This window comes from Gorilla gorilla, chromosome 19 (assembly GCF_029281585.2).
Source record: "Gorilla gorilla gorilla isolate KB3781 chromosome 19, NHGRI_mGorGor1-v2.1_pri, whole genome shotgun sequence".
Lineage (NCBI taxonomy): Eukaryota > Metazoa > Chordata > Mammalia > Primates > Hominidae > Gorilla > Gorilla gorilla.
The window spans coordinates 94,187,268-94,259,356 of NC_073243.2; the positions used below are offsets into that span (position 1 = coordinate 94,187,268).

At 40.0% G+C, this 72,089-nt stretch overlaps 2 protein-coding genes and 1 pseudogene across 2 annotated transcripts; all 3 read left to right on the forward strand.

Annotated features, from left to right (window-relative positions):
* The first annotated feature begins 2,331 nt into the window (after positions 1-2,331).
* On the forward strand, positions 2,332-26,245 carry LOC101144563 (histone H3.Y-like; annotated as a pseudogene).
* A 14,239-nt stretch (positions 26,246-40,484) lies between these two features.
* Positions 40,485-41,549, forward strand: LOC115931259 (histone H3.Y). Its single transcript, XM_055366902.2, has 2 exons — positions 40,485-40,698; positions 40,791-41,549. Exon 2 carries the CDS (start codon positions 40,879-40,881, stop codon positions 41,287-41,289), a length of 411 nt encoding a protein of 136 aa, XP_055222877.1. The 5' UTR covers positions 40,485-40,698; positions 40,791-40,878; the 3' UTR covers positions 41,290-41,549.
* Positions 41,550-63,632: 22,083 nt separating this feature from the next.
* Positions 63,633-64,058, forward strand: LOC101150816 (histone H3.Y-like). The gene has a single exon (XM_019012997.1). The coding sequence runs from the start codon at positions 63,633-63,635 to the stop codon at positions 64,056-64,058; it is 426 nt and encodes a 141-aa protein (XP_018868542.1).
* The last annotated feature ends 8,031 nt before the right edge of the window (positions 64,059-72,089 follow it).

Below are 72,089 nucleotides of genomic sequence, written 5' to 3' on the forward strand. Positions count from 1 at the left end.
CTAATAAAAACAGCTCCTGAATGGGCTGTTTAATGTGAAATCATGTAGACAGAGCAGGATGATTACATGAGAGCTGAATGAAGACTGTTGAGTGTATTGTTTACACATCACTAAGATATGCTGAGGCCAGGTGCAGTGGCTCACACCTATAATCCCAGTGGCAGTATTCCTTGAGCCCAGGAGTTCAAGACCAGCCTGGGCAACACAGCAAGACTTTGTCTCTACAAAAAGTCAAAAACTAAGCTGGATGTGGTGGTGCACACCTGTGGTCCCAGTTACTCAGGAGGCTGAGTTGGGAGAATCATTTGAGCCCAGGAGGTCAAGGCTGCAGTGAGAGTGAACCTGCCACTGCACTCCGAACTGGGCAACAGAGCGAGACCCTATCTCAAGGAAAAAAATAAAGAAAATTGTATATATATATATATATACATATATATATACACACACACACATATATATACATATATACTGCTATTTTTAATAATAAGTAGTACATGAGAATAAGTCCAATGAAGTTCTGTGGTTAATGACTGGTTTCTCTCACCCAAGTTCAGCAGTCAGAGTCTTCCCCTGGAATGAGAAGGTAACATCTCAGCATGATCCTCTTCTTTCTACAGCATGGGTCTGGCTGATCTCTGTCTCTCGTTGTCTCCATCTTCATGCTTAGCTCCTCCACAGCAAACTAACCACTTCCTTGTACTAAGCCAACATGTTATCATTTGTCTGAAATTGTTCTATGTCCAATGCTTAAGTATATGCTTTCTTCCTTCGCCATCAATAGCTCTTGTTTTCTATTTCTGCTTCTTTTGATACTGCCTTTTGTTGTTATTTCTAATTACAACAATTAGGAAATCTGTACAATGCTGGAACCACAAGAGGTATGACAATCCTGAGTAATTTCTGTGGAATGGAAATGTGTTTTACAAATGCCTTCTGCAATGACTGTCAGAGAATACATTCTGTATTTTTTCATAATTTTAAAATCAGAAAAAAATGTATTTTGGAGGCAACATGGAAGATGTCTTTTCCAGTGATTAAAAAAACCTTTTTTTCTCTTGTTGCATTCTATCACAAGTAACAGAGTGGCTAAAGTAGGATGTTTTAGTTTCAAAATTTCAAATTCACAATGTGTGGATAACATATTAACTTGTTTTCTTTGGGAAATGTTTGAAAGCACAGGAACTGCATTGAGTAGATAACATCATTACTTGTTCTTAACAGATGACTCAGTATGTATTTATCGAACAACTATTATGCATTGAGCAACAACAACAATGTATAAGTCATTGGGAGGTTATGCAAAAAATACAAGATAAGATCTGTGCTCTTATAAAATTGATTATCTGTGTATGAGGATAAGAAACAAATTCATGAAAAGATAAACAACATGAATGCCAAATGAAGGGTATCAAGCCTTGTATTTACTTAGCACTTTACAGAGTACTCCCACATTCATTACTGTATTGAATTCTTACACATTAAGCTCATAAGAGCGACAACTTTATATTACAAAAGAAACGACTAAGATTCAGAGAGTGAAGTTAGTTGTTCAAAGACAGTTAATAAACAGCAGAGCTACAATTTTTTTTAATTTTTTAAGTTATTTCAATGCCAAATATAGTTTTTTCCCCTATTATATCACTCTATGGAAAGTCTAGTCAGGAAAATAGAGATTATGCCAAGAAAGTTCATAGAAGGAATTTGATTGGCATAACTAATTACAAAGGTGTTGCAAGAGCATGAGGGCCAACAGGGAAAGATGAGGCATGCCAAAGATGAGCAACAGCCAATATCACCTCTGGGTCTGCAAGGAAATGGAGATGGTGTTGCCAAATTATGGTTGTCTGGGGCCCACTGGAGGGAATGAGTGCTATGATGGAAGTACTATGGTGGGGCTGAGATCATGAGATGGGCTGCCTGGAGGAAGCTGGAACCCCAGAGTAGTTATTACCTGAATCAGATGGAAGAGAGTTTAGAGGGATTTTTTTTTAAGTAAGACTCTGGGACCATAGAATGAGTACTTAGTAGAAGCATCGAGAGAGATAAACTTAATCCAACACAGAGGTAACATTCCAGGGGCTGAATCTTGAGATGAAAAATAGAAATCCCTTCTTTATCACTGAAAAATAAACAATTTCTGTCCAGATTAGGAAATCAAAATCTCCAAGGGCTATGGATTGGATGGCGATGTCTGGACTAATTAATTAGCAATTGTATAAGCTCTGGCCTGGCCACTGTGGTCTTTGCAAGAGCGACACCTTTTTATACACTCAAGATTGTGGTTATGGTGTCCCCTTTGTGGTCGCTGTGAATGTGGGATACAGAACGACAATGCTACAGCTGATTTCTCACAGAAGTAACATCTTCTCCAACGTCAGCGGGCTAGACAACCATGTGAGAATTTGCCACAGGCTCCTCACTTTCTCTCCCTTTCCAGCCTCCCTCCAACACCTCCCATTGGCATAACATGGAGGAAAGCCATTTGCCAAGGGAGTCTGGCAAAGACAGTTTGCAAAGGCCAGCCCTCTGAGATACAGAACACAGCAGAGAAAGAGTGGAACATGAGTCTCTGCATGAAAAGGACATTTTATTACAATTGAATGAATGAAATACTCCAATTTCGTTGAAAGTGAAAAAGAAAAATTATAGCACTTGGGAGTTGCAGAAAGAAAAAGTCATTATGCTAAGATAGAAATGGCTTTTTGGTGAAAATGGTCTTTGATGTAAGTCTTGAATAGCATTTTAGAAACATATAGAAAAAAAGGGATGATATGGTAGGACAGAAAGAGAGTGAGAAAATTTACAGAATCCAAGACTATAAAAAAAAAAGCAATGTCCGGGAATAATGAATAGCCCAAGTCAATGAGTAAAGAAGGTGATAGAAACATTGGAAGTGATTGGGAAAACAGATTGTACATTAAGGAGAGACTCAAAGTATAAACCAAGTGATGGATGTTAAGCTCATGCAATGTGCAGAGGCAATAGCAAGAAATCTGGTAACCTAGGAGAATGAGACTGTGCAAATGACATGAAGCCCAAACAAACGTGTTAGATCGAGCAAAATGTTGACCACTCAACATCTGAATCTATCTGCTTCTCTCTCTCTGCACATCTGAGAGCTTACCCATGATATATCACATTACATTTCTAACAAGTCTCCCCACAGCTTCTCTTTTGTACCATCAACATTCTACTCCACAGAACAACCAGCATGATCTTCTAAATGTTTAACTCAATCCAGTCATCCCTCTGCTTAAAATGCTTCACGGGGCCGGGCATGGTGGCTTACGCTTGTAATCCCAGCACTTTGGGAGGCCGAGGTGAGCAGATCACCTGAGGTCAGGAGTTTGAGACCAGCCTGACCATTACGGTGAAACCCCGTCTCTACTAAAAATACAAAAATTAGCCAGACGTAGTGGCAGGTGCCAGTAATTCCAGCTACTTGGGAGACTGAGGCTGGAAAATCGCTTGAACCCGGGAGATGGAGGTTGCAGTGAGCCGAGATCAGGCCATTGCACTCCAGCCTGGGTGACAGTTAGACTCCATCTCAAAAAAAAAAAAAGAAAGAAAGAAAAAAAGCTTCACTGGTCCCCTACTCATGTAAGACCAGAATCCTTAACACATCCCCGTGACAGTTCCCTTGATCTGATTCTTCTTCCTCTCCACCTTTTTTCATACCACACTTTCTCTTGTTCTTTCTACTCTAAGCAAATGGCAGTTCTTTCAGTTCCTCAGCTATGCCGCCTGACTCAAGGCAGCTGTTGCCTTTGCCAGGAACACTTTCCTCCTGCCCCATCATCCCACATAACCCAGGAACCTAATTCTTCAAACTTCACATCAAAAGCCTTTTCTTCGGGGAAACCCTACCTGACTACCCAGACTAGATCATTCTCTTGGTTATATACTTTTATACTACCTTAGTAAATACTATCACAGTTGAAATTGAATAAGGAATGAAGAGGATGTCAGAGAAGGAGGAGTCAAAAACTATCCCCATATTTCTTCCTGGCATAGTAATCAAATGGTAGAAAGAATTCAGAAGAGGGAAGAGATTGGACGAGGAAGGTCAGGAATTGAGGCTTGGACATGTGGAGCTAGAGATTCTTTATGACAAGCAAATGAGATGACCAGATAAGAGGTTTGATATCCTGGTCTGAGGCGCAGAGGGGAGATCAGATCATCACATCAGGAGTTTTTACAACTTAGGGTCTATGCTGGTCATACCCAAGCTGGGTCTCACCATCTTCCACCAGAGTCTATATGACCCTCAACTATAGCATGAATTCTCTTGCCACTTACACTTTCTTCCTAGGTGATCTCTTCCTCTTCTCTGGTTTTAAACTGTGTCTTCAAAAAGATAGTCCTAAATTTCAGACTCCAGGCTGATTTCTCCTCAGGGCACCAGGATCTGGAGGGAGTGGCAGTATTTTGAAACACACTAAGAAATGAGAGAGCATTCTAGGAATGTGTTGCAGAATTTGAAGTCAAACTGGCAAATAAAAACCCAGCTACCAAAAATAACAATTATAGATTATGTGCATCGTCAATGATCATTTGTATATTTCTAAACCACGGTAAGTATTATGAGAAAAATGAAGAGAAAATAACAAGCAGAAACCTACTTTTTTTTAGTTGCTCAGAGGGCCACACAACGTCTTTCTCAAATCAAGATGAACCTCAGAGAGGAGAAGGAGAAGGTTTCCAAGGGTAATATGTTTGGACAAGGGCAAGAAGGAAGAATCAGGTGAAAAAGAAAACTATCTCAGACAGAAATGCAGCATGGATGAAGTCACGGAGATGACAAAGGTCAGAGCAGGCTTGAAAGACAGAAAAAGTGCGTATGAGGGAGAGAACATGTGGCACCCAGTGAGGCTGGAAAGGAAGCGGGAAGGAGGTTATGAGGGTCTTCCCAGCTCACCGTCACCTTGAAACCCACTCACAGCTTGGCCACCTGGCCCTTCCCACCTGCCTCCATCTTTCTCTGTGGGTTGGTCTCTTACCACTTCCCAATACACCCTATGCTGTACCTCTTCTTTACCTTTGCTGGAATGCCGTCTTCTCTTACTCCCCTTTCTCTACCTTTCAATCTTTCTCTCATCTTTCAAGCATTAACCAAAATAGCAAGCAGAGGTGGTTGCTCCATCCTCTGGTATCTGTCGTATAATATTTGTTTATACTTCTATTTTCATGCTTGCTGCAATATATATGTAATTGACCTTTTATAGGCTACTAAAATATGATCTTCTCTAGTTCTTTTTGAACTAAAACACTCCTACTATCCTACTATTAACCAAATACATGTTATTTATCTTTGTATCTTCAATGCCTAGTCTTGGCAAGTACTCAATAAATATTTCTTGAAGATGACACATTTGTAGACAAGAGTTTATTATTAATGGACTAAAATTTGGGCAGATGTAAACTGTATGAATTACATCAAAACAAATAGTGATAATCTATTCTGTGTTTTAAACTCTCTGCAATAAGGTCTGACATAATTTGCATTTTCTGACCTGAAAGAATTTTGTGCTTTTTGTTCACCACTATTCTAAGACAGATAATGACTTCTTAAGCTAGTCTGGGTCTTTGAAACATTAACATAAATGTCTTATTTTGCTTCCTTTGATTCCTTCTTTCTGTTTCCCATCTTGCATTCATGACCTGTTACTTCATCATTTGCATGATCATCTGAAAATAGGGAGAGCTGGTGTGGTAGAGTGGACAGAACAGGGGCTCTAGAGACCAGTTTACTTGCCTCCCTTGTCGTTGTCAAACTATGTGAAAAAGCAACGGTTTTCACTACCATCTAGTTCCACTTACATAGCAGAATTAGGGAATTTTTTCCTTTCATATTACATTATCCCTCTGGCAGTGACAGGTAGAGCTATCAGGTGTCCTGGCAATTGAAAAGGGGAGTATCCATATAGGTAGTTTTTGATGGAATTCAGAAAAATAAAAGGGCACAAGTCAACAATTCTCTTGAAAGGATCATATCAGGCAGCCACGAAGAAAAGTTTTGTAGGTCCTTACACAGCTAACATGCGGGCTTCTTCTGGGTGGCTATACGGCATCAAAGCATTGACCGGGTACTCGTACACTCACTTCCTACTTTTGGTCACAAACAATGCAGGGAAGTCCCTTAATACTGACTTGACTCTCCAAGTGACCCTCAAGTTTGATCCACACCTCCAAGGACACACCAACCTCCTCCAAGGTCAAATCCCACCCAAATCTCCTTCCTAGCCCCAGCCAACATGCCCTCACCTCATCTCCTAGCAAGTTGGACTCTTGAGAATTTTTCCATCCCCTTTCCAATGCATTGTTATAATATAAATTCTATGTCCTGCCTCCTTCAAGAATCTTCCCTTTTTATGCTCAAGAGGATTTCTTCTCAGCAAAATCAGGCTCTTGTAGACATTGATGGATTCTTTCTCTTGAATTTTTGATACAATAATCACAATTTATCTCAAGGTAAAGTGGATGTACAAGGAAGTGCTGAAGAGAAAAGCACATTAATGAATAGACAGTATTTCAAAGGTTATCTTCCTTTGTATGTAAGTTCTCCGTCTTATTTACCTATATTAAAAATTGAAATATCTGCCTTTTCTGCCTCATGGGATTGTTGTAACAGTCACAAGAGATAATTTATAAAAATATCTTAAAAAATCAAAAACTAACAGATGTTGGCATGGATGAGTTGAAAAGGAAACACTTCTTTTACACTGCTGGTGGGAATGTAAATGAGTACAACCACTATGGAAAACAGCATAGAGATTCCTTAAAGAATAAAAGTAGAATTACCATGTAATCCAGCAATCCCACTACTGGTTATCTACCCAGAGGAAAAGAAGTGATTATATGAAAAAGATACTTTCACAAGCATATGTATAGCAGCACAATTCGCAATTGTAAAAGTATGGAACCAGCCTACATGCCCATTGACCAACAAGTGGATAAAGAAAACATGGTGTATATACACCATAGAATACTACTCAGCCATAAAAATGAATGAAATAATGGCATTTGCAGCAACCTGGATGGAGGTGGGGAGCATTATTCTAAGTGAAGTACCTCAGAAATAGAAAACCAAATGTCGTACGTTCTCACTTACAAGTAGGAGATAAGCTATGAGGATGCAAAGGCATAAGAATGATATAATGGTCTCTGGGGACTCAGGAGGAAGGATGGACAGGGGTGAGGGATAAAAGACTACATATTGGGTACAGTGTACACTGCTCAGGTACAGGTGCACCAAAATCCCAGAAATTACCACTAAAGAACTTATCCATGTAACAAAAAAACCACCCCTTCCCCAAAAACTATTGAAATTTTTTAAAAATTTAACTTAAAATAATTTGTGTGTACATATATTAGTGGAGCCTCATATTAGGTGGGGATTCGGTTCCCAAAGAACAAGGTAAAAATTCTATATGGTTAAAAAAGATTACTCTTGAACATTTCTTAAATTGTCAATAAAGAATAGCCTATGAGGTTTTGTGCCTAAACCTGTACTTTCATTCTGAGGCAAACTAAATGTTAAGAACCACTGAGCTAGATGGAAAGAACAAAAGAGAAATCTATATGTGTATTTTCAGGCATTCAAAGCATTTTATATTTAAGAAAGCTACCAAGCCCTAGAGAATAGCTAGAAAATAGGCAGCGAATTTTAAATGTTCTCTTTTGCCTGCCAGGTTTGGTCCATTTCCGTTCATGTTAAGCCACTTTAATATTAATAGATTTGTTTTGGTTGTAAAGATGAAAGAAACTATTATCTAAACTTTTGCATTCTTCTATAACCATAAATATCAGGAGACACCACTGCAACACCCTAACTGGGCTACACCTCTCACTACACAAAAACAATGGCGCCAATCATTTAATGACTTCTTACTCTTAGGATCTTATTTTCTTTTGGACTCAGATACCAATAACTCATTTCTCACTTAAGTGCCAGACCATGGTGACAGCTGATAAGGCTCTCCTCACAACGTGGACACGGCTAGGAGGCATTATTCTCTAATTACAACCATCTGACACATGAGACCTATAGAGAGCTCTGGTGCCATTTATCTGGAAAGTTTTGGATGAGTGTAGAAAAGTTGAAAGTAAAACCTTTCTAGAAATTACAGCTAAAGAATTGGCCAGACCTTTCAAAACTGAAATGACCTCTTTCCCTATTAGTAGCAAAATAGGGAAATGCATGGCCTACATTTAGGAATCACTGACGCTTTATTGTGCTATGTAAACAAAGATCCACCTTGTAAAAACTAGAGTTTTTACCTTACCTTAAATAGCACTAAAAGCTGCTCATCTAATGGCCATTAGGAATATGGTTTTCTACAATCCCATAGCTCTAAATTCCACCCTAGCCAGCATAGGAAGAGTGTGAGCTCTGAATAGCAAAAAATATGCACACTCCCAAAAAGGAATGGCCAAAGGTTGAGGAATAGGAACAAGGAAGGTAGCTGTTTCGATAAAGGGGTAGAGAGATGTTCATTTTGATGGACCTATCTGTATCTTGATTGCAGTAGTAGTTACACAAATCTGCACGTGTGATAAAATTGCTTGGAACTTTATATACACACAGTGAGTGCCTATAAAACTAGTGGAATATGAATAAATTCTTTGGATTGAACTAATGTCGATTTTCTGGTTTGGATATTATACTATATAGTTGGCAAGAGATTACCACTGAGGGTGACTGGATAAAGAATACATGGGAACCAATTCTAAATCCTAAAGACCTTTACTTTTGCTAATTAGTAGTCATAAGTTGCTATATTTGATTTTTCCAGCATCAAAAGCTATATGAACAGCTTTGTCATTTTGTCAATAGAAAAGCTTTAGAATTAACTTTTTCTCATTTTTTTCATGAAGGTATAGAAAATGATGACTCTGATAGATTTATAACCCTAAAACTATATGTATAAGTGATTTTTTAGTCCATCAATACCCTGCATCATTTTTCTCTACATGTGGCTCCCCAACCATTTGTATCAGATAACTTGTTAGAAATGCAAATTCTGTGTCCCTCCCAGACCTACTCCTGGTGGACTGGGGAAGGGCAGGGAATCTATGTTTAACAAAAATCCTCCACATGATCTGATGCACAGTAAGATTTGAGAACCAATGCTCTGCACCGTCATTGCTGTAAGATATCTGGCAACGTTCACACTAAAAAGAGAAAGCACTACAAACAGACATGCGATTTTAATCTGTGCTGAAAGACCCTCTCTGTTGTGCCTCCAAAATATGTGAATTCCTGATAATCCCTGAAGACTCAAACCCATCCTGCCAGGTCGTAGAACTCTGATTGCTAATTTTAGCACAATTCTTAGAAATTCCATCAAGAATATGGAATGTAGACAAAGTCTGATTCCCTGATATACATCATAATTATGTTCAACCAGTGTTTGAAAATCATCGACTTTGCGATTGGGATTAATTTTACATCCTTACCTTATAATTCCCTCAATAAATATTCATTGATCATACTTTTCCATACTTCCCTGTTTAACACTAGACCGTCTTAAGAAAACCCGCTAATTTCCATGACTAACAGAGTACTCTGATACAGGTAGTTCAAATCGAATCCATAATCGCAGTCCTTTCTGTTTAACCTACAGCCAAGCACATGATCTTTCATTTGTTTATTCTAAGGACAGTAGATTTTCTTCTTAATTATCCTTTCTCAGGCTAATAGTAGCATGAGTTCACACTGCTAGAATGGGACTAGTTAACCTGGAACATTCTCAGTCATACTAACAAGAAAAGAGAGCCCTAAAGCTAGTTACAATTAATTCCTAAAATGTGTAAACCATTTGTGAAAACTGAGGCTAAACTGAGCTTTTAACAGTTTCACTCTAGCCAGTCAGCGTCCTACCATGGGACGTCACCCAGCGGCTGGATTTGATCCACCTCCACGTTCATGCCAGATGCAGAACTCTTCACTTGAGACACTTCCTAAAATAATGTATCTTGCTTGCATCAGTGAAGGCACATTGAAACTCTTTGATCAGATAATCATACCATATTGTCCCGAATGCTTTAAAATTAATTAATTAATTACAATCAAATATACCCAGGCTGTTTGAATGTAAGCCCTTAAAATGTAGGAATCTCAGAGAAAAAATGAAAGAATAGCTGTGGTCCCACACAGTGACTATTCCCTGTAGTTACCAATATTCAAACAAGTAAGAATAATACTGTAATTCACGTGTAATTTCAGGGTGTCTCAAGTGAACAAAAGAAGTACACATATGGCTAGGCACAGTGGTTCACACCTGTAATCCAGCATTTTGGGAGGCCAAGGTGGGTGGATCACGAGATCAGGAGATGGAGACCAGGCTGGTCAACATGGTGAAACCCCGTCTCTACTAAAAATACAAAACATCAGCTGAGCATGGTGGCGTGCACCTGTAGTCCCAGCTACTCGGAAGGCTGAGGCAGAAGAATCGCTAGAACTTGGGAGGCAGAGACTGCAGTGAGCCGAGATCGCACCACTGCGCTCCAGTCTGGCCACAGAGTGAGACTCCATCTCTAAAAAAAAAAAAAAAAAAAAGAAGTACCCATATTTACGAAATTCAGGCCTGAAAGCTATGCATTGAGAAACACTTCAACTCTTAGCAGACATCCACCTGTAACATAAATAAACTATGAAAGAAAAAAAATTAGGATAAGGTGAGTAGGGACTATGAACAGGAATTTCATGTGGTAAAAGTATTCTGCAAAATGGTGACAGGCTTCAGGCAAACAGTGAGAACAAAACTTACTCTGTTGGTTTTGTTTTTTTTTTCCAAAAAATTTTTTTCATTATTTTTATTGTAAAAATCAATATATGCTCATTGAGGCAAAATTCAGAAAGTAAAATTAAGTCAAAAATAAATAAATATAAGTACCCATAAAATTCTCAAAAGGGAAAGTGAGAATGATCTTGCTAAGTCTTTCACAATTATATGAAATATAACAGTGAAATATAATATTATATCCTGAGAGACATCATGCTGGATAGCAATTTAAACAGAAAAAATGCAGTCCTTATTACAACAAAATTACTTTTCCATAAAGCACCACAGCAAACAAATACAGGAACTCAAATGGAACAATGAAATAATGAGATCACTGTGCCTCATTATTTATAACAGCAGAAATTTGTATTTGCTATGAGAAAAGCAATTATGAGCAATAAAGGAAGTATGATTGTAACATGCACCTTCATTAATTCACTCAAAAAAAATATGTATTAAGTGTCTGTGAAATGCTGGAGATACAGCAGTGAGCAAGAAACGAAGTCTCTGCTCCTAGGAAATCTCACGAGCTGATGGGTAAGACCGGGGCTGGATTTACCTGAAGCCAGTGAAGAAAAGCTTCAGGTCCACTCCCTTGCACAGTGCTTTCTGCGACATTTTCTACCTCATTTTGTACAATAAGTCAGAAAGTTCTTGAAAACAGCGACTTTAAGCTGAATGACATACCACAAATCCAACTTTACACTGACAAATTGATGTAAACAAGAGGGAAGTTTCTACTGCGTATTTCTGGTCACAAAAGCATCAGCAAACTCCTAAATAAAAACCAAAACACTCCTGCTATTAACCAAATAAATGTTAGCTATGCAAATATTTAATAGACATACATATATGTAATAATTAATAAATATATTTAATAAAAATAAGATAATTATTTACCCAATTATTCCAGCTCAGGGTCATGATTAGCCAGAGCCAATCTCAGCAGCTCAGGGTACAAGGTTGGGGAGCCAGGCTTGGACAGGACAACAACCCATCACGGGGTTCACTCACACTCACACCCACACTCACTCACACTGGGACAATGTGGATGTACCAGTTCACCTAATGTGCACGTCTTTGGGATTGGAAGGCAACCTGAGAACCCAGAGAAAACCCTGCGGATCAGGGGAGAAGGTGCCAGCTCCACACAGACAGTGGTCCCTCTGGGAGTCAGTGTTTTTGCTCATCAGTGTTATTATGAAATGATGTTGAACAAAACAGCATTATTCAAGGACTTGCTGTACTCATAATTTCAAATTATTTTCTTTAAAAGGATCACCAGAATCGTGTTAGCTTTAGACCCCACAAAACCTGGATTTGCTCTTGAATTAGTTAATAGTGAACAACTAAAAATATAAATAAACAAGATACTTTCAGGTACTGACAAGGGCTCCGCAGGAATGAGAATAAGCTGATTTAATACAGAATGGCAGAGCTATTTTTAAAAAGGAGATCAGGGAAGAACTTATGAACTGAGACCTAAATGAAAATGCCTTAGATGAATTTAGAAAAGCAACAGCCAAAAATGTTTAAATATTACTTTGCATTGAATTTATTTACGCACTTAACATGGACTAGATAAAAATTTTATTATTGTAGAATGATGTTAAATTTAGAAAGATTAATTATAACTGAAGAAGTTAAACGCTGCTCATATTTTGTTTTCCACAGGTTAGCACAGCAGAACTCATGAAAATGGATCTCTTTTATGACTTGCAGACTTAACAATAAATACATTGGTATTTGTTTTAGTTATTTTTATTCTAAAGTCTCATGACTCTTCTACAGACATTTTAATATTTAAAAATGAATACAAATACAAATATATATACATACATATATATGTGTATATATATATACACACACATACACATATATACATACTTCCTGAGACTACTTTAGCAAGCCTAGTGACCTAAATCACTCTGAATTAAAATATAATGTGTATGTATGTATGTGTATCTAATTCTAGTTTTATAATTGTTTTGATTATCATTATTACCTATACACCTGGGGAAATAAGCAGAAAAAAAGTTTATATTGAAAATAAGAGGCCGGGCACGGTGGCTCACGCCTGTAATCCCAGCACTTTGGGAGGCTGAGGCGGGCGCATCACGAGGTCAGGAGATTGAGACCATCCTGGCTAACACGGTGAAACCCCATCTCTACTAAAACTACAAAAAATTAGCTGGGCGTGGTGACAGGCGCCTGTAGTCCCAGCTACTCGGGAGGCTGAGGCAGGAGAATGGCGCGAACCCGGAAGGCGGAGCTTGCAGTGAGCCGAGATCGCACCACTGCACTCCAGCCTGGGCTACAGAGCGAGACTCTGTTTCAAAAAAAAAAAGAAAGAAAAAGAAAATAAGGGGTAGGATTAATGGTCATGTAGTCTTTAAATGACTTTAATATCCTCTCCTGTAAATGGGATAATTAGGAAGTAGGAAATGGTTGGCTTCTAAACATTTTTCAGCTCTAATAGCAATATAAAAATATTAACTATGGTAGTTTATATTCATACTCGCCAAGTAGGAGATATATATATATATATATACACACACACACACACTCTCTCTCTCTCACACACACGTGTGTGTGTGTGTGTGTGCGTGTGTGTGTGTTTTAGAGACAGAGTCTCAATCTATTGCCCAGGTTGGAGTGCTTACTGCAGCCTTGACCTCCTGGGCTCAACCAATCCTCTAACCCCAGCCCCTCAAATATAGCTAGAACTACAGGCATGTGACACCCTGCCAGGCTAATTTGTTTATTTTTTGTAGAGACAGGGTCTCACCATGTTGGCTAGACTGGTCTGGAACTCCTGGGCTCAAGCCATCTGCCTCCCAAAGTGCTGGAATTACAGGCGTGCACCACTGTGCCCAGCCTACAGAAATAGAAATACTTTGCTTAAGTTAGGGGTCTTTTACCTCTACCTTTTTTTCTCCATAAAAATGTTTTTGTCAGCCAGGCGCTGTGGCTCATGCCTGTAATCCCAGCACTTTGGGAGGCTGAGGCAGGCAGATCACAAGAACAAGAGATTGAGACCATCCTGGCCAACATGGTGAAACCCAGTCTCTACTAAAAATACAAAAATTAGCTGGGTGTGGTGGTGAGTGCCGCTAGTCCCGGCTACTCAGGAGGCTGAGGCAGGAGAATCACTTGAACCTGGGAGGCGGAAGTTGCAGTGAGCCAAGATTGCGCCACTGCACTCCAGCCTGGGGCACAGAGAGAGACTCAGTCTCAAAAAAAAAAGGTTTTGTTCTGTGTAAAATGCTGACACTACTACATCTGTACTTCTGAGTTCTGAATCCCCAAGTAAACATTTATAAGCATTTTCTTACCTAGTATTAACTTCCAAATCAAGGCATTTCAAGCTGAGATCTACGTGCAACATATTCATGTTGCTAGAATCAATTAATCAAAATTACTTCCATCAGACTCGCATCTAATTCCAGAATTGTGATTTTCTTTGTAATAATGAGAAGCATATGGAGGTCTCAATGATGCCTACTACAGTTGAAGAGGAGAATAAATAAAAAGAAAAACAGAATGAGAAAGATCAAGAGTCACAGGGGAAAAGAAGAGGCGGAAAGAATAACAGAGAGACCAATCTGCACAGGGAAGGAGAAGCTCAGGACTGAGAAGGCAGCCACTCTGAGTCTTTCTTTGGCTTTTCTTCTATCAGTGAGCTGAACTCCTACTCACTTTTTAGTACAATGATCAACTCCATTGCTGGTGCCTTGAATTCACTCCTGAGGTCAATGGCAGTCTTGTGTCTTATTTCCTTTCAACTATGCACCATCTAATTGTCTGTGGCCCTCAGTTGTAAGGCAAACAAATCCCTAATCCATGATTCAATATCTGGACTCCTCCAGGTGTTTGAAGGTGTCTAGGTTAGCGGTCCCCAACCTTTTCGGCACCAGAGATTGGTTTCATGGAAGACAATTTTTCCATGGACCATGGTGGGGGATGGTTTTGGAATGATTAAAGCACATCGCATTTATTGTGCACTTTGTTTCTATTATTATTATGTTGTAATATATAGTGAAATAATTATACAACTCATCATAATGTAGAATCAGTGGAAGCCCTGAGCTGGTAACTAGAGGGTCTCATCTGGGTGTGATGGAAGACAGTGACACCCCAAGTCTGTTGCTTATGTCCAGTCTACTCTGAAATCTTGTTTTGGTTGCTGTCACTACAGAAAACCGTCCTTCACAAAGTAAGAAGCTGGAAATGAAGCAGGCTTTTCAGTGCTTCTGTGGCCATCTCAGCATATTTCACCTCAGCTTTAACCCAGAACACATGGAGATTTGAAGTTGTCTCAAACATGCTTTCAAGGCCACTGTCATTTGCAATCTCAAGCCGTTAATCCTCTTCTAGCATGGACAAAGTGGATTTCTCTGGTTTATTTACAAATGGGAAGCAGATCCTTTCCTTCCCAGTTCAGGGGTCTTTTATCATTGGGAAGTAATGCTCAAACTCTTTTGAAACCTGAAGTAGGTAATCATGTATCACCTGGGAAAAAGAAGGCTCTGGCTCAATCTCTTTCAAAATTCCTGCTAATGATTGAATCTTGTAAAAAAAAAAATGTTCACTCATCACCCTCATAATTCCAATTTGGCTTTGAACATAGCCATTTTCTGCCAACTTGAACACACTTGTCATTCTACCCTGAAGTGACAGATTGAGTTTGTTGAGCAGGTTGAATACGTCACATGAGTAAGCAAGTTTTGTGGCCCATTCTGTGTCACTGAAATGTGCTGCCAGTGGTGACTTTTTCAAAAAGAAATCTCTGGAGTAGCTCTCATAACTCAAAAACTCTGGCCAATGATCTACCTTTAGAAAGCCATCTCAGTTCTAGGTGTAAGAGAAGACAGGTGTGCTCTGCATCCATCTCCTCACAGAGCTTAGTGAACAGACATAAGTTAAAGGCATGTACTTTAATGTGGTTGATAATTTTAATTACATTCTGCAAAATGATGTTAAGTTCAGCTGACACTTTTTGGCTTGCCAGCATTTCTCTGCGGATGACACAGTGCACAGACTCACATTCAGAAGCAACCTCTTTAACCCAAGTAGTGAAACCAGAAAGCTGTCCAGTCATGGCCACTCTATCCATGCATATACCAACACAAAATGACCAGTTAGGATTTCCTGATATGTAATCATTCAAAGACTTGCCTAGTGCTGCAGCTCTGGTGTTGGTTGGCAAGAAAAGTGCACACATTACCTCATGCACATCCTCCTGAAAATATATTGCACAAAAATAAGTATTGTTGACCGGGGCAGTGGCTCATGCCTGTAATCCCTGCACTTTGGAAGGCTGAGGCAGGTGGATCACAAGGTCAGGAGTTCGACACCAGCCTGGCCAAGATGATGAAACCCCGTCTCTATTAAAAATACAAAAATTAGCCAGGCGCGGTGGTGGGCACCTGTAATCCCAACTACTCGGGAGACTGAGGCAGGAGAATTGTCTGAACCCGGGAAGCACACTCCAGCCTGTGCGACAGAGACTCCATCTCAAAAACAAACAAACAAGTATTGTTACATTGTTGTCAACATCAGTAGACTCATCAACCTGGATTGCATACCACAGTGACTCATTAATCCTCTCTAACAATGGTGTCTCAGTATCTTTTATTTTATCAATTCATTTAGTTATGGTTCTGGCTGAAAGAGGAACATGTACCACCTTTTGAACTGCAGTGTCTCCTAAAAGTTTACAACAAATGTCCTTAGCAGCAGGCAGGATCAACTCTTCACCAACAGTAAAGGGCTTCTTAGCTTTAGCAATGTGGTTAGCCGCAAGAATGATGCTGTCAGTGCAGATGCATCTGATGCAGTGGTGGCCTTCAATAATAGCTTCTCTTTGTGTTCACATTTTTTTTTCATTTGAAAAACTCCAAAGGCTTGTCTTTTAATGCAGAGTGGTTGGTCTCCATGAGACAAAGCAGTTTTGAAGGTTTCGTGGCTTCATTGGATAGGTGATCACCACATATTATACAAAGTGGGTTTGGAGACTGTGAATCACCTTTTGCATTGAACCCATAATTTTAGTAGGATTCTCGGTATTTTCTTTTAAATGCAGCTTTCTTTTTGTTGGCAATCTTAGTGTCTTCTTCTGTCTCATCATTGGGTCTTTCCTCCTTTTCAAAGCTCTCCAGTGATGTTTGTTTTTTACTCATTTTGGCTAGGGTTAGCTCATGAGTTTGCCAAAACTTGACTGAGACAAGTGTGCAGTGGGAGAAAGAGGCATGGGCAGAAGTGGTAAATAAAATAATGACAGGGCCACATGCGGGCTAAAATAACTGTCACATTCGGACTTAAAGCCTGCCAACAGATGCAGCTTAATTGTCACTTGCCACTCACTGATAGGATTTTGATATGAGTCTGTAAACAATTGATTTATCATGCTGTCTGTGCAGTCAAACCTCTCTGCTAATGTTCATCTTATATGCAGCCGCTCCCCAGCACTAGCATCACTGCCTCGGCTCCACCTCAGGTAATCAAGCAGTAGAGTCTCATAAGGAGCACTCAACCTAGATCCTCGCATGCATAGTTCACAATAGGGTTTGTGCTCTTATGAGAATCTAATGCTACTGCTGATCTGACAGGAGGCAGAGCTCAGGCATTAATGTGAGTGATGGGGAGCAGCTATGAATACAGATGAAGCTTTGCTCACTTGCCCACTGCTCACCTCCTGCTGCACAGCCTGGTTGTTAACAGGCCACGGGCTAGTACTGGTTCATGGCCTGGAAACTGGGGACCCTGGTGTAGGTCATAAAATTCTGATTCCTGATAGCCAGCTCTATGCTCTAGTAAACTATACCCCTTCCCTTCAAGGCATCTAATTTTAGTTAAAAGAAGATTGTATTTGTTTTCATGTGTATCAGTGGTGACATGATATTTCTCTAAATGCAATAATTATATGTTGGACACATACCACATGTATGTTTGATGGAATACAGAATTTCCATAAGATAAATGATAATGCAATAGTCATTACTATCTCATCATTTCTACATGGTCTTCTGTGTTTAGAAATATAAGAATTCTAATTACCATAATACTTTATAATACTAGTTTACATATAATTATAGTATGTATACGTATATATTAGTTTGATATGTCAAGTCTGTTAAAAGTTAAAGATTTGGTAACTGGATATTTTCAATCTAGGGGCTCAGAAAAACACAGTACTTCAGTGCCAAAGAGGAAAAATTAAAAGACGCAAAGAAGGAAAAGCGTTGACTATAGTTAAAAGAATGCAGTGGTTATGGTGTGAGCAAAGAGATACAAAATCAAAAGAATCAATTCAGCATGTTCAAACTGAATAAATTTTTTGACCTTAGGAAAAATGCATTATCAACAAAGATAATGCCTTAGATTAAAAGCTACTTTTAAAAACTGGCTTCTTTGGTGCCATAGGAGCCAGACCTTTGTTGGTCCTCTAGTCCCCTGCTGCACAAGGTGTGACCTACACCAGCCCCACAGCAGCACCAGCCTCAGATGGAAGCCCATTAGAAATGAGGAATCCCACTCCAGCCTGGGCGACAAAGAGAGACTTCAAAAAAAAAAAAAAAAAAGGAAATGAGGAATCCTACGGTCCACTCCACACCTACTAGAAAAAACAAGTATGTAGAAAACTAGGATCTGTCATATTGTTGATTTCTGGTAGCCACGAATATAAATTATTTTTATAACATAATTTAGAAATATAATTAAAATCACATAATTTCTATAGAACCGAGATATAATAAGTAGACCATGGGTTCTAATGAAGGTCATTTATTAGATAACTTGTATATTTAAAACCTAGAGAATAGAAGGACAATGAACAGGAAAAATAAAACATCTGTTTCAAAAATAATTTCTGGATCTTGATAAGAAACTACTGCTATTAATAGCAAAGGTGCTGACATTTTCAGATACAAAGGTGAATTTTCAGCTTCTGAAGACACCCATGAACATATGACAATATAATTATTATACACTTAAATGTCAAAAGATTAACCTTTTAGTTTCTACAGCAATTATTACATAATTATCAAAAACTCTGTATGATGTGTTAGACAGTAACTACATCAATTCTAAACCTGGTTCTTCTACACTCCTTCCTAGATGATTCCATAGGTTTTAGTGGATTTCACTACTAAAGCCACTTTTTTCTTATTTCTATCCAAATAATCTCTGAAAGATATTAATCTACACTAGGATCAAAATGTTAACAGGAAACCAATGGAAATAAAAACCAATATAGTAAAATGGCACAGCCACTATGGTAAACAGTACGGCGGTACCTAAAAATATGAAAAATAGAATTACCATATGATTTAGCAATTCCACTTCTGAGTATATACCCAAAAGAATTGAAAGCAGTTTGGAAGAGTTATTTGCATATCCATGGTCTTAGCAGCATTATTTATAACAGCCAAAAGATAAAAGCAACACAAGTGTCCAACAACCAACAACCAAGGGGAGAATGAATAAAGAAGATGAGGTATTATAATATATGCATGCAATAAAATATGATTGGGCTTTATAAGGAAGAAAATTCTGTCATCTGCTACTACATGGATGGAACTTGAGGACATCATTCTAAATGAAATAAACCAGTCACAGGAAGAAAGATACTGTGTAATTCCCCTTACACAAGGCACCCAGACTAGTCATATCGATAGAGACAGAAAGTAGAAGGGTGGCTTCCAGGGGCTATGTGGAAGGGGGGAAAAATGAGTTGATACTTAATGGATATAGAATTTCAGTACTTCAAGATGAAGAAAGTTTTGAATGTTGGTTGCACAACATGTGTTTGTAGTTAACACTACTGTACTGTACACTTACAAACTGCTAAGGTGGTAAAAACTTTATGTTATGTGTATTTCACAATTTTTTTTATTTTTTTATTTCATTTTATTTTATTTATTTATTTTTTTGAGACAGGGTCTCGCTCTGTCACCAGGCCTCCTGAGTAGCTGGGACTACAGGTGCCCACCATCACGCCCGGCTAAGTTTTGTAATTTTAGTAGAGACACGGTTTCACCATGTTGGTCAGGCTGGTCTCGAACTCCTGACCTCAGGTAATCTGCCCGTCTCAGCCTCCCAAAGTGCTGGGATTACAGTCATGAGCCACCGCGCCCAGCCAATTTTTTTTTTTATTTTAAAGGGGAAAATAAACCGATGCAGAAGGACATACATAGCTAGGTGTTTATTGTAGCATCATTTACAATAAACACCAGAAATAAGTGAATGTCATGACAAGGAAAATGGCTGAATAATTTGCCATCTAATAACATGAACACATTGACTTAAGGTAAATTAGTTGATTTGGAATAATTTCCACAAAGTAAAACTATTATAAATGAATAAAGTAAGATGAAGAATATTGTGTATATATGATCACCTTATGAAAAGCAAGCTACCAACAAATGAAATAATATAATACAAACTATACTAGTCACTGACATTATTGAACACTCATTACACACCAGGTACCTTTCTAAACACATAACATGAAATAATGCACTTAATCTTCACAACATCCCGTTAGCCCAGTTTTCAAATAAATCAGCTGAGTTACTCAGAGGTTAGAAAGATTCTCCAAGGTCACACAGTAAGTGTCAGAGACAAGGTGCAAATCCAAGAAGTTGACCTCCAGAAGCTCGTCCTTAAATGTGTGTGTGTGTATATACGCACGTGTGTGTGTGTCTTTTTATATATGATTCCAGATGAAATATATGGAATAATATGTAATAGGCTGATGTGCATTCTCTGGAGTAGAGACAGGAGTGCCAATGTGGCTGAAAGGAAAAAGAAAGGCAGGGTGGGAAGCAGGGAAAAAAAGAAGAGAACCAGAAGCATAAATGGCATGGCCATATTTGTGCATTTATGTAATATCATATATGTGTAAGAGGAAACACTGAAACTCAAGAAAAGAACAATGAAAAATGTATTCCCAGGAATAACTGTACTTTTGCTTTTTGAAACTTTGGTAATGCTATTTCGGAAAGTGAAATTTGAAATTCTCAGGCAATATTATAGATTTCTATAATTGCACTCATTTGGTATATTTCAACAATTAAATAAAAATCAAATATTTGTGACATTTTATATATGCCTTTTATCTTGTTTTCAAAAGTCTGAGATAGTCTTATCAATGGTTAAAAAATAACAGCAAATATCAATTCATAATCTGTACAATGACAATAGATGTTTTGAGAGGAGAAATGCATGCTTCATAGTCAAACCAGTGCAGAAGACACAGCATTAACGTTAAACAGAATATTTTTAGTCAGTTCACCTTACATAATTTACTATGTTGATGTTTACTGCAAATCTCTAAAAGGGACTAAAGTATGCATCATCTTCCAACTTTTTTTGACTAGAGAGAACTTTTTCCCGTGCCTTTTAAACATTGTGCAAGAAAAAAAAAAAAGATTTCACACAGCAGAATCTAGGAGCCTCTTACCTACAATATAACTTTTCTTAACCTTCAAAACTGCCATAAATTCCCTCTGAAACAAGGCAATGGGAGATACAAATACAGAGATACAGAGAGGTTTTGCTTGTTTTCAGTTCACCAAGTTATGTTCTCACATTTGATATTTTATCACACATAAGATATTAATACCAGAAAAGCAAATATGAGTTCAGCCATGTATTTCATTTATCTTTTTAAAAACAAGAAGTTTACTCACATCAGTCAGTTCTTGACCCATAGTATCATAGCATTTGATTTTTGTCTGTGAGTTTCATATTATTCAAAAATTAATCTGTCTGAAGCTATTTTTATGTTAATGTCTATTTTATGTCCTTTCACTGTGTTGAAAGTGTTGGCCAGTCATAACACATTCAAGTAATAAAAAAAGCCCCAAAAATCAATCAACTAAGACCCCAACAGAATACTACTCTGGTGCAAGAATACCTTACACTTTCCTCTACCAAGGGAATCAGAAAATCTACAGGGTCTAAAATATGTGTAAGGGAATAGAAACAAAAAGAAAGAGGAAAGATTTTGTAACCTGGCCAAAGAGATAGTTTCCACTAATGAGCTGCCATTGTTAGAGGCTGTACAAACATTTGATTTAAAAGGACTTTATTGCTGTACTTCCTAAAGCTCACTTTTAAGATTGTAAGCATACTCCTGCTCTTTGAACTTTACTAGGTTTTCATGCTGTGATTTGACTACACATGTGATTTTGCTCTCCAAAATTCATGTTGACACTTAATTCCCATTGTGTTGGTATTAAGAGATGAGGCCTTTAGGTTGGTGATTAGGCCGTGAGAGGTCCACCCTCATGAACAAATTAGCATTCTTACAAAACGGTCACAGGCCACTCTTGCCCTTCCTCCTTCCGCCACATGAGGACAGAGTCATAAGGTGGCATTTTGAAACCTGAAAGTAGCCCTCACCAGACACCACTGTTGGCACCTTGATCTTGAACTCCCAGCCTCCAGAACAGTAAGAAATACATTTCTGTTCATTATAAATTACCCAGCCTAAGATATTTTGTTATAGCAGTGCAAAGGGGCTAAGACACAGGAGAAAACTGATGTGAAAGAACTCTGAAGAATTCTTAAACCTGTTTAGTAAGTTTACTATTAAAACTGAAGATAATGGGAATTAACAGGGTTCAATGATAGATATTCCCAATTGTTCATCAAAATCTGTCTTCCTGTCTTCTGGGCATGTGGCTGTCCAGCCTCATTTGATGTTAACTTCAGCCATGTGTCCACTCTTACGCCAAGTTCCACTCTCAGGCCTAGCTCAACATTCCATGGGCAGTCCCCTCCCAGACTCTCTTCTCCTCAGTGTCAACTAGAGTGTTTTGCAGACAAATTTTCCTCACAAAAATGATGACAAGACAGCAATGGAATAATTGAATTGCAACAAATCTGGATCCCTGAATAAATAACAGTGTGGAGCAGAGCTACTCATCAATCTGGAAAACTCAACTCAGTCTGTTAAGCAGGAAATAAATAAATGTGAATTATTGAATTACACTATACAGAAAGAATGTCACTACCTAAGTTTAAGTCCCATATTTGCCACTGCCTGACTGGGTGAGCTCAGACAAGTTGTCATTTCCTAATTTCTAAAATGAGAGTGTCTGGCCACATCAGTGCTTTGACAACAGTGTCTCAGAGAGCCCTAATTCTCACATTTTTTAAATTATTTCAGAGGGTAGTTTTGGTGGTAGATGAAAGGACATGAGTTAGTGAAGTAGGAAGACATAAGAATCCTTACAATGTTGGTTTACAGACCCCAATTTTTTTCCCTCATCAACTAGTGCAACTCTCTGTTTTACACACTGGGCATTCAAGTATATGAATAAAGAATTCTGCAATTAGAAATATTTATCAAAACCACTAAGCTATAAAATGAATAACATACGCTTACATTCTGCCATTCTGTATTTTTAGTTGTTCAGTTTCTTAGTAACAATGCAGATTTTTCTCTAAAACATCTGTGCACTTTTACTTAATTGCACTTGTGATCAGTGACACATATTTCATAAGTGACCTGACAAAGTTAGTCATAGAGTCCATAGCCATAAAATGTAATTTTCTTTGTGCAAATTAACTAGGCTATCCAGGGATCTAAGATACAATCTTGACCTCATTAATTTTGTACTTGAATCAACTTACGGGGAAAAAAAGAGGTAAGAAATATTTTGCTGTATTAAATGAGTTTCTCATATCCATTTGGTGCCTTCAGTTTGTTGTGGCAGAATTCTGGACAACAAGTAACAAAAATAATTGTTCTGTGATGTATTAATGTCTTTTAAACTCAATACTCCACCCTATGGCCCTCGTAATGGTGTCCATTGCATATGTCATTGGCAGCCTTTCCTTTGACTCACTGACAATCAGAATCTAATCTCTCTGGATTCTCCAGGGTTATTTTGAAGAGTTATCATTTCTTGGTGATAACATTTCAATCCTCTAGACTACACAATTTAATACTCATCAACTTATGTCTAACACTCAAATCATTATCACTCATTACACCATTATATATATTTACTCTTATCTCTAACAATTTATCTATACTCACCCTCTTGTAGACATATTCAATTATCTTTCTATATATTTATTTATAAAAACTAAACATTCTTTGATATTAAATATTGATCAAAATTTACAGCTCCTGCTACCAAAGCGCTTGGAGCTAATGCCATGGGATTTATTTTTAATAATACATTCTTTTCAATCAAATCATTAGTATTAAAAGACATAATATACATACAAATTGTAATGGTGTTACTTATTTTGTTACTATAGATCTCATAAAATTTCTTGTCTGCGAATGGCATGCATTATATGGATGAGTGTTGCTTTCTGCTACAAGTGTCAGAAAAGTGTAAGATGGATTGAAACAGGAATTTTGTTCTCATGAACCCACCCGGAGATATCACCTGTTAACTCACATAAATGGCTCAATAAAGTCAGGGATGGCTTCTCTGTCATTTCCATCCTGGGCAATGGAAAGATGTCTCAATCCAGCCATCACATCCATGTCCAAGACTGAGGAGGAGCCAAGAAGAGCATCAGTGATATTCACACAGGATCATTTTATCAGAAAAGCTTCCGCTTTCCCATGAGCCTCTCTGCAGTTTCCAATATGTGTTTCTTAGCAGAGAATAATGCCCCAGGAACATCCCTGCCAGAGAGAAATGTCAGCTAGAGGAGTGGCTACTTAGATTTTTCACATTCTTTTTCCTGGTGCTATGTACCATCAGAGCACCTGATAAAACAACTTCATGCCTCATCAACTGCCTAAGATACAACTTTATTAAAACATATTTTTATTATAAATACTTCCATTACTATCATAAAATGTGAACTGTCAGAACCTCTGTTGCAGGCAGAATTCTGGATGACCACGGTATTAGTCTGTTGTCACACTGCTATAAAGAAATATCTGAGACTGGATAATTTATAAAGAAAAGAGGTTTAATTGACTCACTGTTCTGAATGGCTGGGGAGGCCTCAGGAAACTTACAATCGTGGCAGGAGGGGAAGCAAACACGTCCTTCTTCACAAGGCAGCAGGAGAGAGAAGTGCGAAGAGTGAGAGGGAAGAGTCCCTTATAAAACCATTAGATCTTGTGAGAACCCACTCACTATCCCAAGAGCAGCATGGGGGAAACTGGGAAACTGCCCCCATGATTCAGTTACCTCCACCTGGTCTCTCCCTTGACATGGGGAGTATGGGGACTATAGGGATTACAATTCAAGATGAGATTTTAGGTGATGACAACAAAACCGTATCAACCACCACCTATGATCCATCCCATAATGCATACTCCAGATATCTGCCTCTCTTTTGAGTGTTGGAGGAACCCATGAACTTAGTTTTTCATACCTTGATTAGGTTACAAATCTGTGAACCTGTAAATACAATGGAAGGTAACACCACCCTTGGGTGTGACACAACCCATAGACTTGATAAGCTTTTACTGTGGGGGGGGGGGAAGGGGGGAGGGAGGAGAACCTCATTGGTGCTCCTTGCCCTGCCTCCCACCTCAGGATGATGCAGAGATCCTTTGAGCTGACACCTGGGCATGTCATCCCCTTACCCCCAGGACTGCACTCAGCCCTGACCAGCTACTTTGTAGGGTGGGATGGGGACAGCTCATTCTCATTAGATTAAAAATCTCGTGAAGCAATGAGTGCAATGGAAGCTAGCCAGGTGGCTCTAATGCAATCATCACAGCGAATTATAAGACTCTAAACTTGGTTGAGACCACAGAGCAAGACTAGCTGCAAGAAGATTCCCACTACGGGTGCGTAGACCTCGGAAGCCCAGGACCCCACAGGGCGAACGAGCAGCCTGACCTCTGACCCGCAGACCTGTGAGCAGGTAAGTCTAGGGCTGGATTGAAAGGGGCTAAGCGTGAGGGTGCATCTTCTGCACGGATCTCAACTCACAGGCTCTCTGAATCCTGTCCACAAACCCACCGCCCTCGCTCCCTGACGCCAGAGCTGCCTGCAGCTGGCCAGGCTCAGCCCAAGGACAGGGGAGAGGCCGCGGCCCTGCACCACAGTGGACATCAAGCAGAACACCCGCAAAGCTACCACCTCGGAGGCCCCCAGGAAGCCCCTGGCCACCAAAGCTGCCGGCAAGAGGGCGCCGCCTACAGGAGGGATCAAGAAGCCCCACGGCTACAGGCCTGGCACCCTGGCACTCTGCAAAATCAGAAAGTACCAGAAGTCCACTCAGCTGCTCCTGCGCAAGCTGCACTTCCAGCGCCTGGTGCGCGACATCACCCAGGCCATCAGCCCGGACCTGCGCTTCCAGAGCGCAACCACTAGCGCCCTGCAGGAGCCCAGCAAGGCCTACCTGGTGCTCCTCTTTGAAGACACCAACCTGTGTGCCATCCATGCCAGGCACGTGACATGACAATTATGCCCAGAGACATGCAGCTGGCCCGCTGCCTCCGTGGAGCGGGTACTTAAGAGCCCACGCTCCTGGGATACCTTGCACTCTAGACGGCTTCGTTTCTGTTTTGTTGTGTTTTTTTTCTCTCTTCTTTCAGTTACTGGTAGTTCTGATGTTAGAAGTTTTATTCCGTTCTGGTTTCTTTTCCCCCATGGGGTCCAAAAGTAGCTAAGAATATGATTGGGAGTGGAAACATAAGCAGAAATCACAGGTAGTGACTGTGTTTCTATTTGCTTTTATTTGTAAACTTTTATTCTGCATTGAGGGTCTAATGCATTAGTGTTGAGTGGAAATGTCTCAGTGAGCAAGTTTCAGCACTTCAACTCTACATCAATTGTCAATACATTTGCTCTTTTGTGTGGAGAATGCCTCATTTAGACTATTTACAAGCAAATACATTTCTTCTTGATGGAAACTCGATGATATTTGTCGCACTTGATCAAACAGTAGATGAGACCCACACTTTGAAGTTTTCTATATGCAGCTACATGGTTTCAATGTTCCCTGTGTCCTGGGCTGTTCCTGCTAGTTTGCTATGAAAATACATCCAACTCTACTTTCTAAAAAGTGAATAGACTCTCTATCCACAAGTCACTTCACATTACAGGAGGCAGAACAACCAGCATGGGTCTGTTTATGGGTAGGAAAGAGAGAGACACTTATTAGAAGTTTCTAATGCAGTCCGTCACTGGTAGGTCAGTGTTCTAGAACATGGTAATGGCCATGCCTATGGCTGGAATGACCGGGGTCTTATTCAGGGAGGTGGTAGAAACAGCCCTGGGTGTGTGTGAGATGGGGAATCAGACGCCCCGCTGCAGCCCAAGCATTGGAAGGAGGCTGTTCACAGATGAAAACCCAAGGGCCACTTCCTCAACACCTAGTACAAAATAATTGTCTTCTTCTGGGCCCCAGTCTAGATAGAAAGGCCTGTTCTTAAAGGACAAAGAACTGAATCCACTGTTTCTATGACAGGACTGCCTGTGCCCTGCACCTTCTGTGTTTTAGTCTAGGCTGAATTGACCCACAATTTTAAAGTCTTTCTCCAACTGTGTCATTGATCTCATCTAGATGAAGGCAGCAGCTTCTTTCATAATTGCTTTGACTAAATATTTGTGCTTCTAAGGGCATATAGACACATTTTTCTGTTTCTTTCTACCTGGAAGAAAAAAGTTGTGTGGGTCCAAAGCATCCTGGGGACAGGAAGCTACTTTCAGAGAGAAAAACTCTTCCAAGAGACTTATGTGTTTTCATACTGAAGCCTGGAGTTGCAATGTCTTAGCTTTTATGGTTGTTGCTTGATTTCAACAGGTGAAGCCTCCAGAAACTATTTCCTTATGGTAGTCTATCCAGAAGGCTGTGTCCTGACCAGGAGACTGGAATTGATTTGAATGAATGAAATTTGAATGAATGAAAATTGAATTTTCATTTGTCATCCACTGAACTATTTTCTGACTTTTGCAAGAATGAAATTAAAATTACACACCAAATTGTTGTCTAAAATGACTTTATTCACATTGCTACCAAGATTGTTTTATGTCAGGGAGGGCTCTTTGATAATATTAAAATGGTAAAGTAGTCTAGAAGCCACATGGAAAACTTCAGAGAGAAAACAGACCCTAGAAACACTGTCTAGTCTCTGCACTCATTTCCATGCCTTCAGCTCTGAAGAATCAGTTTTACTGTAAACTATTTTTATAGCTAAGGTAATATACTGATCTCTCTGTTGTCCTTCTGAGAAAGAAAAATACATCTGACATGTAATTTTATAGTACATAAGAATTCTCACATATTTTAATTTTATATTATGGTGTTAAAATGCAAAAATTAAAGAGAAAATTCCTATGATTATAAGATTTAAGCATTAAATATTTTCATTAAAAAACACTCTTTCTAATTACACTGACATATAATTCATCAAATACTCTGAATATAAGAGAAATGGGAACAAATGTATAATAAAAAATCAAATGAACTTCCGGTGTTCATGGTGGCATGGATGGAGCTTAGTCGTCATCACTCTGCCCTAACAACAAGCATAAAATTTAAAAAGTGCAAAATTGGCCAGGCATGGTGGTTCATGCCAGTAATCCCAGCACTTTGGGAGGCTGAGGCAGGCAGATCACCTGAGGTCAGAAGTTCAAGACCAGCCTGGCCAACATGGAGAAACCCCATCTCTACTAAAAAAAATAAAAAAATAAAAAAAAATACAAAAATTAGCTCGGCATGGTGGCGCATGCCTATAATCCCAGCTACTCAAGAGGCTGAGGTAGGAGAATCGCTTGAACCTAGGAGGTGGAGGTTGCAGTGAGCCAAGATCGCACCATTGCACTCCAGCCTGGGCAACAAGAGTGAAACTCTGTCTCAAAAAAAAAGTGAAAAATCAACATCTCTTTTGACATTTCTCTGAGTAGTGAGGTCACGGGGCAAACTACGGAGAAAATAAAAAGATCTGTGCTTTCCTCACTTCAAAGTATTCTATAAAATGATAGTAACCCAAGCAGAATAACACTGGCTTAAAAACAGACACTTAGACCACTGGAACAGAGTAGAGGCCACAGAAGTCAATCCAGACATGTACGGCCTACTGAGTTTACACAAAGGTGACAACAACAATGAAGAAATGACTGTCTTTTCAATCAATGGTGACAGGAAAACTAGATATCCACATGCAAAATAATCAAATTACACCCTTTTCTCTTAGCATATACAAAAATACACTAAAATCTCTTTCAAACTTCAGAGCAGGACCCTCAACTACGACCCTACTACAAGAAACGTAGGGAAAAACATCCCCAACGCTGGTTAGGCCACTGATCTTTTAGATATAACCCAAAAACACAGACAACAAAAGCAAAGTAGACAAAAGGAATTACATCTAACAAGTTTCTGCACAACTAAGGAAACAATCATCAGAGTGAAGAGAAAACCAGCAGAATGGAACAAAATATTTGCACACCATATATCTGATAGGAATAAATTTCCAAAACACCTAAGAAACTCAAACAACTCAATAGGAATAAAACAAAAATCCAAAATAAAAATAACCAAAAGACCTAAAGAGACGTTTATAAAAAAAAGACAGATATGGCCAGTGGGTGTATGGAAAAATGCTCCACATCACTAATCATCACAGAAATGCAAACTACAACCAAAATAAAATATTATGTCACACCCATTAGAATAACTGTTATGAAAATGTCAAGAGATAACAATTGTAGATGAAGATGTGAAGAAAAGGGAAACCGCTTGCCCTGTTGGTGAGAATGCAAATTAGTACAACCACTACAGAAACTAGTATGGCAGTTCCTCCAAAAACTAAAAATAGAGCTGCAATATGTTCCACCAATGCCACACTGCTAAATATATATCCAGAGGAAATAAAATTAGTATACTGAAGAGCTATCTGTATGCTCATGTCTATTGCAGCAGTATTTACAATAGCTAAGATATAAAATCAACATAAGTGTCCAAAAAAAGATGATTGGATAAAGAAGATGTGATATGTATACACAACAAAATACATCTCCAGGTTCATCTATGTGTTCTTATATTTTAAGGCTACTTAAGGAATAGCCTAAAAAAATAAGGACACATAGATGAACCTGGAGATCATTATGCTATGTTATGCTATGTGAAATACGCAAGGCATAGAAAGACAAATACTACTTGATCTCAATCTTATGTAGAATCTAAAAAAGTTGATCTTATAGAAGTAGACAGTAGCATGGTAGTTACCATGGGTTGGGGTGGCAGGGGTGGGGTATTTGAGGAGACAGTCAAAATATACAAAATTTCAGTCACGTGGGAGGAATAAGTTCAAGAGATCTATTTTACAGCGTGGTGACTCCACGTAACAATATATCGTGCTCTTGAAAAATGCTAAGAGTGAATGTGAAGTGTTCTTAACAAAACTACAATAACTATGTAAAAATTAGCTAGATTTTGACATTGTAAAATGTATATAATACGTCATGTTGTACATAACAAGTATATACAATATGAAATGTCAGTAGACAAGGTTTACCAATAAATAAATACAGAGATCCATGGTTGGAAGGGGTTGGTGTTGAAAGAAGGAATAGAGAAGCTAGAGACAAAAGATTTTTAGAGAAGTGAAACTATTTCATAGGACACTATGGTTGCGGATGCCTGTCATGATGCATCTGTCCAAACCCATAGAATGTACAACAAAAACATAGTGAACCCTAATATAAGCTACAGACTTTGAGTGATAATAATAGGTCAATGTGGGTTCAATGATTGTAATTCACATACAATCTGGGATAGGGAGTTGATACCGGAGGGAGGCTATGCCTATGTGGGGGAAAGGATATAGGGGAACTCTCTAATTTTTGCCCGATTTTGCATACAACTAAAACTTTTCTATAAAATGAGCACAAAATTCTTAGCTAGAGCCATCAGGCAAGAGGAAGAAATAAAAGGTATTAACATTGGAAAAGAGCAAGTCAGACTATCTCTGTTGCCTGGTGGTCTGATGGTATACACAGCAAACCTTAAACACTCCTACAAAAGACAGCCAGACCTTATAGGTAAATTCAGTAAAATCTCAGGTTACAAAAGTCATGCACACAAATTAATAGCATGCTATACACCAACAACAACCAAGATGAGAATTAAATCAAAACCTCAATCCCTCTTACAGTAGCTACATATGTATATGGGAATATACTTTAAAAACAAAGTAAAAGATCCCAACAAGGAGAACTACAAGGCACTGCTGAAAGAAGTAATAGATGGTACAAACGAGCAGAAATACTTTCCATGCCCGTGGATTAGAAAAAACAGCATTGTTAAAAAAAAAAAAAAAATGCAGCCCAAAGCAAACTACAGATTCGATGCAATTTCTTCCCAAATAACAATGTCATTTTATGCAGAGTTAGAAAAAAAAAATTCTAAAGTTCATATGGAACCAAAAACAGCTAGGATAGCCAAGCCATCCTATGGAAAAGGAATAAATATGGAGGCATCACATTACCGGACTTCAAAGTATCCCAAAAGGCTATGCCAAACAATGTGGTATTGGCATAAAAGTAGATCCACAGACCAATGAAACAAAATAGAGAAAACAAAAATAAAGCCAACTGATTTTGACAAAGCATACAGAAACATCGACAGGGGAAATAACACCCTATTGAATAAATGGTGATGGGAACATTGAATAGCCACACACAGAAGAAGGAAACTAGATCCCTATCTTTCATCATTCACAAAAATTTACTTAAGGTGACTTCAAGACTTAAATCTAGGTCCCGAAACAATAAAAACTCTAGAAGAAAACCGGGAAAACTCTTCTAGACATTGGCCTAGGCAAAGAACTTATAACAAAGACCCCAAAAGCAAATTCAAAAAAAGCAAAAATAAATCAGTGGGAGCTAATGAAAAGAAAAAGCTTCTCCAAAGCAAAATAAATCATCAGAGTAAACAAACAACCTACAGAATGGGAGAAACTATTTGCAAATTATGCCTCTGGCAAAGGACTGATAGATCCAGAATCTACAAGAAATTGAAACAAATCAAAGAAAACACAAATAATCCCATTAAAAAGTGAGCAAACAACATGCATAGACGTTTCTCAAAAGAAGACACACAAATAACTAATAAACAGGGAAAAATGCTCCACATCTCTAATTATCAGGGAAATGCAAATTAAAGCCACAATGAAAAACAGCTGAGTTTCTCACCCACCTTACCCCAGCGAGAATGGCCATTATTCAATAGTCAAAGAACAGCAGGTGTTGGCGTAAATGTGGTGAAAAGGAAACGTTTAGGCATTGCTGGTGGAATGTAAATTAGTACAACCTCTGCAGAAAACAGTGTACAGATTTCACAAGGAACTCAAAGTAGACCTACCATTCCATCCAGCAATCCCACTACTGGGTACACACCTAAAAAAAAGAAGTCATTATATCAAAGAAACCTGTACACATATTTTTATCACAGCACAATTCACAATTGCAAAGATATAAAATCAACCTAAGTGCCCATCAACTGACGAGTGGGCCCCAAGATGGCCAATCGGAAGCAGCTTTGGTCTGTGGCACTCACAGAGAGGAAGAGGGGCGAGTGAATGCAGCACCTTCAACTGAAATATCCACGTACTCACATTGAGACTACGTAGGAAAACAACCTGACCCATGGAGAATGAAGAAAAGCAGGATGGGCCGGGCGCGGTGGCCCACGCCTCTAATCCCAGCACTTTGGGAGGCCAAGGCAGGCGGATCACGAGGTCAGGAGATCGAGACCATCCTTGCTAACACGATGAAGCCCCATCTCTACTAAAAAATAGAAAAAATTAGCCGGGCGTGGTGGCGGGCACCTGTAGTCCCAGCTACTCGGAAGGCTGAGGCAGGAGAATGGCGTGAACCTGGGAGGCGGAGCTTGCAGTGAGCCGAGATTGCGCCACTGCACTCCAGCTCAGGCAACAGAGGGAGACTCCTTCCCAAAAAAAAAAAAAAAAAAAGAAACCAGCCAATGCCCATCAATCGGGTCGATAAAGAAAATGTTTCTATATATGTATATACACCACTGAATACAACTCAGCCAAAAATAGGAAAGAAAAAGAAAAAGAAAAGCAGGGTGGAGAAACGGTCCACCCCGGAGCAACACAGAGCCAAGGGAACCCGCACCCCCGGTGGAGGGAAGCAGTGAGTGATTGCATGCCCCCGGGAAACCACACTTCTCCCGTGGATCTTTGCAATCTGTGGATCAGGAGATCCCCTTATAGGCCCGTGTCTCCAGCGCCTTGGATCTGATGCACACAGCTGTGTGGAGTCTCCACAGAGCAGCTGCTCGAACATGTACAGAGACCCAGGAGCTTTACATATTCTGGCCTCGGGATCCCTGGCAAGAGCATCTGCAGCTCAGGCAAGGCAGAAGGTCTGTGCATAACCCTAGGAAGAGGGCTAAATCCTGGGGGCTGAGCAGCATCAATCTGCAGGCCCCACTTACATGGCAACTCACAAGATAGGACCCACTGGCTTGGAATTCTAGCCAGCCACAAGAAACAAGGTGGAGCCAGCCTGAGACAGGACAGAGACCCCAGGAAAGGGCCAAGCTGCTATCTATGCTGTTTGGTCAACTCGGCTGTTCCGGTCTGTGGGCTTTGGAGAGTCCAAATGGTCGGGATGAGGTAGGGTACCCCCAGCACAGCACAGCTGCTTTCCCAGAATGTGGCCAGACTGCTTCTTTAAGCAGGACCCCAATCCACTGCTCCTTGTGGGGTGGGTCCTCCCAGCCAGGGCCTCCAGCCATACCTGCCTCTGTTCTACAGCTGACAGAGTTCTAATTTCTCCCTGAGTCTAAGTGCCCATGCGGTAGGGCATGCTGCCACCATGACTGTTCAGGCATCTCAGCTGGTCCAGCCTGTGGGCCTTGGAGAGCCTTAATGGATCAGGGGCTGAAGGGATCCCCAATATAGCACAGCTGCTCCACCAAAAAGCAGTTAGATTGCTTAAGTATGTCCCTGATCCTATTCCCCTCAACTGCATGAGATTTTCCCAAGCAGTGTAACCAGCCACCTCCTACATATACATTCAAGCCAGTAACAACTTTAGTACCCACCTGGGACAAAGTTTCCAGAGGAAGAAGCAAGATGCCATCTGTGCTGTTTTGCAGTTTTCAAGGGTGATAATTCCAAGTATGGGAAAAACCCAGGTGACTACAATCTGGAGCAGACACCCAGCAAACTGCAGCAGCGCTACAGAAGAGTGGCCAGAGTGTTTAAAAAAAAAAAAAATCAAACAGCAAACAACAACCACAACAAAACCAAAACCCCCATCTAAAGGTCAGCAACCTCAAAGCTTAAAGCTAGATAAACCCACAAAGATAAGAAAGAATTTGACAATGCTTTTTATTTTCTCTTACATTTCTTTCAGATGAAATTAAGCTTCAGAGAATAACATCTCCTATCACATTCATATCACATTTTTGCATATCTAACTTGATTTTTTTCTCCTGAACTTTACTAAGTGATGTTGATATTCATCAGTTTCAATTTTGAAAAAAAAAAGAAATTCATGTTGCCTCTTTTCATTCTTAAAAAAAAAAAAAGAAAAGAAAGAATTAGCACAAAAAAACCCTGAAAACTCAAAAACCCAGAGTGCCCCTTTTCCTCCAAATGACCACAACACCTCTCCACCAAGGGCTCAGAAATGGGCTGAGACTGAGATGGCTAAAATTTGCCATCATGTCCTTTGTAGGGACATGGATGAAATTGGAAAACATCATTCCCAGTAAACTATCGTAAGAACAGAAAACCAAACACCGCATATTCTCACTCATAGGTGGGAATTGAACAATGAGATCACATGGACACAGGAAGGGGAATATCACACTCTGGGGACTGTTGTGGGGTGGGGGGAGGGGGGAGGGATAGCATTGGGAGATATACCTAATGCTAGATGACCAGTTAGTGGGTGCAGTGCACCAGCATGGCACATGTATACATATGTAACTAACCTGCACAATGTGCACATGTACCCTAAAACTTAAAGTATAATAAAAAAATTTTAAAAAAATTTAAAAATAAAAAAATTACAGGATGTGGATAAAAATAAACTTCGCTGACCTAAAAGATCATGTTGTAACCCAATGGAAAGAAGCTAAGAATAATGATAAAACAATGCGGACTTAGACTCCCACACAATAATAATGAGAGACTTTAACACCCCACTGACAATATTAGACAGATCATCAAGACAGAAAATTAACAGATATTCAGGACCTGAACTCAGCTCTGGATCAAATGGACCTAATAGATATCTACAAAACTCTCCACCCAAAAACAACAGAATATACATTCTTCTCATCACCACACAGCAGTTACTCTAAAATTAATCACATAATTGGAAGTAAAACACTTTTCACCAAATGCAAAAGAACTGAAATTATAACAGTCTCTTGGACCACAGCACAATCAAATTAGAACTCAAAATTAAGAAATTTACTCAAAACCATACAACTACGTGGAAACTGAACAACCTGCACTGGAATGACTTTTGGGTAAATAATGCAATTAAGGCAGAAATCAAGAAGTTCTTTGAAACTAATGAGAATGAAGATAAAAATGTACCAGAATCTCTGGGATGCAGCTAAAGCGGTGTTAAGAGGGAAATTTGTTGCACTAAACACCCACATCAAAAAGTTAGAAAGGACTTGTTAAAAACCTAACATCACAACTAAAGATCTAGAGGACAGGAGCAAACAAATGCCAAAGCTAACAGAAGATAGTAAATAACCAAGATCACAGCTGAACTGAAGGAGATAGAGACACAAAAAAACCCTTCAAAAAATCAATGAATTCAGTAGCAGGTGTTTTGAAAAAATTAATAAAATAGATAAACTTCTAGCTAGGCTAATAAAGAAGAAAAAGAGAAGATTAAAATAAACACAATCAGACTGGGTGCAGTGGCTCACGCCTGTAATCCCAGCACTTTGGGAGGCCAAGGCGGGTGGATCACAAGGTCAAGAGATCAAGACCATCCTGATCCAAAATGGTGAAACTCTGTCTCTACTAAAAATACAAAAATTAGCTGGGCATGGTGGCGTGCACCTGTAGTCCCAGCTACTCGGGAGGCTGAGGCAGGAGAATCGCTAGAACCCAGGAGGTGGAGGTTACAGTGAGCCAAGATAGCGCCACTGCACTCCAGCATGGTGATACAGACTCCGTCTCAAAAAAAAAAAAAAAAAAAAACACAAACACACAATCAGAAATATGGGGGATATCACCACTAACCCCACTGAAATACACACAACCATCAGAGACTATAAACAACACCTCCATGCACATAAACTAGAAAATTAGAAGAAATAGATAAATTCCTGGACACGTATACCCTACCAAGACTGATCCAGAAAGAGATCAAATCCTCAAATAGACCAATAAGTTCTAAAATTGAAGCAGTAATTAATAGCCTACCCACCAAAAAAAGGCCCAGGACCAGAGGATTCACAGTTGAATTCTACCAGAAGTAAAAAAAAAAAAAAAAGTGGGGGGAGCTGGCACCATTCCTACAGAAACTATTCCAAAATATTAGGCCAGCATCATTCTGATACCAAAACCTGGCAGAGATACAACAAAAAAAGAAAACTTCAGGCTAATATCCTTGATGAACATTGATGCAAAATTCTTCAACAAAATACTGGCAAACCAAATCCAGCAGCATATCAAAAAGCTTATCCACCACAATCAAGTAGGCTTCATCCCTGTGATGCAAGGCTTGTTCAACATATACAAATCAATAAATGTGATTCATCACATAAACAGAACTAAAGACAAAAACCACAAGATTATCTCAATAGATGTAGAAAAGGCCTTTCATAAAATTCAACATCACTTCATGTTAAAAACTCTCAATAAACTAGGTATCAAAGGAACATACCTCAAAATAATAAGAGCCGTATATGATAAATCCACAGCCAATATCATACTGAATGGTCAAGGGCTGGAAGCACTTCCTGTGCAAACTGGCACAAGACAAGTTTGCCCTTTCTCACCACTCCTATTCAACATAGTACTGGAAGTCTTAGCCAGAGTAATCAGACAAGAGAAAGAAATAAAGGGCACCCAAATTGTTAAAGAGGAAGTTAAACTGTCACTGTCTCCAATGGTATGATTGTATACCTAGAAAATCTAAAGACTCGTGTAGAAAGCTCCTAGATCTGTTAAATGAATTCAGCAAAGTTTAAGGATACAAAATCAGTGTATACAAATCAGTAGCACTGCTATAAACCAACAGTGACCAAGCTGAGAATCAAATCAAGAACTCAGCCCCTTTTATAATAGCTGCAAAAAATAAAGTAAAATACTTAGGAATATACCTATCCAAGGATGTGAAAGACCTCTACAAGGAAAAGTGCAAAATACTGCTGAAAGAAATCATAGATGAAACAAACATAAAAGCATCCCATGCTTATGGAGGGGTAGAATCAATATTGTAAAAATGACCATACTGCCAAAAGCAATCTACAAATTCAATGCAATTTCCATCAATATTCCATTATCATTCTTCACAGAACTAGAAAAACACTGTTCTAAAATTTATATGGAAGTATAAAAGAGCCTGCATAGACAAAGTAAGGCTGAGCACAAAGAAGGAATATAGAGGCATCACATTACCCAACTTCAAATTATACTACAAGGCTATAGTTACCAAAACAGCATGCTACTGGTATAAAAATAGGCATATAGACCAATGAAACAAAATAGATAATCCAGAGATAAAGCCAAATACTTACAGCCAACTGATCTTCGACAAAGCAAACAAAAACATAAAGGAGCGAAAGGACACCCTATTCAACAAATAGTGCCAGGATAATTGGCAAGCCTCATATAGAAGGATGAAAGCAGATCCTCAACTCTCACCTTATACAAAAATCAACTCAAGATGGATGAAAGACTTTAAATCTAAGACCTGAAACCATAAAAATTCTAGAAGATAACATCAGAAAAACTCTTCTAGACATTAGCTTAGGCAAAGAGTTCATGACCAAGAAGAACCCAAAAGCAAATGCAAGAAAAACAAAGATAAATAGATAGGACTTAATTAAACTAAAAAGTTTCTGCACAGCAAAAAAACTTAATAAGAATCAGCAGAGTAAACAACCTATAGAGTGGGAGAAAATATTCACATACTGTGTATCTTACAAAGGACTAATATTCAGAATCTACAAGGAACTAAAACAAAGCCTCAAGAAAAAGAACAAACAATCCCATCAAAAAGTGGGCTAAAACATAAACAGGCAATTTTCAAAAGAAGATATACAAATGGCCACCAAACATATGAAAAAAATGTTCAATAATGATCATGGAAATGTAAATCAAAACCACAATGCAATGCCACCTTACTCCTGCAAGAACGCCATAATTAAAAAATCAAAAAATAATAGATGTTATGGTGGATGAGGTGAGGGACACTTTTTCACTGCTGATAGGAATGTAAACTAGCACAACCACTATGGAAAACAGGGTGGAGATTCCTTAAAGAACTAAAAGGAGATCTATCATTTGATCCACCAATCCCACTACTGGGTATCTGCCCAGAGAAAAATAAGTCATTATATGAAAAAAACTCTTGCACACACGTGTTTATAGCAGCACAATTCACAATTGCAAAAATATGAAACCAGGCTGGGCACAGTGGCTCACACCTGTAATCCCAGCACTTTGGGAGGCCGAGGTGGGTGGATCATGAAGTCAGGAGATCGAGACCATCCTGGCTAACATGGTGAAACCCTGCCTCTACTAAAAATGCAAAAAATTAGCCAGGCGTAGTGGCAGGCACCTGTAGTCCCAGCTATTAGGGAGGCTGAGGCAGGAGAATGGCGTGAACCCGGGAGGTGGAGCTTGCAGTGAGCCAAGATCGTTCCACTACACTCCAGCCTGGGTGACAGAGTGAGACTCCATCTCAAAAAAAAAAAAAAAAAAAAAAAAAAAAAAAAAACAACCAATGCCCATCATCGGGTTGATAAAGAAAATGTTATATATATATATATATATATATATATAAATGTTATATAGATGTGTGTGTGTGTGCGTATAGATATACCACTGAATACAACTCAGCCAAAAATAGGAAAGAAATAATGGTATTCCCAGCAACCTGGATGGAATTGGAGACCATTACTTTAAGTGAAGTAACTCAAGAATGGAAAATCAAACATCATATGTTCTCACTTATAAACAGGGGCTAAGCTATGACAACACAAAAACATAAGAATGTTACAGTGGACCTTGTGGAACTTAGGTGGAAGGGTGGAAAGGGGTGAGGAATAAAAGACTACACATTGGGTACAGTGTACACTGCTCAGGTGATGGGCACACCAAAATTTCAGAAATCACCATTAAATCACTTATCTGTGTAACCAAGCACCACCTGCTCCCCAAAAACTATTGAAATAATAATAAAACAAAAGAAAACAAACAAAAAGAAAACAGGAACATATACACCATGGACTGCTACTCAGCCATAAACAGGAATGAAACTATGTCATTTCAGCAACTTGGATGGAACTGGAGGCCATTATTCTCGGTAAAGTAACTCAGCAATCTACAAGCAAATAGTGCACCATCTCACCTAGAAGTGAAAGCTAAGCTATGGGTCCACAAAAGCATGCAGTGTAGTATACTAAACATTAGAGACTCAGAAGTGGGGAAGGTGAGAGGAGGGTGATGGAGGAAGAAACTGCCTGTTGAGTAAAATGTAAACTGAGTGATAAGTGCACTAAAATCCCAGACTTCAGCACTATACAATTCATCTACGGAATGAAAGACAACTTGTACTCCTAGAGCTATTGAAACACATTTTTAAAAATTTAACAACAAAATAATAATAATAATAATAAGCTCGAATCTTAAAACACTAATACGAACTTATTTTGTAAGTACTGATATCATGGAAACTATTGTTCTGTGTACCATACCTACATTGAATTGGGCACTAATTTCTACTATAGGTATCACAAAAGTCTTTTAGCAGTATATTTGAATAGAATTCACAACTACCCAATTTATCCATGGAACCTGAAACCACAGGTACCCCTACAAATATTGAAATAACAAAATATATTCAATGTTTTCTTAGCTCTGCTGTGACCGCGGGTCAGCAGGTCAGTGAGGTCAAAGCTGGCTTCTCAGGACCTCGTGGCATTCCCATCATGGGCAACGGCAGGATAGCTCAGCTCAGGTGTCCCTTCCACCTTCATAGGGGAAAAGGAGCTTGAGGGGGCTGAGGGGGAGCATCAGCGACAGTCACATGTGATTCTTTTCTCAGGAAAGCTTTGGCTTATCCGGAGCCAAACCTGCTGGAGGCTACCAGAAGATTTTCACGAGTGTCACTTTTGGGGAGAAAATGTCAGAGGAGAATCCCTGACAGAGAAGTGACCATTTCAAATTTTTCAAATTTCCATACCCCCCGCCCACCCCGCTCCCGGAACACTTCATTCTCAAAGGAACTGATAAAACCTCATGATCTCATGCATTGGTGTTTTGAAGCAGATGTGCAAGTTGGCTAACTTTCGACTTTATTAAAAAAAAAATTTTCACTGTCAATATTTCCATGATGATGGAGAAATGTAAACTTTCAGATTCTCTTTCACACCTAGAACTTTAGGTGACCCACCCACCTACCATCCTCCCACAAGGCGCACTCCAGAAGGTTCGTTCTCCATTGGGTGTGTGCAGAACCCGGGGACTTGATTGGGTTTTCACAGCCCTGATTAGGTTGAGGATCTAGTGAAGCAGGAAGTACAAGGGAAGGTAGCTGGGTGGGTCTAATCCAATCATCTGAGCTCCTTATAAGAGGCAGGGCTTTACTGAGACCACAGAGATCTCCAGTCAGAAACAGACTGCCTGCGAGGGAGATTCCTGGCTGCTGCTGGGTAGACCAAGGAAACCCAAGACCTTCCGGGAAGACTAAGCAGCCCGGCCACCGACCCACAGACCTGAGAGCTGGTAAGTGTGGGGCTGGGTTGGCAGGGGTTACGTGTGTGGGAGAGTCACGCGCATGGATCTCAACTCACAGGCTCTCTGAATCCTGTCCACAGCACCACTGCCCTCGCTCTCTGACGCCAGTACTGCCTGCAGCCGGCCAGGCTCAGCCCAAGGACAGGGGAGAGGCTAAGGCCCCGCGACATGGCGCGCACCAAGCAGACCGCCCGCAAAGCCACCGCCTGGCAGGCCCCCAGGAAGCCCCTGGCCACCAAAGCCGCCGGAAAATGGGCGCCGCCTACAGGAGGGATCAAGAAGCCTCACCGCTACAAGCCTGGCACCCTGGCGCTGCGGGAAATCAGAAAGTACCAGAAGTCCACGCAGCTGCTCCTGCGCAAGCTGCCCTTCCAGCGCCTGGTGCGCGAGATCGCCCAGGCCATCAGCCCGGACCTGCGCTTCCAGAGTGCGGCCATTGGCGCCCTGCAGGAGGCCAGCGAGGCCTACCTGGTGCAGCTCTTTGAAGACACCAACCTGTGTGCCATCCATGCCAGGCGCGTCACAATTATGCCCAGAGACATGCAGCTGGCCCGCCGCCTCCGCGGAGAGGGTCCTTAAGAGCCCAAAGGTAGCTAAGCATAGGATTGGGAGTGGAAACAGGCAGAAATCAGGTCTTGGTGGTGTTTCTGTGTGCTTTTGTTTGTTAATGTCTAATCTACCTTGAGGGTCATAAGGCACTAGTGTCAGGTGGGAATGTTTCAGTGAGCGAGTTTCAGCACTTCAGCTCTACATCAATTTTCAAGAAACCTGTTCATTTTCACTGGACTATGCCTGTGTTTAGACTACTTCAAACCAAATAAATCTCTTCCTGATGGCAACTCAGTGATGTTTGTTTAACTTGATCAGTAGATGAGATCCACACTTCGACTTTTCCTGTATGCAGCTCTGTGTTTGCAATGTTCCCTGTGTCGTGGGCTGTTTCTACTAGTTTGCTATGAACACACATTCAACTCCACTTTCTAAAATACGAATAGACTGTATCCACAAGTCACTTCACATTATGGGAGGCAGTGTGGGTGTGTTCGTGAGTAGGAAAGGGAAAGAGGCAGCCTTTAGAAGTCTGATACCGTCCATCTCTGGCAGTTCAGCGTCCTAGAATATGGTCGCATCCATGGCCATGACTGGAGTGACCCAGGTCTTCGTAGGGGAGGTAGTAGAAGAGGCCTTGGAAGTGTATGAGGCGTGGGGAGACACGCCCCCGCTGCAGCCCAACCATTTGAGGCAGGCTGTCTGCAAGTTCAAGTTTAAGGGCCACTTTTTTTTATTATTATTATTAAATTTTTTTATTATTTTATTTTATTTTTTTGAGACGGAGTCTCACTGTCGCCCAGGCTGGATGGAGTGCAGTGGAGCTATCTCAGCTCACTGCAAGCTCCGCCTCCCGGGTTCACGCCATTCTCCCGCCTCAGGCTCCTGAGTAGCTGGGACTACAGGCGCCCGCCACCATGCACAGCTAATTTTTGTATTTTTAGTAAAGACAGGGTTTCACCATGTTAGCCAAGATGATCTCAATCTCCTGACCTCGTGATCTGCCCACCTTGGCTTCCCAAAGTGCTGGGATTACAGGCGTGAGCCACCATGCTCAACCAATTTTTTTCTTTTTTTGAGATGGACTCTCTCTCTGTCGCCAGGCTGGAGTGCGGTGGCGCGATCTCGGCTCACTGCAATCTCCGACTCCCTGGTTCAAGCGATTCTCCTGCCTCAGCCTCCCGAGTAGCTGGGACTACAGCCACGCGCCACCATGCACAGCTAATTTTTGTACTTTTAGTAGAGACGGGGTTTCACCATGTTGGCCAAGATGGTCTCGATCTCCTGACATCGGGATCTGCCTACCTCGGCCTCCCAAAGTACTGGGATTACAGAGGGCCACATTTTTAACAAGTACCAAAAAATCATGTGATTTTAGACTCAAGGCCAGAAAAGAAACCCTGGGGGGAAATGTACTTGTTCCATGTTCCCTATGACAGAAGACTTTGTGTGCCAGAGCTTCAGTGTCTCAATCTACCCTGAATTTACCCACAATTTTAATATCTTCCTCAAACTCTTAAATTGGCCACACCTGGATGAAGGAAGCAACCTATTTCATTATCACTTTGACTAAATATTTGGATCGTTTCTGACATCTGAGTTTTTTCTACATCTTCCTATTTGGAAGAATAAACTTGTATGGGCCTTTGCACCATCTGGACAGCAAACTGCTTTGAAAGAGAAACCACTTCCAAGAGACTATGGTGATTTCACATTGAAGACAGAAGTTGCTCTGCCTTAGGACTTTGCTTTTTCTGGGTTTTATTTTCTTATCATGATCAGTTACTAGTTCATATTTTCTGTTGAATTTTTTTAAAGGCATTATTGATGAGATTATGGCTTTCTCACAAAAATTATTACTTTGGTGAAAGTGGATTGAAATTAACAGAACTTAAATTTTTCAATGCTTTTCAAGCACAAGAATTGAACATGGCATGGTAGGTGAGGGAGTAGGAGGTAGATTTTGACAAACACGATTTTTTCAATTTAGATGATTTCAAACGTTTTGTTCCTATCCAAACTACAGAAAATTTTAATGACTTGTCAATTCAAAGGTCATTACAAAAAAAAAAAATTTGAAGCTAAATCACAATGTAATTTTTGAATTATGATCTCAAAAAATTTGAATAACTGGATGGCATTGCTGTGACAAAACAAGGTTTTTCAGCTCTTTCATCTTTAAAAACAAAAACCTGATGCGGAATCATCTCGTTTTACCAAACACTAGTATGCTCCCTTGAATATGTGCCTAAGAAAAACGAATTAAAAACAAAAAAACTTCATCTACCTCATTAATAGGTTCATATAAAAGAAAATATTTTCTTATAAAATAGACTGCTAGATATTCCTATACTCGGCACTAACTCAAAATTATATGATGTGTCTCTCCAATATTCATGATAGTTATTAAACTATTATAAAGATCTGACTCCATTCATTTTGTGAGAGCATGGCCCCCTTCTCCGCCATATATGAAAGTTACCACTCTACTTTGTATCCTTCTTCATAGAAAACATAACACCATCAAATTATGATTTAAACTTGTCTAATTGGGGTACAACAGTTTGTTTCGTTGTACTTTTGAAGATCAGACCCTAGATACTACACACTTGGAAACAGTGCAGCTAGATTGTTTAAACTTTATTTGGGCACAGACTAAGTACTTTTGGCGGGCAAAGGCAGGCAGGGCGGATGTTAAGGTTATTCCAGAGTGATCCTAAATTATTGAAAATAACTGTGAAGTTGTAGGCCATATGCGGTGGGTCACACCTGTAATCCCAGCACTTTGAGAGGCGAGGCGGGTGGATCTCTTGAAGTCAGGGGTTCAAGACCAGCTTAGCCAACATGGTGAAACTCCATCTCTACTAAAAATACAAAAATTAGCCAGTGTGGTGGCACATGCCTGTAACCCCAGCTACTCTGGAGGCTGAGGCAGGAGAATTGTTTGAACCTGGAAGGCAGAGGTTGCAGTGAACCAAGATCATGCCACTGTATGCCAGCCTGGGCAACCGAGCAAGTCTCCATCAAAAAAAAAAAAAAGAAAAAAAGAAAGGAGGGAAGGAAGGGGAGGGGAGAGGAAGGGAGGGGGAGGGGAGAGGAAGGGAGGGGGAGGGGAGAGGAAGGGAGGGGGAGGGGAGGGAAGGGGAGGGGAAGGGAAGGGAAGGGAAAAAGGAATGAAAGAAAGAAGGAAAGACAGAAGAAAGGAAAGAAAGAAAGAAAGAGAAAGAAAGAAAAGAAAGAAAGAAAGAAAAAGAAAGAAAGAAAGAAAGAAAGAAAGAAAGAAAGAAAGAAAGAAAGAAAGAAAGAAAAGAAAGAAAGAGAAGCTGTGAAGTGCAGTCCCTTCATTTGTTAGTCATCTCCTCACTACCTCACCAGTTCCAACCAGAGGCCACATTTTTCTAGGCAGTCTCCAAATGCACATTATGAGATAGACTTTAATAATGGCAGTGAAGCTCCAGGAAAACTTACATTGTTATTAACATGTAATACAACCAGCCATGAAAGCTGTCAAAGATTTTTCCTGGAAAGATATCACTTTCTACACATTTTCTTCTTGAGAACTGTGGCTATACGATATTACATATTGAGAAGATTTAGAATGTGTAGGGGCACTGAACCTTCTCAGAGAATCCATTTTTCCTCTTTGAAAAAACAACACTGTGTTTCTGCTCCTGAACTGACCTGACCTCTGAGACCTTGATGGGATCTTGTTTCTGTCTTCAGCAGTTCAGCTTTACTCAGACCACGAAAAGCATTGAGTTCTACGTGGGGGCCAGAAAAACATTCTAACCTTGTGTGTCCAATCACTACTCTCACTGCTATCTGTAGATTTTTGTCCCACCTCAGGTTGCTTGGGCAAGGTTCTCTTTACTTCTAGTGTCCAGAGAACACTAGGCCTGCCACATCTGCCAGAACACAGCTTCCAAGACTTCCCAGTGCCATGGAAAAAGGAATGAGCTGAGAGCAGTATAAAGCCTGGGTGATATTGAGACCCTTGGATCTTACTTACTTTGGTTGCTCAAGCACTTTAATTTCTGAGAGAGCCCTCCCAACTCCATGAGTTCTTCCAAGAATCTGTACCCTCCATATCCCTCCCTTAGACCCAGTAGTCTAACTTGTTATATGCCTTTACAAGGAAGTTGGTAAAATAAAATGAAAGCTATGTAATGTCAAAATATGGTGGTGTGAAACAGAATTTCCCCATCCTTGTTAAAGTTTAAAAGTTTCTGTAATACTCACCCAATCAGAGATAGGTTCTATGTACCATAAGTACCATTTTAAGAGCAAAAGCTAAGTTTAAAAATAAATAAAGTAACAGTTTTGAGGGGGTCCATTTGGCTTCAGGAAAAAATAATTGATGTTACTCTCTGTTCAATATTAGAACTGAACTGGAAGGGGTTTTAGATACTTTTTGCTCATATTATGTGATTTAGGGGGCACAGGGCAAAGGTAAACAGGCTGAACTAGCACCGTCAATATCTGCGAGTTGTGCTGGGAATGTTCACAATGATTTGATAATAAATCTCAGGTCTTTATTTTATGATGGAAAAGTCTTCTTTGCCATAATAAAGGTAAAGTAGAGTATGTACAAGGAGACTATGGGATAACTTTATAACTCCTGATGAACCTACTTTGTTCCATATCTCAATAATTTATTTTTTATGTTGCTGTACTCAGGTTCGATTCTATGAGCAGATTGCCTCTAGAAAGCATAAAATCAAGAATACTCTGTAACAGTGTTTTAAACTAAATTTGGGTGCCTATAGAAGCACTGGTAATAATACCACGTGAATCAAACCTGCAGGATCAATAGGCTGTCTCTATATGTGTCTTTTAAACTGTGGATGATCATTACAAATGGGTGTTCACAGACAGGTGGTTTTTGGAATCTGTTTCTCTCTCTCTAGTCTTATAAGATTCTCCTATACTATGTTAATATACTATGTTAATTTCCAATAATGTAGACAATCAACTTGCTGACATAAAGCAAAGTAGGGAGGAATACCTATGAGAACAGTCAAATAAGAGAAAATAATGCTTTGTGATTTTGTTTTTATTTCCTCAGGTTGGAAACAGTTCAATGATGACCCAAAAAAATCCATAAAAGTATTTAAAATACATACAAGGACAACAATTGCAGTGCTCCTGCTCAGACACAGCCTTCAGGGCACAAGAACACAAGAGAAAAGTCTCTGCAGGCTTCATTTATTGATACCAGACATAATCATAAAAGCTAAGACACAGCAACTCCAGGCTTCAGTATAAAACCATACAAGTCCCCTGGAAGAGATTTCCCTCTCTGAAAGCATCTCCCTGCCCACAAAAAACTCAAGGCCCATGTACCCATCTTCTTCCAACTAGGCAAACACAGAAAAATGCCTCTATATGCCCTAGGAAGCCTAAATATTTAGTCAAAGTGATTATGAAACAAGCCACTGTCTTCATCTAGGGAAGGCCAATGTCAGAGTTTGAGAAAGACATTAAAGTCGTGGGTAAATCCAGGGTGGACTGAGATGCAGAAGCTCCAGCAAACACAGTCCTGTCATTGGAAGATGAATGCAATACTTATTCCTGCACAAACAGACCTTTCCCTCTGGCCTTGGGCCTAAAATAACATATTTTTTTTTTGTAGTTGCTGTTGGGGAAGAGGCCCTTGGGCTTTAACCTGCGAACGGCCTCCCTTAAATGCTTGGGCTGCAGCGGGGGCGTTTCTCCCCCATCTCACACATGTCCAGGGCCTCTTCCACCACCTCTCCAACAAAGACCTTGGCTATTCCAGCCATGGCAATGGCCGCGTTCTCAGACACCGATCTGCCAGTGATGGACGGCATCAGAGCTGCAATGCGTGCTTTTGGGAAAGCTGACCGGCGACACACTTTGTAGCGGGACAGCTGCTCCTCAGACATGGCAGACAGCAGGGTTGTCATCCTCTGAGCCTCCTCTGCATCCATGGTGGGCTTCCCCTCCTTCTTTCCTTTGGTATCTGTTTTCCATTTTTTGGCTGCAGGAGGAAGTGAGGCTGAGGTTTCTTTGTCACCTGCTCTGAGAACCAAGATGTCCTGACTCCTGAGCTCACCTTCCTAATCCCTGGGTTCTTCCAAGTTCCCATCTAGGTCCTCAGGGATTCCATCCTTGTTGCTGCCCTTCAGAACTCGGGGCATGGTGAACATCTCAGCAGACACACCTGTTTGTCTGCCTGTCACCATGGGCGAGATGCAGATCTAGTCCACGGCAGCGCTGTAGAGGCAGAAGTTCCAGCTAAGGTGGTTTGATTATGGATCTGCAATGAGAACCTTTCAAAGATTTTAGCTACTGTGTTTCTTCTGAGCCATAGTTCAGCCACAACTAGGCACGGCTCCCTGCCTCCCCCTCCCCCATACAAAAATACACACTGGTTTTTCTGACTTCCACAATGTGAAGAAACTTGTGTATGGAGAGTATATTAGTTTTAGATCAATGCATAATAAATTCTTACTCCTAGAGGTGTCACTCAGGTGTGGGCTGTGGGGATCTCTGGATCTGCACAGCCACTGCTGGGGACTCTCGAGTGGGGAAAAATTTCTCTCTGCCTGGAGATCTCTGTGATCTTAGGGAGGTTCAGTTCCTTATAAAGAGCTCAGATGATTGGATCAGGCCCAGCACTTAATGTCCATTGGTTCAGGGTATCCCTAATCTAATCAGGGATTTGTGGGCTAATCAATTCATGATTCCGCCCACACTCAAGGGATGGTCAGATGCAGGGTGTGTCTCCAAGGGGCAGGAAATGTGTGGGGCATTTAAGAATTCTGTGTGCCTCACAGAATCTCAAAGTTTACATTTCACAACAATCAAGAAAACATTTACAGTAAAAATTACATATTTTATGAAGTTGCACATTAGACAACTTAAATGTCAGAGCAAAGAAACCCCAGGGTTGTAAGGCACTAGTGTCAAGTGGATGTGTCTCAGTGAGTGAGTTTCAGAAGTTTACATCAATTGTTAAGAAATCGGTTCATTTTCACATAGTCCATTTCACTGGACTATGCCTACATTTAGACTACTTCAAACCAAATAAATTTCTTCTTGATGGCAACTCAATGTTTGTTACACTTGAACAAAACAGTAGGTGAGATCCACACTTTGACTTTTGCTATATGCAGCTATGTGTTTTCAAAGTTCACTGTTTCCTAGGCTGTTCCTGCTAATTGGCTATGAACCTACATTCAACTCTACTTCTGAAATGTGAATAGAGTCTCTATCCAAAAGTCACATCACATTAAAGGAGGAAGAAAACCCAGTGTGGGTCTGTTCGTGGGTGGAAAAGGGAGAGAGGCACACTTTAGAAGTCTGATGAAGTCCATCGCTGGCAGGTGGATGCCCTAGAATGAGGTAATGGCTGGGATGACCCAGATTTTGATCAGCAAGGTGGTAGGGAAGGCTGTGGACATGTGTGCGATGTGGGGAGACATACTGCCACTGCAATCCAAGCATTGGAGGGAGGCCTTTAGCAGGCAACAGCCCAGGGGCCACTTCCCAAACACTGAGTACAAAAAAAAATCATCTCCCTCTGGACCTCAGCTTAGATAGAAAGGCCTGAGCTTAAAGAAGAAATTACTCATCCAAGTCTTTCTATGATAGGATCCTCTGTGGGCTGGAGCTTCAGTATCTCAGCCCATCTTGGATTTACCCATGATTTAACATCTTTCTTAAGTCTTGGAAGATGGAGGTTGCAGTGAGCCAAGATGGCGACACTGCCCTCCCACCAGGCTAAGAGAACAAGACTCTGTCTAAAAAAAAATAACAATTATCATCATCATATTTGGATCTCTGAGGTCCATGAATGGGCAGGCATTGTTCTGGGTCTTCCTAGTTGAGGGAAGAAAGGTGCACGGCCCTTGAACATCCTGTGGATAGGGAGCTGTTTCAGAGAGAAAAAAGAAACCCTTTTAAGAGAATATGGTGGAATTTTTAGCTCCAGAACAACTGCAAGAATAAACCAGGAATCCCGAGAGGACCCACAGACCCTCTAAAGGAAGTGGACTGCTCCTGCAGGACCTGGAGACACCCCAGATACTGTGCTGGTATCCACAGCTGAGAGACCTATAGATGGTTCACATCACAGGACTTTGTGCAGAAAACTTCCAGTACCAGCCTGAAACCTGGTAGACTTCCTGGGTGGCTAGATCCAGAAGAGAGATAGCAATCAATGCAGCTTGGCTCACAGGAAGCCACATCCATAGGAAAAGGAGGAGAGTACTACATCAAGGGAACACCCTGTGGGACAAAATAATCTGAACAACAGCCTTCAACCCTATACGTTACCTCTGGCAGAGCCTACCCAGATGAGAAGGGACCAAAAAACTAACTCTGGCAATATGACAAAACAAGGCTCTTTAACACCCCCAAAAAATCACACTAGCTCACCAGCAATGGATCCAAACCAAGAAGAAATCCCTGACCTACCTGAAAAAGATTCAGAAGTTTAGTTATTAAGCTAATCAGCGAGGGACCAGAGAAAGACAAAGCCCAATGCAAGGAAATCCAAAAAGTGATACCAGCAGTGAGGGGAGAAATATTCAAGGGAATAGATAGCATACAGAAAAACAATCAAAACTTCAGGAAACATTGGACAAACTTATAGAAATGCAAAATGCTCTGGAAAGTCTCAGCGATAGAATTGAACAAGTAAAAGAAAGAAATTCAGAGCTTGAAGACAAGGTCTTTGAATTAACCCAATCCAGCCGTGGGTCAAAAACGAAATCAAGATGAAAATTAAAACATTCTTTGAACTGAATGACAAAAATAAAACAACCTATCAAAACCTCTGGGATACAGCAAAGGTGGTGCTAAGAGGAAAGTTCATAGCCCTAAACACCTACATCAAAGACTGAAAGAGCACAAACTTACATTCTAATGTCACACCTCAAGGAACTAGAGAAAGAAGAAGAAGCTAAACTCAAACCCAGAAGAAGAAAGGAAATAACCAAGATCAGAGCAGAACTAAATGAAATTGAAACAAAAAAAATACAAAAGATAATTGAAATAAAAAGCTGGTTCTTTGAAAAGATAAATAAAATTGATAAACTTATTAACAAGATTAATCAAGAAAAGAAGAGAGAAAATACAAATAACCTCATTAAGAAACAAAACAGGAGGTATTACAACTGACACCACTGAAATACAAAAGATCATTCAAGGCTACTATGAACACCTTTACTCACATAAACTAGAAATCCTAGAAGAAATGTATACATTCCTGGAAAAAATACAACCCTCCTAGCTTGAATCAGGAAGAATTAGATGCCCTGAACAGACTAATAACAAGCAGCAAGATTTAAATGGTAATTTAAAAATTACCAAAAAAAAGTCCAGGACCAGATGGATTCACAGCAGAATTCTACCAGACATTCAAAAAAGAATTGGTACCAATCCTTTTTACAGTATTCCACAAGATAAAGAGGGAACCCTCCCTAATTCCTTCTATGAAGCTTGTATCACCCTAATACCATACCAGGAAAGGACATAACCAAAAAAGAAAACTACAGACTGATATCCCTGGTGAACATAGATGCTAAAATCCTTAACAAAATATTAGCTAACCAAATCCATAAACATATCAAAAAGATAATCCACCATGATCAAATGAGTTTCATACCAGGGATGCAGAGATGGTTTAACATGCACAAGTCAATAAATGTGATACACCACATAAACAGAATTAAAAACAAAAAATCACATGATCATCTCAATAGATGCAGAAAAAGCATTTGACAAAATTCACCATCGCTTTATGATTAAAACTGTCAGCAAAATCAGCATACAAGGGACACACTTCAATGTAATAAAAGACATTTATGACAAGCCAACAGCCAACATAATACTGAATGAGGAAAAGTTGAAAGCATTCCCTCTGAGAACTGGAACAAGAAAAGGATGCCCACTCTTACCACTCGTCTTCAACATAGTACTGGAAGTCCTAGCCAGAGCAATCAGTCAAGAGAAAGAAATAAAGGGCATCCAAATTGGTAAACAGGAAGTCACACTGTCACTGTTTGCAGGTGATATGATCATTTACCTCGAAAACCCTAAAGACTCCTTCAGAAAGCTCCTAGAACTAATAAAATAATTCAGCAAAGTTTCCAGATACAAGATTAATGTACACAAATCAGCAGCTCTTCTATACACCAACAGCAACCAAGCAGAGAATCAAATCAATAACAACCCCTTTTACAATAGCTGCAAAAAATTAAATACTCAGGAATATACCTAAACAAGGAAGTGAAAGACCTCTACAAGGAAAACTACAGAACACTACTGAAAGAAATCATAAATGACACAAACAAATGGAAACACAATCTATGCTCATGGATGGATAGAATATTGTGAAAATGACCATACTGCCAAAAGCAATCTACAAATTCAATGCAATCCCCATCAAAATACCACCATCATTATTTATAGAATTAGAAAAACTAATTCTAAAAGTCGTATGGAACCAAAAAAGAGCCCACATAGCCAAAGCAAGACTAAGCAAAAAGAACAAATTTGGAGGCATCACACTACCTGATTTGTAACTATACAATAAGGCAATAGTCACCAAAACAGCATGGTACTGGTATAAAAATAGGCTCATAGACAATGGAACAGAATAGAAAACCCAGAAATAAACCCAAATACTTACAGCCAACTGATCTTCAACAAAGCAAACAAAAATATAAAGTGGGGAAAGGACACCCTTTTCAACAAATGGTGCTGAGATAATTGGCTAGTCAGATGTAGGAGAATGAAACCGAATCCTCATCCTCATCTTTTTTTTTATTTTTTTTTGTTTTTTGTTGTTATTTGTTTTGTTGTTGTTGTTGTTGTTGTTATTTTTGAGATGGAGTCTCGCTCTGTCACCCAGGCTGGAGTGCAGTGGCATATCTCGGCTCACTGCAAGCTCCACCTCTCAGGTTCACGCCATTCTCCTGCCTCAGCCTCCCAAGTAGCTGGGACTACAGGCGCCTGCCACCACACCTGGCTAATTTTTTGTATTTTTAGTAAAGAGGGGTTTCACCATGCTAGCCAAGATGGTCTCGATCTCCTGACCTTGTGATCCGCCTGCCTCGGCCTCCCAAAGTGCGGGGATTACAGGCATAAGCGACCGCGCCCAGCTGGATCCTTATCTTATACGTGAGGATCCTCACCTTATACAAAAATCAACTCAAGATGGATAAGGACTTAAATCTAAGACCTGAATCTATAAAAATTCTAGAAGATAACATTGGAAAAACCCTTCTAGGCATTAGCTTAGGCAAGAATTTCATGACCAAGAACCCAAAAGCAAATACAATGAAAACAAAGATAACCTAGTTGGGACTTAATTAAACTAATTTTTTTGCCAGCAAAAGGAACAGTCAGCAGAGTAAACAGACAACCCACAGAGTGGGAGAAAATCTTCACAATCTATACAATTTGACAAACAACTAACATCCAGAATCTACAATAAACTCAGAAAAATCAGTAACAAAAAAACAAACAATACCATCAAAAAGTGGGCTAAGGATATGAATAAACAATTCTCAAAAGAAGATATTCAAATGGACAACAAACATATGAAAAAATGATCGACATCATTAATAATGAGAGAAATGCAAATCAAAACCACAATGTGATACCACCTTACTCCTGCAAGAATGGTCATAATCAGAAAATCAAAAAACAGTAGATGTTGGCGTGGATGTAGTCATCAGGAAACACTTCTACACCACTGGTGGGAATGTAGACTAGTACAGCCACTATGGAAAACAGTGTGGAGATTCCTTAAAGAACTAAAAGTAGAACTACCATTTGATCCAGCAATCCTGCTACTGGGTATCTACTCAGAGGAAAAGAAGCCATTATATGAAAAAGGTATTTGCACACACATGTTTATAGCAGCACAATTCGCAATTGCAAAATCGTGGAACCAATCGAAATGTCCATCATTCAACAAGTGGATAAAGAAACTGTGGTATATACATATGATGGAATACCACTCAGCCATAAAAAAGAATGAATTAACAGCATTTGCAGCAACCTGGATGAGATTGGAGACTAGTATTCTAAGTGAAGTAACTCAGGAATGGAAAATCAAATATTGTATGTTCTCACTGAAATGTGGGAGCTAAACTATGAGGACACAAAGGCATAAGAATGATACAATGGATTTTGGGGACTTGAGGGGAAGGGTGGGAGGAAGGCAAGGGATAAAAGACTATAAATAGGGTGCAGCATATACTGCTCAGGTAATGGGTGCACCGAAAACTCACAGATCACCACTAAAGAACCTACTCATGTAACCAAATACCACCTGTACTCCAATAACCTACGGGAAAAAAAATTTTTTAAAGAGACTATTGTGCATTCACACTGAATCCTGAAGTTGCTATGACCTACAACGTTTTTTCTCCTACGTGATTTTTAGGAGATAAAGAAAAAGTCTTCCCTTACAATACTGTATCCTGAATGCCCTGGGCTTTCTAAGAGCACTGGAATAGTTGCCCTTGTAAACATTTAATATTTTTCCATAACTTTACCTAGGGAATCAATAAACTGTTTTCCAGCTTGCAAACATAAAAATGAAACTAAAAGCCACTTTTTCCTATAAAATTATTTTTTCACTTTTCTCCCAAGACTATTTCATGTCAGGGAGCGATCTTTGAGGATGTTAGGAGGGTAACACACTCTAGGAGCAGCATGGAAAACTAGACAGAGAAACACGGACCTCGGAAACCCTGTCCAATCTCTGCATTAATTTCCATGCCTTCACCTCCAAAGAATTTGTCCCAGTGTAACCTATGTTTATGGCTAAAATAACATATTGATCTCTATTCTGTGCTTCACTAAAACAAAAATATATACAATAATAATGTATTTTTATACTAAATAATATTGTATTTTTACTTTATTTTCAAATTATTGTACCAAAATAACAGAAGTTAAAAATAAAATGTCCTCTCACTGTGGAATTGGAGCATTAAACATTTTGTGTAATTGAACCTTATTTGCAATTATACTGACATGTAATTGATCAAATACCCTGAATATAAGACAAATGGTAACAAATGTAAAAAACTAAAAATGTAAAGAATCAATATCTATTTGGACATCTCACTGAGTGGTGATGTCACAGGGCAAACTGTAGAGAAAATAAAACGATTTATGCTTTCCTATCTTGAAAGTATGCTATCAAGTTGTAGGAACCAAAACGGCATAACACTTGCACAAAAACAGACTCCTAAGCCACTGGAACAGAGCAGAGAACCCAGAAATCAATCCATACACGTACAGCCAACTGATTGTTTACAAAGGTGCAAACAACACACGACAAAAGGACAGTCTCTTCCATCAATGCTGATAGGAAAACTAGGTATCTACATGAAGAAAAACAAAATTAGACTCTCATCTTTCACTATACACAAGAATAGACCATAATATATTAAAAACTTCAAACTGTGAACCTATAGAAGAAAACAGGGAACATCCTCCCTGCCATTGGTAAAGCCAATTATTTTTGGACTATGACCCAAAAGCACAGACAACAAAAGGGAAAACAGACATGTGGCTCGCATCCAACTGAACAAGAAAAATCTGCACAGCAAAGGAAAAAATCAACATCATGAAGAGACAAAATCATAATGGAGAAAATATTTGCAAACCCTACGTTATATAAGGGATTAATTACTGTCCAAAATATACTAGGAATACAAACGACTCAATAGCAAGAAACACCACAATTTAAAGACTGGGCAAAGAATCTAAATAATAGACATTTCTGAAAATAAGATATACAAGTGCCCAACATATATATATATGTATATATATAAACATCATATATATGTTAATATTATAAACATCATATGTATGTTGATATATATAAACATCATATATATGTTGATATATATATAAGCATCATATATGTTGATATATATATAAACATCATATATATGTTGATATATATAAACATCATATATCTGTTGATATATATATATCAACATCACTAATCATCAGCAAAACACAAATTGAAACTGAAATAATGCATCACTTCACACTCATTAGAATGGTTATGATCAAAAAGCCAAAGAATGACACTTGTTGATGCGAATGTGAAGGAAAAGGAAACCCTTGCACTATTCCTGGGAACATAAATTAGGACAGCCATTAAAGAAAACATTACAGACATTTCTCCAGAAAGTGAAAAAATAGAGCTATCATATGATCCAGCAGTCTCACACTGCTAGGTATATATCCAAAGGAAATGAAATCATTTTATTGAAAAGATATCTGCACTCCCACATTGATTGCAGCACTATTTACAATAGATAAGATGTGGAATTTACCTAAATGTCCAAAGTGGAAGACAGGATGAGGAAAAAATTATGTATATATGAGAGATATATTATTTATATATATGACATATATTATATATCATATGTAATATATATATCATATATTATATATATATAAGGGAATACTATGCAGCCTTAAAGAAGAAGGGAATCTTGTCATTTATGACACATGAGTGCACCTGGAGAGCACCATGCTAAGTGAAATAAGCCAGGCAGAGGAATATAAATACTATATGATCTCAATGGTATGTGCAGTCTCACAAAGTTAATCTACTAGATGTCAAAAAGAAGAATGGTGGTTGTCAGGGGATGGGGTGGCTGTGGGTGCATGATTTGAGAAGATGTTTGTCAAAACACACAACATTTCAGTTACACAGGGGAAAAAATCTCAAGAAGCATTGTACAACATGGTAACTTAGTTAACAATAGATCCTATTCTTGAAAAATGCTAAAAGCATGGATGTGCAGTGTTCTCACCAGTACAGTACATATGTGAGGTCATATGGCTCTCAGTTACCTAGACTTAGACATCAGGCAATGTGTACATAATTTAAAACATCACTTTGTACATAAGAAATAGGTACAATGAGATGAGTTTATTTAAATATGAATAAATAAATCAACAGTTGAGTGGTTGCAAGGGATGGAAGGTGAAGGAGCAGTGAAGAGACAAGACACCGTGGATTTGGACGGAAGTGAAACTGCTCCACAAGACTCTTCCTTGGGACACAATACTGGTAGATACATGTAATTATGCCTTTACTTGAATCAATAGAATGTACAACACACAAGTGAATCCTAAGGAGAGCAATGGTCTTGGAGTCAGAATAATGACTAGGGCAGAAAGCTGATAGTGTAAGTGGCTAGAGGATATAGGGGACCTCTGTTTCTTCTGCCCAATTTTGCCATAAACCTAAAGTTTTTCTATGATATGATGTGACAGGCACATGTGACCATTTTATCAAAAAGACTTTTATCAAAAAGACTTCAGCTTTCTCCCCAAGGCAGACTTTCATGAATGTCACTTTTGGGGAGAAAAATGTCCCTGGGGGCGTCCCTGATAGAGGAGTGACCATTTCGGTTTTCCATCTTTCCCTCCCTGTTTCACCTCATCCTCAGAGAACCTGAGAGACACCTCATGGTGGCACCCAGTGGAGTTCTGCAGCAGTCATGAAAGTCATCGAACGTGTGACTTTATTCAAATGTTGTTTTCATTGTAACTATTTCCATGATGATCATGAGATGTAAACTTTCAGAATCACTTTCGCACCCAGATTCCAGCTAACTCACAGCTACCATCCCTCTCATGAGGCACAATCCAGAGGTTCCTCCCTCCGTTGGGTGTATGCAGAACCCAAGGACTTGATTAGGTTTTCACAACCCTGATGAGGTTGAGGGTCTAGTGAAGCAGTGAGAACAACGGAAGGTAGCTGGGTGTGTCTAATGCAATCATCTGAGCCCCTTATAAGAGGCTGCACTTGGCTGAGACCACAGAGATTTTCAGCCAGTGCCAGACAGCTTGGAAGGGAGATTCCTGGCTGCTGCTGTGTAGACCTTGGAAGCCCGAAACCCACCGGGGAGAAGGAGCAGTGGGGCCTCTGACCTGCAGACCTGGGAGCTGGTAAGTCCATGGCTGGGTTGGAAAGGGCTAAGCGTGTGGGTGCATCTTCTTCATGGATCTCAACTCATAGGCTCTCTCAATCCTCTCCATAGCCCCACTGCCCTCGCTCTCTGACGCTAGGGCAGCCTGCAGCTGACCAGGCTCAGCCCAAGGAGAGGGGAGAGCCTGCAGCTGAATCCTGTCCACAGCCCCACCGTCATTGCTGTCAGGTACCAGCGCTGCCTCCTGTTCACCAGGCTCAGCCCAAGGACACAGGAAAGGCCGTGACCCACACCATGGCGCACACCAAGCCCACCGTCCGCAAAGCCACCCTCTGCCCCCCAAGGAAGACCCTGGCCACCAAGGCCGCTGGCAAGAGGGCGCTGCTCACAGGAGCCATCAAGAAGCCTCAGCGCTACAGGCCTGGCACACTGGCGCTGCGCAAAATCAGAAAGTACCAGCAGAGGTCCACACAGCCGCTCCTGTGCAAGTTGCCCTTCCAGCTCCTGGTGCGCGAGATCGCCCAGGCCATCAACCCGGACCTGCGCTTCCAGATCGCTGCCATTGGTGCTCTCAGGGTACCAGCGAGGCCTACCTGGTGCGCCTCTTTGAAGACGCCAACCCATGTGCCATCCATGCCAGGCGTGTCACAGTTATGCCCAGAGACATGCAGCTGGCCCATCGCCTCCGTGGAGAGCCCACACTCCTGGCAAACACTGCACTTTAGACGGCTTCGTTTCCGTTTGATTGTGTTTTTACTCTTCTCTGCATTCATCCTGGATCTGATATTAGCATTTTTCTTCACTTTTGGTTTTATTTCCCTCACGGGGTCCAAAAGTAGCCCTGCATATGATTGGGAGTAACAACAGAGGCAGATATAACGGGTATGACTGTTACTGTTTTCTTTTGTTTGTAAACTTTCCATCTACATTGAGGGTCTAATGCATTCATGTCAACTGGGAATTTCTCACTGAACGCCTTTCAACAGTTCAAATCAAGAACAATTGTGACAAATTTGTTCATTAATATTATTGAAAACCAAATAAATTTCTTATTGGTGGCAAATAGATAATATCTTCTGCATTTGATCAAACAGCAGATGAGATCCACACTTTGACTTTTCCTATATGCGGCTCCACGTTCTCAATGTTCCCTGTCTCCTGGGCTGTTCCTGCTACTTTGCTATAACATACATTCAACTCTACTTCCTGAAAGTTGAATAGACTCTCTATCCAGAAGTCACTTCACATTACAGGAGGCAGGAAAACCAGTGTGTGTTTGTGGGTGGGAAAGGGAGACAGGCACCCGTTACAAGTTCAGTTCAGTCCATCAGCTCCAGGTCAGTGTCCTAGAACCTGATCACAGTCGTGGCCTTGGCTGAAATGACCCAGGTCTTGGCCGGGGAGGTGGTAGGAGAGGCCCTGGACGTGTGTGAGATGTGGGGAGACAAATCCCCATTGCAGCCCAAGCCTTGGAGGGCTGGGCACAGCCTGCAGCTGCCCAGGCTCAGCCCAAGGAGACGGGAACGCTGAGGCTTCTTGATTGCTCCTGTGAGCGGCACCCTCTTGCCGGCGGCTTTGGTGGCCAGGGTCTTCCTTGGGGGGCAGACGGTGGCTTTGCGGGCAGTGGGCTTGGTGCACGCCATGGTGCGGGGTCACTGCTTTTCTTGTGTGACCTTTCACAGGGGACAGCCCATGGGTCACTTCCCCAACACCGTGTACAAAATAAAAATCATCTTCCTCTGGGCCCCAGCCCAGATAGAAAGGCCTGATCTTAGAGGAGAAAGTACTGGTTCCAGTCTTTCTATGACAAGGCCCTCTGCAGGCTAGAGCTTCAGTATCTCATCACATCCTGGACTCAACCATGATCTAACGTCTTTCTTATAGCTTACGTTGGTCTCACCCAGATGAAGACAGCAGCCTGTTTCACAATCCCTTTTAATCATATTTATATCTCAGACCAGGCACAGTGGCTCATTCCTAATATCCCAGCATTTTAGGAGGCTGAGGCAGGCAGATCACTTGAGCTAAACGGCTAATGATCAGCCTAGGAAACATGGCAAAACCTCCTCTCTATAATTTAAGAAAAAAAAATTAGCTGGACATGGTAACTGGAGCCTGAGGATTCCCCTACTCAAGAAACAGAAGCAGGAGGATCACTTGAGCTCTGGAGTTGGAGGCTGCAGTGAGCTGAGGGCACCACTGTCATTTCACCTGGCTGACAGAGCAAAACCCTGTCTCAAAAATAATAACAATCATCATCATCATGTTTGGATCTCTGAGGTCAATGCATGGGTAGGCATTGTTCTGGGGCTTCCTAGTTAGAGGAAGAAAGGTACATGGGCTTTGAGCATCCTGTGGACAGGGAGCTGTTTTCAGAGAGAGAAAAGAAACCCTCTGAAGAGGCTATGGTGCATTCACACTGAATCCTAAAGCTGCTATGACTTAGGAATTTTTCTCATATGGGATTTAGGGACAAAACAAACAGAAAGTCTTCCCTTACAATACTCTATCCTGAAAGCCCTGGGCTAAGAGCACTGGAATAGTTGTCCTTGTAAATATTAAATACTTTTCCATAACTTTTCCTGGGGAATCAACCAACTGCTCTCCAGATTGCAAAAATAAAAATGAAATTAAAAACCAATTTTCTTCTCTAAAATGACTCTTTTTACTTTCCTACCAAGACTGTTTCATGTCAGGGAGTGATGTTTGATGATGTTAGGATGGTAACACACTCTAGGAATTGCATGGAAAAGCTAGACAGAGAAACACAGACCCCAGAGACCCTGTCTAATCTCTGCATTCATTTCCATGACTTCACCTTCAAAGACTTGGTAAAATGTAACCTATGTTAATGGCTGAACTAACATACTGATATTTGTTTTGTGCTTCTCTAATACAAAAATATGTATGGAAATAATATATATTATACTAGATAATATTCTATTTTTACTTTATTTTTCATAGTATTCTATAAAAATACAGAAATTAAAAATAAAATTTCCTCTCACTATAAGATTTTAGCATTAAATGTTTTGTGTAATTGAGCCCTATAGTTATACTGACATGTAATTAATCCAATACCCTGAATATAAGATAAATGGTAACAAATGTATAGCAAAAATAAAATGAGTTACAGTTTTCAGGTTGGCACACAAGGGGATTCGATGTCATCACTCTGTCTTCAAAATGAGTTAAAAACTAAAATACTGAATAATCAATACCTCTTTTGACATCTCTCTGAGTGGTGATGCCACAGGGCAATTCACGAGAAAAAAAAAAGATGAGGGCTGTCCTAACTTCAAAGTACGCTATCAAGCTGTAGGAACCAAAAGGACCTAACACTGGCATAAAAACAGACACCTCAGCCACTGAAACAGAGAAGAGAGCCAACTGATTTTTTACAAAGGTGCCAACATCCCACCACGACAAAAGGACAGTCTCTTTCATCAATGGTGATAGGAAAATGGGGAATCTACATACAGAAAAATGAAATTGGACCATTATCTCTTATCATATGTAAGAATAAACCAAGTTATATGAAAAACCTTAAACTATGGACCCACTAGAGAAAAACAGGGGACATACTCATGGACATTGGTTAAGCCAATGATTTCTGAAATATGTCCCAAAAGCACAGACAGCAAAAGGTAAAGTAAACAATGGATTGCATCTAACTAAAAAAAAAAAAAAAAATTCTGCAAAGCCAAAAAAACAATCAATACCATGAAGAGACAAAATCATGAGACAAAAGATTTGCAAACCCTACATCATATAAGGGATTAATTACTGTCCAAAGTATACTAGGAACTCAAACGACTCAATAGCAAGAAATGAAAACAAAACTTAAAAACCAAGCAAAGGACCTAAATAATAGACATTTCTGAAAAGAAAACATACAAGTGGCCAACAGGTATATACATATACACATATGTATACACATATATACAGACACATATATACATATATACACACATATATGCACATGTATATATATGCTCAACATCACTAATAGAGAAATGTAAATTAGAACTGAAATAAGATATCACCTCACACTCATTAGAATGGCTATGACCAAAAGTCTAAGGTCAACACTTGTTGATGAGGATGTGGAGGAAAGGGAACCCTTATACTACTCCTGGGAATGTAAATTAGGACAGCCATTATAGAAAATACTATGGGCCTTCCTCCACAAACTGAAAGAATAGAGCTATCATGTGAGCCAGATTTCACTCTGCTATGTATATATCAAAAAGAAATGAAATCAGTCTACTGAAGAGATATCTGCACTCCCACGATGTTGCAGCACTATTTACAATAGCTAAGATATGGAATCCACCTAAATGTCCATAAATGAATGACAGGATGAGGAAAATCTGACATTTAAACACAATGGAATACTATGCAACCTTAAAGAAGGACATCTTGTCATTTGTGACACATGGATGCACCTGAAGAACATCATGCTAAGTGAAATAAGCCAGGTGTAAAAATACAAATACCACATGACCTCAATGATATGTGGACTAACAAAGTTAATCTGATAGACGTGAAAGAGAAGAAAGGTAGTGGTCTGGGGCTGTGGTGGCTAGAGGTAGGAAATTTGAGGCGACATTGGTCAAAATACACAACATTTCAGTTCAATAGACTGTATTCCTGAAAAATGCTATTAACATGGATGTACAGTGTTCTCACCACAGTAATACATATGTGAGGTAATGGATGTCCATTACCTAGATTTAGACATTAGACAACGTGTATGTACTTTAAAACAGCATTTTGTACATAAGAAATATATACAGTGAGATGTGTCTATTTTAAATACAAATAAATCAATAGTTGAGTGGTTGCAAGGCACTGAGGGTGAAGAAACAGTGCAGAGATAGGATACAGTGCATTGGTACTGAAGTGAAACTATTCCATATGATAGAATAATAGCAGATATATGTAACTATGCCATTGCTCCAGTCCATAGAATTTACAACGCCCAAATGAATGCTAAGGAAAGCTATGTGGTCTCATCATCAGAGTGATGTGTCATTGTAGGTTGAATGATTGTAGTGAACATACCACTCTAGGACAGCAAGTTGTTAGTGAATGGAACTATGCATCTAAGGGGACAGAGGATATTGGGGACCTCTGTTTGTCCTGCCCAATTTTAGCATGAATCTAAAGGTTTTCTACGAATTAAGCTCGATTTTTAAAATGGGTATATGAACTTATTTTGTGAGTGTTGATTATACCAGAATTTCCTGTTATCTGCATGGTATGTGCATTGCATCAATGGGCATTAAATTTCTTCTGCAAGTATCAGAGAAGCCTGTTAACAGTGTATTAAATAGGTGCTTTTGTTTGTGTGTTGTTTCTTCGTTTGTTTGTTTTTTTGTTTTTCTTTGCTTTGCTTTTTCTCATGGAGCTAGAGGTATGAAGGTAGCAGCTCTGACCTCGGTTCAGCAGCTCAGTGAACTCAGGGCCTTCAATGGGCCTCATGGCATTTCCAAAGCACACAATGGAAAGAAGGCTCAGCCCTGGCGTCAAGGTAAAAAAGGAGCCAGGGGGCACCACTGACAGGCACATGTGACCATTTCATCAAAAAGCCTCAGCTGCCCCTAAAGGGTACCAGCAGATTTCCATGAATGTCACTTTGGGGGAGAAAAATGATGCCCCCAGGAGCATCCCTAATAGAGGAGTGACCATTTAGGTTTTTCATCTTTCCCTTCCCGTCTCACCGCATCCTCAGAGAACCTCAGAGATGCCTCATGATCGCACCCGTGGTGTTTTGGGGCAGTCATGGAAGTCGTCTGATGTGTGACTTTATTCAAATATCTTTTTTATTGTAACTACTTCCATGATGATCATGAAATGTAAACTTTCAGAATCACTTTTGCACCCAGATTCTAGCTAACTCACACCTACCATCCCTCCCATGAGGCACAGTCCAGAAGCATAGTCCACACCTCCCTTGGGTATGTGCAGAACCCGAGGACTTGATTAGGTTTTCATAGCCCTGAATAGGTTGAGGGTATAGTGAAGCAGTGAATGCAACGGAAGGTAGCTTGGTGGGTCTAATGCAATCATCTGAGCTCCTTATAAGAGGCAGGACTTTACAGAGACCACAGAGATCTCCAGTCAGAAAGAGACTACCTGCGAGGGAGATTCCTGGCTGCTGCTGTGTAGACCAAAAAAACCCAGGACACTCCGGGAAGACTAAGCAGCCCGAACTCCGACCCACAGACCTGAGAGCTGCTAAGTCTAGGGCTGGGTTTGCAGGGACGGAGTGTGTGGGAGAGTCCTGCGCATGGATCTCAACTCACAGGCTCTCTGAAACTTCTCCACAGCCCCACCGCCCTCTCTCTCTGACCGCAGCACTGCCTGCAGCCAGCCAGGCTCAGCCCAAGGAGAGGGGAGAGGCCACCGCACCGCACCATGGCGAGCACCAAGCAGTCCCCGCACAAAGCCACCACCTGGCAGGACACCAGGAATCCCCTTGCCACCAAAGCCGCCCGCAAGAGGGCACCGCCTAAAGGAGGGATCAAGAAGCCTCACCGCTACAGGCCTGGCACCCCGGCGCTGCGCAAAATCAGAAAGTACCAGAGGTCCACTCAGTTGTTCCTGCCCAAGCTGCCTTTCCAGTGCCTGGTGTGCGAGATTGCCCAGGCCATCAGCCCGGACCTGCGCTTCCAGAGTGCGGCCATTGGCTCCCTACAGGAGGCCAGCGAGACCAACCTGGTGCGCCTCTTTAAAAACGCCAACCTGTGTGCCATCCATGCCTGGCGTGTCATAATCATGCCCAGAGACATGCAGCTGGCCGCCGCCTCCGCACAGAGGGTGCTTAAGAGCCCACGCTCCTAGAAAATCTTGCATTGTAAATGATTTCCTTTGCGTTCTGTTCTGTTTTTCCTCCTCTCTGTTAATGATAGATATGATGTTAGAAGTTGTGTTCAGTATCGGTATCATTTCCCACATGGGGTCTGAAAGTAACTAAGCATATGATTGAGAGCAAAAACCGAGGCAGAAATCACAGGTAGTGACTGTGTTTCTATTTTCTTTTAATTGTAAATTTTCAATCTACATTGAGGAGTTAATGCATTCATGTCAAGTGGAAATGTCTGTGTGAACACGTTTCAGTAGTTCAAATCAAGAACAATTGTAAAAAAATTTGTTCCTTAATTTTGTTGAAAACCAAATAAACTTGTCCAGGCGTGGTGGCTCACGTCTGTAATCCGAGTACTTTGGGAGGCCAACGTGGGCTGATCACAGGGTCAGGAGATCTAGACCAGCCTGGCTAACACGGTGAAACCCCGTCTCCACTAAAAATACAAAAAATTAGCCGAGCGTGGTGGCGGGCGCCTGTGGTCCCAGCTACGCAGGAGGCTGAGGCAGGAGAATGGCGTGAACCCGGGAGGCGGAGCTTGCAGTGAGCCGAGATGGCACCTGCATTCCAGCCTGGGCGACACAGCGAGACTATGGGGAAAAAAAAAATTATAGGTGTCAAACAGATAATGTCTCCTGTGATTGATCAAACAGTAGATGAGATCCACACTTTGGCTTTCTCCATATACAGTTCCATGTTTGCAATGTTCCCTGTCGCCTGGGCTGTTCCTACTAGTTTGCTATGAACATACATTGATCTCTACTTTCTACAATATGAATAGACTATGTATCCACAAGTCACTTCACATTAGGGTTGGCAGAATAACCAGTGTGGGTGTGTCTGTGGTGGGAAAGGGAGAGAGGCATCCTGTAAAAGTCTGATTCATTCCATCAGGTGCAGGTCAGTGTCCTAGAACCAGGTTACTGCCGTGGACATGGCTGTAATGACCCAGGTCTTTGTCGGGGAGGTGGTAGGAAAAGCCCTGGACGTGTGTGAGATGTGGGAAGAAGCCTCAGTTACACCCCGGACATTGGAAAAAGGCCTTTCACAGGGGACAACCCAGGTACCGTTTCCCCAACATCCAGTACAAAAAAAAATAATCATCTTCCTCTGGGAAGATATTGGTATCACCCAGATGAAGGCAGCAGCCGGTTTCAGAATCCCTTCAAATCATGTTTATATTTCAGACCAGGCACAATGGCTCATTCCTGTAATTCCAGCACTTTGGGTGGCCGACAGGGGCAGATTGATTGAGCTCAGGAGTTCCTGTCTAGGCCAGGAATCTTGGCAAAACTTCCTCTCCAAAAAAAAAAATTAGGTGGTGTGGTTGCTGGTGCCTGTGGTTTCACCTACTCAGAGGCTGAGGTAGAAAGATCGATTGAGCTCTGGAGGTGGAAGTTGCAGGGAGCCAAATCGACATCACTGACCTTCCACCTGGCCAACAGAGTAAGACTCTGTCTCAAAAAGCTAACAATCATTGTCATTATATTTGGTTCTCTGAGGTCCATGCATGAGCGGGGTCTTTCTGGGTCTTCCTAGTTGGAGGAAGAAAGGTACATGGGCCTTGGGCATCCTGTGGATGTGGAGCTGTTTCCAGAGAGAAAAAAGACATCCTTTTAAGAGACTGTGGTGGATACACACTAAATCCTGAAGTTACTATGACTTTGGATGTTTTTGCTCAAATGTGATTTTGAAGAGATAAAACAAACAGTAAGTCTTCCAATACTCTATCTAGAAAGTCCCGGGCTTTTTCTAAAGGCACTGGAATGGGTACTTTGTAAACATTTAATGCTTTTCCATAATTTTCCTGGGAAATCAACCAACTGTTTTTCAGCTTGCAAAATAAAAATGAAGTTAAAAATTAGTTTTTCCTCTAAAACGGGATATTCACATTTGGACCAAGATTGTTTTATTTCACGGAGTGATCTTTCATGATGTTAGAGTGGTAACACACTCTAGGAGCTACATGAAAAACTACACAGAGAAACACAAACCCCAGAGACCCTGTCTAATCTCTTCATTCATTTCCACGCCTTCACCTCCAAAGAGCTGTTCCCAATGTAAACTATATTAATGGCTGAAATAACATATTGGTGTGTGTTTTGTGCTTGTCTAAAACAGAACTGCATACAATAACAATATATTGTTATACTAGATGATGTTTTATTTTTAGTTTATTTTTCAGATTATTGTATTAAAAATATAACGTCCTCTTACTGTAGGAGTTGAGCACTAAATATTTTGTGTAATTCCTATTTGTAATTATACTGACATGTAATTGCCAAATACCCAGTATATAACATAAACAGTAATAAATATATAGCAAAAATAAAATGGAGCTCCAGTTTTCAGGGTGACACCTAAGGGAATTCAATGTCATCACTCTAACTTCACAATCAGAAAAAAAACTGAAAAAGTAAAGAATCAATATCTCCTTTGAAATCTCTCTGAGTGATGATGTCAGAGGCAAATACAAAGGGAAAATAAAAAGATTTCATGGTTTTTTATCTTCAAAGTATGCTACCAAGCTGTAGGAACCAAAATGGTAAGACATTGGGATAAAAACAGACACCTAAGCCACTGGATCAGAGCAAAGAGTCTAGAAATCAGTCCATACATATACAGGCAACTGATTGTTTAAAAAGGTGCCAACAACCCACCACCACAAAACCACAGTTTCTTCCATCAGTGGTGATAGGAAAACTTGGTATCCCCATGAAGAAAAATGAAATTTGACCCCTATTTCATACTGTACACAAGAGTAAATCAAAATAAATTAAAAACTTGAAACTATAAACCAACTAGAAGAAAACAGGGGACATCCTCATTGACACCGGTTAAGCCAATAACTTTTGGAATATGACCCAAAAGCACAGACAATGAAAGGGTGAATAGACAAATGGATGGCAACCAACTTAAAAAAATATCTGCAAAGCCGACAAAACAATCAACACCATGAAGAGATAAAATCATAATGAGAGAAAATATTTTCAAACCCAACATCATATAAGGGATTAATTACTGTCCAAAATACTCTAGGAACTCAAATGACTCAATAGCAAAAAACAACACAATTTAAAAACCTGGCAAAGGACCTAAATAACATACATTTCTGAAAAGAAGACATACAGTAGCCAACAGGTATGTGTGTGTGTGTGTGTATATATATATATATATATATATATATATATATATGTTCAACATCACTAATCATCAGAAATATGCAAATTAAAGCTGAAAGAAGATATCACCTCACACTCATTAGGATGTCTATGATCAAAAAGTCAAAAGACAACACTTGTTGATGAGGATGTGGAGGAAAGGGAACCCTTGCACTATTCATGGGAACGTAAATTAGGACAGCCATTATAGAAAGCAGTATTGACGTTCCTCCAAAAATGGAAAGAATAGAGCTACCATATGATCCAGCAATCCCACACTGCCAGGTATATACCAAAAGAAAATGAAATCAGTATTGAAGAGATATCTGCACTCCCGTGTTAATTCGCAATAGCTAAGATATGGAATTCACCTAAATGTCCAAAAATGTATGACAGGATGGGATAAAGCTGATATACATGCACAATGGAATACTATGCAGTCTTAAAGAAAGATGTGTTGTCATTTGTGACACACAGATGTACCTGGAGAACATCATGCTACGTGAAATAAGCCAGGTGTAGGAAGACAAATACCAGGTCATCTCAATGATATGTGGAATCTCACAAAGTCAATCTAATAGATGTCAAAAAGAAGAATTCTGGTTGTCAGGGGCTGGGTGGCCATGGATGAAGGATTGAGAAGATATTTGTCGAAATACACAACATTTTATTTATATGGGGAGAATAAGCTCAAGGACTATATTACAACATGGTGACTATAGTTAACAGTATATCGTATTCTTGAAAAATGCTATTAGCGTGGATGTGAAGTGTTCTCACCACAGTAATACATACGTCAGCTAATGGCTGTCAATTACCTAAATTAGATATTAGACAATGTGCACATATTTTATAATAGCATTATGTACATAAGAAATATATACAATGAGATGTGCCTGTTTTAAATACAAATAAATAAATCAACAGTTGAGTGGTTGCAAGAGACCAAGGGTGAAGGGGGAGTGCATAGACGGGACACAGTGCATTTGTATGGAAGTGAAACTAGTCCATAGAATACAATAACTGTGGATACATGTAATTTTGCCTTTGCGTGAGTCCATAGAATGTACAACACCCAAGTGAATCCCTAAGGAGAGCTATGGTCTTGGAGTCAGAGAGATGTGTCCATGTAGGTTGAATGATTGTAGCCAACATACCCCTCTGGGGCAGAAAGTTGATAGTGAAGGGGGCTATGCAGATGTAGGGAAAGAGGATACGGGGAACCTCTGTTCCTTCTACCCAATTTTGCTGTGAACCTAAAGGTTTTCTACAAAAGTAGCTCTCCTTTTAAAACAGAAATGTGAACTTATTTTGTGAGTATTGATTATCATTGGATTTCCTGTTCTGTGCATGGTCTGTGCATTGCATACAAGGGCATTAAATTTCTACTACAAGTATCAGAGAAGCCTGTTAATAGTGTACTGAAATAAGGGCTTTTGTATGTGTGGTTTTTGTTTATTTGCTTGTTTGTTTTTGTCTGCTTTACTTTTTCTCATGCAGCCAGAGGTATGAAGGTAGCAGCTGTGACCTGGGTTCAGAAGTTCAGTGAACTCAGGGCCTTCACAGGGCTTCATGCCATTTTCAAAATGGGCAATGGAAACAAGGCTCAGCCCTGGCATCAAGATAAAAAAGGAGCCAGGGTGCCTCAGTGACAGGCAGGGTGACAGAAGACTGTGTGCTGGAGCTTCTGTATCTCAGTCTACCCTGGATTCACCCTCGATTTTAACATCTTCCTCAAACTCTGACATTGGTCTCACCTAGATCGTTGAAGCAGCCTTTTTCATAGTAACTTTCACTAAATATTTTTTCCTCCTTGAGTGAATTAAGTCATTTTTCTACATCTTCATAGTTGGAAGAAGAAAAGTATATGGATGGTCCTTGAGCATCTTCTGGACAGTGAGCTGCTCTGAGAGAGAATCCCTTTCTAAGGGACTATGATGGTTTCACACTGAAGCCGGAAGCTGCTCTGCCTTAGGATTTTTCCTGAGTTTTACTTTTTTGTCATGATGAGTTGCTAGTTCATATTGTCTGTTGGATTTTTTAAAAAGGCATTACTGATGAGATTATGGCTTTCTCACAAAAATACTATTTTAGTGAAAGTATTTTGAAAGTAACATGACCTGAATTTTCCAATACTTGTCAAGTACAATATTTGAACATGGCATAGTAGGTGAAAGTGTAAGAAGCAGAATTTGGCAAACACTATTTTTTCAGTTTTGAGGGTTTCAGGTTTTTTGGTTTCAGCCAAACTAAAGAATGTCCTAATGAGCTGTCAATTCACAGGTCCATTACAAACAGTTTCTGAAACTAAATCACAGTGTAATTTTTGGAGTATAATTCTAAAGAAATTTGAATAATCTGGTGGTATTGCTAACACAAAACAAGGGTTTTCAGCTTTTCATCTTTAAAAACAAACAAAAAACATGATGTGGAATTATCGCATTTTACCAAACAGCAGTATGCTCCCTTGAATATGTGACTAAGAAAAACTAAGTAATTGGAAAAAAAAAATAAAGGAAACATCTCATCTGTCTCATTAATAGTTTCGTTGAGAAAAATTTATTTTTAAAAATATGCTAGCTATGTCTTGATATTTCTAGACATGGCAATAAGTTGAACTTTCATGAATTGCCTCTCTAATATTTATGCTGCTTAAGAAACTATTCCCAAGATTTGACCGCATTCATTTTATAAAAGCCCTGCCCTCTTCTCCCCTATATATGTATACTAACATTCTGCTTTCTACCCTCTTCCATAGGAAACACAAATCCATCAATTGATCATTTTAGCCTTTCTAGTTTGGGTACAAAATTTTGTGAGTTGTACTTTTAAGCTTTGTACTTTATACTTCTAAAGACTAGACCCTAGATAATATGTGCTCGGGAAAAGTGGAGCTACCTTGCTTAACTTTATTTAGACGTATGCTAATTACTTGTGGAGGGCAAAGGCAGACAGTGAAGATGTTAAACTTATCCCAAAATAGTAAATTATGGAAAATAGTCAAGTACAGTCACTTTATTTATTAGGTATCTTGTCACCACTTTACCAGCACCAAACAGAGACCACATTTTTCTAGGCAGTCTCCAAATGTACATTATGAGATAGACTTTAAGAACAGTAATGAAGCTCCACGAAAAACTTCATTAACATGTAATACAATCAGCCATGAAAGCTGTCAAAGATTTCTCCTGGAAAGATACCACTTTCTACAGATTTCTTTCTTGAGAGCTGTGGCTGTATGATATTATATATTGACAAGATTTAGTATGTGATTATTAAAAAGTCAGGAAGCAACAGATGCTGGCAAGGCTGTGAAGATATAGAAACACTTTTACAATGTTTATGAGAATGTAAATTAGTTCATCCATTGTGGAAGACAGTGTGGCGATTCCTCTAGTATCAGAAATACCGTTGGACCGAGCAATCTCATTACTGGCTATATACCCAAAGGATTGTAAATCATTCTACTATAAAAACACATACACATATATGTTTACTGCAGCACAGTTTACAATAGCAAAGAGTTGGAACCAACCCAAATGCCCATCAATGATAGACTGGATAAAGAACCTGTGGCATATATACACCATAGAATACATGGCAGCCATAAAAAAGAATGAGCTCGTGTTCTTTGCGGTGACATGGATGACACTGCAAACCATCATTCTCAGCAAACTAACACAGGAACAGAAAACCAAACACCACATGTTCTCACTCATAAATGGGAGTTGATCAATGAGAATACATGGACACAGAAAGGGGAACATCACACAGCGTGGCCTGTCAGGGGGTGGGAAGCAAGAGAAAGGAGAGCATTAGGACAAATACCCAATGCATACTGGGCCTAAAGCCTCGATGATGGGTTGATAGGTGCAGCAAACCATTAGGACATATGTATACTTTTGTAACAAACCTGCACGTTCTTCACATGTATCCCAAAATTTAAAGGAAAAAAAAAAAAAAAGAATGTGTAAGGACACTGAACCTTCTCAGCTAATCCAATTTTCCTCTCTGAGAAAACAACGCTGTGTTCCAGCTCCTGAACTGACCTCTGAGACCTTGATGGGAACTTGTTTCTGTCTTCAGCAGTTCAGCTTTACTCAGACCCCACTCAAAGTATTGAGTTCTATCAGGGGCCAGAAAAATGTTCTAAGCTTGAGTGTGGAATCACCATCAGCACTGCTCTCTGCAGATGTTTGTCTCAACCTCAGGTTGCTTGGGCCAGGTTCTCTTTTCCTCTAGTGTTCTGAAAGGGCTAGACCTGCCACATCTGCCAGAATACAACTTCCAAGACTGCTCAATGCCATGAAAAAGGAATGAGCTGAGAGCAATCTAAAGACTGGGAGATATTAAGTCTCTTGGATCTTACTTCCTTTGGTTGCTCAAGCACTTCAATTCCTGACAGAGCCCTCACATCTCCATCATTTCTTCCAAGAACCTGTACCCTCCTTGTGTCTCTAAGACAAACTGGTCTAACTTGTTATATGCCTTTACAAGAAACTTGGTAAAATAAAAGGAAATCTAAACAATGTCAGAATATGGAGGTATGAAACATAATTTCCCCATACTTGGTAAAGTTGAGAAATTTGTGTGATACCCAAAGGCAGATTCTATGTACAATAAGTACTATTTTAAGAGCAAAAGCTGAGTGTATGAGGAAATAAAAATATATTTCATGGGGGTATCTTTGGCTTCAGGAAGAAAGAGTACATGTTATTCTCCATTCAATATTACAGCTGAACTATGGGGTCTTTTAGATCCTTTTTGCTTATACTCTGTGATTCAGGGGGCACATGGCAAAGGTAAACAGACTGAAATAGCACCATGGATATCTGTGAGCTGTGCTGG

Coding starts and splice junctions, on each gene's coding strand:
- LOC115931259 (XM_055366902.2), top strand. CDS start 40,879: ATGGCGCGCACCAAGCAGACCGCCCGCAAAGCCACCGCCTGGCAGGCC.
- LOC101150816 (XM_019012997.1), top strand. CDS start 63,633: ATGGCGAGCACCAAGCAGTCCCCGCACAAAGCCACCACCTGGCAGGAC.